The 61,044-nt window shown below is 38.2% G+C and overlaps 1 long non-coding RNA gene and 1 pseudogene across 1 annotated transcript; both read right to left on the reverse strand.

Moving 5' to 3' along the window:
• Nucleotides 1–7,217: 7,217 nt before the first annotated feature.
• On the reverse strand, nt 7,218–9,407 carry LOC140761128 (uncharacterized). Its single transcript, XR_012104545.1, has 3 exons — nt 8,597–9,407; nt 8,339–8,439; nt 7,218–8,179 (listed from the first exon to the last, which is right to left on the reverse strand). It is a non-coding gene; the product is annotated as an uncharacterized lncRNA (long non-coding RNA).
• Nucleotides 9,408–11,005: 1,598 nt separating this feature from the next.
• Nucleotides 11,006–34,857, reverse strand: LOC140761212 (uncharacterized; annotated as a pseudogene).
• Between the last annotated feature and the right edge of the window lie 26,187 nt (nt 34,858–61,044).

A 61,044-nucleotide genomic window follows, 5' to 3' on the forward strand; every position in this document is an offset into this window, starting at 1 on the left:
CCATATTTTATACTACATGGAACATATATTTTTAATAATCATTCCAAAATGAAATTATTAATTCTATTAAACTATTTACACTTTCATATTTAAATAGTAAATGTATTATTTATCTATGATTTAATATTTATTTCAATAAAATATTAGTTTAATTAATATATTTTTGATGTTATTAGTACATAGAAAATTATTTTAATAATAAGATAATTTATAAACAAACTATTATATCTATTAAATATTATATTATTAAGAATTTTATAATATTTATATTTATATTTAAGTATATAAAATGAAAATAATGTTTAATAATAATACCTTTTAAAACGTGCTTAAGTTTATGAAATATTAAATTATTGATATTTTATGTTGTTTAAATTAAATTTATTTATTAGTATAAAATAAAAGAGTATGATAAGTGATATAGAGAGAGTAGAGGAGTAATAAATTATGATAAGATGTTGATAAGAGAGAGAAAGATGAATAAGAGCAACTTTAATCGGGCTCCAAATTTCAAATTTGGAGCCCGATGAAGCTCCAACCGGGCTCCAATGCTAGCTCCAAATTTGCAAATTTGGAGCTAGCAACAATGGGGCTCTAAATTTGGAGCCCCACCAAAAAAATGGGTTATCTTTTCAGCTTTTTAAAAATACCAAATTTACTCAATAATTATTTCATTCAATAATTTTAATTTTATTAGTATCCTTTATTAAATAATCTAGTTAGTTAAATTAAGTATATAATTAGTTTTACTAATTGGTTTTTAACAAAAATAATACCATTCGAAAGGTTTCATCGAGACCTTTAAAATGAGTCTAATATTAAATTATTTTTGAGTTAATTTAAATTTTAAATTTTTTATTATCTATAAAAATGAGTCTAATAAATTGTGTCCTAAAATATAATTACTCAAAATTATTTCCTAACGTAAATATTAAAATACATCAAATATGAAATACATCAAATAAAAATTACATTAAAATTCATATTCCTCCATTCCCGTGCCTCTGCTATAAGTGTTCAATCAATACATTTTGAAACTCAAAATGAGCTTATCTATCTTGGATCTTCCTATGTCGAGCAAGAAATCGTTGAAATCGTTCATCATCATTGGCTTCTAGCTCTTTAATGACTAGAGGTTGAGTAGAATTAACAATATCAGGTTCCACGTCCCGTTCATCCTCCATAGTCATATTGTGTAGTATCACATAAGTCATATTATTTTTATTATGAAATGTTAATTTTTGCTTATTTTATGTAATATAATTTTGATATTTTTAATTAATAACATGTAATTCTTATTTCAATGTTTATTTCGTATAATATAATTTCTACGTTTAATTAAAAAATTAGTAATTTAAAATTACTTCTGAAACTATTGAATATTAGTCTTGTTTTAAAGATCTCGATGAGAGTTTTCTAACCACATATTTTTATTAAAAAATAATAACACTAAGAGGACATATTAAGTAATTAAAAATAGCTAATATAAATATATATATTTATTATTATTTTAATAAATATGGAGCCCGATGCGTTGGAGTGCACCGAGCTCTTACTCCATTTTTAGCTCCATATTTGGAGCCTTTGGAGATGCTCTAATGAATTATGATAAGATGTTTGAAAGAGATAAGATATGGGTGATAAATTATAATAAGATATTTAAGAGAGGTTGTAGTCAAATCAAGAGTAAATTAGTAATTGGGTTAGTGTAAGATATAAAATAAAATTTTGATAAATAGTATTTATATTCTGGAATATGTCTATTATGGTGTTTAGCTGTTATTCTAGAATAAATGGTTGTATTCTGGAATAAGGATTTTTGTTATTCCTGAAGGCCATGTTCAAATCTGGAATAGGGAGGAATAGGAATAGCAAAAGCTAATTTGCTATTCGTAAAATAATGGTTTGTATTGTAGGAATAGCTATTCCTAGTTTACCTATATTCTGGAATAAGAGTGTAATAATTATTGTTGATATAATATAAAGTGAATGAAATAATGGGAAAAATTACTATAATACCCTTCAATTTGATGTAAAATAGATTGATGGGATGGAGGAAGAGAGGATTATAATATTATAGGTATGCAATGCATGCATGAAATATTGCATTATTATGCATTATCATGCTTTACACACTTAACAGCGTGCATTACTATGATGGGAGTGTATATATGTAATGGGTGCTGATATGTAGGTAATACATCACCTTTTAATAAGCAATATGAAGTATTACCATTCTTTACCTATTTACCGGCACTCATTACTATGGTGGGAGTAGTAATAGGTGCTGGTACATATGTAATAAATGCATTTACCTTCTAGCAAGTAATATCAAGCATTAAGCGCTCATTACTATGGTGGGAACGTACATATGTATATATGCATTACTTTTGGCAAGCAATATTAAGCATTACCATGCTTTACGTATTTACCAACACTCATTACTATGGTGGGAATGTATATATGCATTACCGTTGCTAAACAATATCAAACATTATCATAACAATACCCCTACCAATCCCCATTACTATGGTGGGAGCATACATATCCATTTTGAGCTGGTAGGTATGTAAAACATATTTATAGTAAAAAAATTATGCCAAAATTCTTGAAAAATTAGTGGCTAACAACATTGTCATCAAACTCTACAAAAAATTTTGTAATCTTTTTATATAATAAAATATTTTATAAGACAATGAAGCTATATTTTACTTATTAAAACTCCTCACCATTACAAAGTGGTGCTAAAAAATAGGTCACATAAGCAAACTTTATAACATTCAAAAGCAACTCATTGCATATAATTGTAAAGCAACAAATCATCACTCCTCCATAATGTATTAACATTTAAAAGCAACATATCATCTCCACTCCTCCATTATGTATTAACATTTAAAAGCAAGATAAAAAAGTAATAAATAAGATCAGAAATTATCCCTATGTCTAATTTACCCCTACGTATAATTTATCAGACCTCAATACAATTTATCTAACGAAAAAAATATATGAGGCATCTTACATAATAATTAAATATAATATACTCCACAATAATTAACATATATAAAATATAGAACACAAGGTCCAAATTCTACAACTCAAAATGTGCCGCAAAGTGGCATGTTAAACATCATGAGAAATTTTCATTCAAAGCAAAAGCATATAGCTAGCTACCGGCATCATCTCTAGCCCTAGATGATACCAATTATGTTTGCAACATCAAGAGCATCATAATCTTGGGTCAATCCCATAGACGCATTCTTTTACCATTAGACTTGCACCAAATCAGATGACAGCTAAAAATTATAACAACTCCTATCATACATACACAAAAAGCAACCAAGAAATAGATGCCTAAATATCACCTTATTAGGGTATTGACCTTTTTTAGTTTACTAACTACATCTTCTATGCCAAACAATTCAGGTATCACCTCGAGTTATGTATAGAAGCATATGCAAGTAGGATGATAAATAACTAAGAACTACAATTGATGAAGCCTTCACTCTGCAAAAAATGTAATACATTATCAAGAATCTATTATACGTAGTCTAGATGAGTCAATTTTGTGTAAGGATATACAAGTAAATGTATTTACCATTCTTTAGAAAATCATCACTTGCTAGCTTTATGGCATGCTTAACCCGAAGCATTTTCATATCCTTTTGTCCAAAATCAACGACTTTGGCATTCCTTTGAATTCGATCTTCATATTTCAAGACAAATACACCACAATCCATACTTTGATGTTCCCTTGGAATATATTTAACTTACATAACTTTTCAATTGCCGCCAGCTTGGACTCCATGTTGATATATGTCAAAAAAACAATCTTTCAAGATGTCTTCTGCCCATTTCCCCTATTGCAAATATAGATTTATATGAGTTATGTTATTGCAAATAGTACTAGATGAATATGAATAATATCCACAATATATGTTGTACCACTATTGTCGCCTCCTCCAAATAGTCTTCTGCTTCTATTAAAGAATAATGTTTTTGAATATCATTTTCTAAATCAATAATAAGAAAGTGCCAATGTAAGGATGTATTCAATAGAATCATCTAATAAGCACACTTTTGTAGTCTTCCATTTTCAAGAGCACCAGATAAACAATGTTCAATCATTGAATCTGACTTCATGCTCAAAGACCTCTTTAATGTTTTAAAAAGTATTGTTAAGTTCAAATATATTGTAAGAAGTAAAAATGCTAAAAAGAAAATAACTTACATGTAAGTCTGTATCCATAAAACAACATTGAGCAAATTCTTCGGAAACTTGGCTACGATTATGATACATCATTTGCCGTGCACAAATGATATCATCGAAAATCATGTAACCCTTTAGTAGATCCATCACATGTTTTCTTATGCAATGCATGACTCCATCATTCCAAATGTAATCCAAACTGTCAAATAATAGAGATAACACAAAAAACATCATTAAAATACAAGTATAGCTCCTTGCATAATTTGATTCAATCATAATTATTATGATAAGGTCTACGATACCAAATTGATCGGCTCTAATACCAATGATAGGGTCTACGATACCAAATTGATAGGCTCTGATACCAACGATAGCGTCTACGATACCAAATTGATAGGCTACGGAACGATTCCTTCAAGATCTGGATTTATTCTAGGAAGCAGTCCGCGCAAACGAGAGAAAATATTCACCAAATATTTTCCTATTGTCATAAAATTATGAAACCAAGTAGAATCGATCTGTAACTCCTAGATCTATGTTTTTTGTATTTACGCCCTTTGCAGATTCGAACTGCAACTAGGACAAAAATACAATATAGTGCGGATGATGGTGGTGGTGACGGGTGGAATGGATGTTAAGGTTATGAATGATAATAAAGATGAGGATAAATGGTAGATGTTGTTTAAAGGATAATGGTTTTCCTATTTTCGTATTTATGCCCTTTGCATATTCGAATTGCATCTGGGACGAAAACCTGATATAGTGTGGATGATGGTTGTGGTGATGGGTGGAGTGGATGTTAGGGTTATGAATGATTACGGAGATGAGGTGGTGATGTTGTTTAAGTGATTAAGATAAAAGAAAAGAAATGGTCGAGATCCCAAAGAAGATGGAGGACTCGACAGGCGAAAGAGATTAAAAGTTAAGAGAAACCTTGCCAACGGTAGAGGTGGTAGATTAGTGAAGAGGGATGAGGGAGATTAGGGTAGAGAAAAATAGAAAGAAGATAGGAGACAAGAAATCAATAATCCAATAGCATAATGATGCAAACGTTCACAAGGGCGTTCAAACGTGACCCCTTCCGCGTTCGAACGCAACTTATAAAAATTTTATTTTAATGAAAATATTCAACTAATGGAATAAGAAAAGACCTAACTAAATATATCACGAACCCAAGGAGCTACATCCTCATTGCTACTAAGGGATATTGGCTTCCCTTGTAATGGAAGCCCCAAAAACATAGTCACATCACTAGAGGTTAGTTTCATATTGACTTCACCTAGTATTAAACATTCATCCTCCTCTTGTAACCTTTTACATCGAATTTTTGGTTATCAACTCTTCGATTTTGTATACGACTTCAAGGTACTACAAACAATAAATCAAGAAATATTACTACTACTCTTATATTAAAAAAATATTGAGATTGATAAATCTTAATTACTTGAAATAAGGGCCCTTTTGCGCGGCACAATATCCGTGCATTCAAGAGAACAAGTAGCCTGTGAACAAGATACTTGCAGTTAGAAGACGAGAAAATATGCTATAATTGAAGCCTTATATTGTAGTATAAACAAACACATATCCTACTATGTTTATTAAAAAAAAAATAGTACAAAAAATCTGCTATAGACAAGCTTAAAACATCTACTACATAAATTGAATCCCTACATCGCAAAGATAAACCAACATGAAAAACAATCTATACTCCTACTCCTACAAGTTTATTAACAAAAAATTTAGTACAAAAAATTTGCTATAAATCTACAAAATTTCGAAAAAGAAAAAATTTGCTATAAATCTACAAAATTTCGAAAAAGGGCTTTGCACAGAGAAGATTACTTAATCTCAGAAAATAAACTTTGCTACATAATCAACCCTTCTATAATCTCAGACAAAAATTTGGAAATATATTTGATCAAAAGAACCCTAACCTGTTCTTTGAGAAGATCCATTTGCACAGCCTCAATCGCCAAATTCTTCTTATTGTCTCGGACCGCTCCCGACATATTATCAGTAAAAAAAAGCCAAAATCTTGATGAATCCAAGGGACAATGTCTTCGTCTTGGAGGTTAGAGAGTGCGAAATATGTTGTGTATATTTTCGAAGAACTCTACAGAGAATAGGGAAGAGGGAGGTGGTTAGATTCCAGCAGTTCATCTTTCAAATATACAGAAACGGTTAAATAAAACATACCTATAGGTGTGCAATGCTCCTCGCTGGCGTTAGTTCGCGTTGAGCAGTCATGGCGAAGAGCACGATCTAATAAGTACGCAATGCTCGAGTATATATAATGGTCATGCGCTGGCGTTACATATATAGGGCTCTATGTATGCAATGGTCTGCAAAGGTATGTAAGGCATTTTCTATGCAATGGTAGCGCATTGGCTTTGCTTATATAGAGCTTTATGTATGCAATGATCTACAAAGCTATATAATGCTCGTGCACTAGCATTGCATATATAGAGTTCTATGTATACGATGATTCACAAAGGTATGTAACGCTCTTTCTATGCAATGATCGCTCGCTGGCATTACAAATATAGGGCTCTATATATGCAATGGTCCGCAAAGGTATGTAACGCTCTTTCTATGCACTGGTAGCGCGCGCTAGCGTTGCTTATATAGAGCTATGTAACACTCGTGCACTAGTGTTGCATATATAGAGTTCTATGTATACAATGATCCGCAAATAGGGTGGCAATCGAGTCGGATTAAGTGGGTTCAGGTCAGGTCAAATTCGGATCGGGTCAATTTTACTTTAACACGACCACGACCCAATTAATAAACGGATTGCATCTAGTAAATACAAACACGACCCGACTCGCCTAATCCGTTTAATAAACGAGTCAAGTTAACAAGACACGTTAACACGACCCGTCATACCCGTATAATTATATGGGTCATGTTAACTCGACAGTTAACATGACCCGTCTAACCTGTTTAACATAAATCATATATAAAATTCAATATTTACTAATTTACTGATTTATCATATATAAATGGTGTATTATATAAACAAAATAATATATTTCTAACTCAAAACTCATACAACATTAAAATTACAATCCTAATAACGAACCATTACAAAAATCCATACAAATATACAATAGAGTTTAGAACAAAGTTCTAACTCTTAAATAGTATATCATATAAACAAAATAATATATTTTCAACTCAAAACTCATATAATATCGTATCATATCAGCTATGATCTTTGCAGCAGGGATACACTGGATACATTTATGAATAACATGGTTCCCATTTTGATCACCTACAAAGCGCATCACATGACCATCAAGTTCTGTAACCATTTTTGTTTTCTGGTCCATATCAACAACCTCTATTGCCTGCAACTAGCAACTCAGACAGTAGGAGTTTAGTTCCAATTAGAATTGCATGAAATTTCAAGATGGGGCCATACGCCAAAAATATCAATTGGTTATGAGTTTGAAGACTCCAAAGACCTCATTTCATTCCATCGCATTTTTAAATATCATCCAAAGAAAAACCTAACTTCCCTAGCATATTTTCATCCGCATAATGCTACTTCATTTGCAACCCACTTTCATTACTGACATTAACAAGAAAGTCAAAATAGATGGGAACACACTTTATCAAAAAATAGATTCATCATCCAACTAAACTAAGTCCTAAAATAAGAAATTGATTTGCTTTTGGCATATCCCTTCAGAGAGAACCACTTTACATTTGATGAGAAAACTTTCATAAGGTTATGTGCAGCTTGTGAACTGCATTAAGGCATTAACTGACTCAACGTGCTAGTAGTACTTCAAATATCTTGTTCCATACTTCAACTGAGGAGGAGAAAATTAACTGCTTAAACGAATGAAGTTGAATACCTCGGCTGCCTCAATTTCTGATTCCTGCTTTTGAATGTCAAATGAAAGGGGATGCAGCATGCATATAAAGAACAAATCTGACTTCTCGAAAAATGGCATGTGGCTTTGCCTGTACAAATCAGCAATAAAAGACAACCTGTATTATGTAACTTCAAAATAAGAATGTAGAGTTCATCATACACAGTCATCAAACAAGCATACATCTTTTATTTTTTAAACTAGGAAAAAGGGCCAGCACACTAAATTCAGTAATGATAATTGAAGTTACCCGTTCAATAGTGAACACAATAGACCGTTCAGCTTTAAAAATTTTCCAGGTTGCATGTGAGAAGTACTGATACTTTGCTACATATATTCTTCAGAGGCCTTCTGAGAGAAGAAATTTAAAATTATAATTGGCAATATCAAGTAGTTCTGAAAGTACCTATGATGCTTCGAAGCAGATGCATATTGGACAAAAAATTGAAGAAAAAATTAAAAGGAATTTTTACCTACCAAGAGATTTTTTGAAGTTAGCAGGAAGTACCTATGATCCTCAAGTACTGGTGCGGCAGAGCCGCGCACCACCTCCGCCCCCAACTCCGTCGTTGCCTCCTCCATCCTCCGCCAAACACTGACGACGACGACGACGAAGATGCCGGCGACCACGACGACGATGGGCCCTTCTTCGATGTCGAGTTCTCCGTCCACAAAGACGACGCCAGCGGACATGAGAAGGATGTCTCCGACGAGGAGGAGGAAGACGACGACAAGAGGGAGTTCAACTTTCTGGCTTCATCGAACGAAGGACTCCGATTCGACCCAGTCTCCTCGTCCGATGACCTCTTCTTCAAGGGTAAGCTCGTCTCCTTGGAGTCCTCCATCGTCGTTGCTGCCGGGCAAGACGTCGCCCCTCCATAAGCACCATAACAACTTTCCCGTCTCCTTCCTGAATTCTGCCACCAAGCTCCGGCTCCTCATGCTAGGGTTACCCAAGCACAAGTCTGCGTCGACCGTGGAGGCTCCATGGCGGCGACGCCTTGCCGAAGCCACACAGGTCGAGCAAGCTCTTCGTCAAGTTCAAGGTCCAGGAAGTCCCGACCTTGAACAGAGAGAGAGGAGGCGGTTGGAGAGTTTCGGAGAGAGAGGAAGAGCGGAGTCACCGCGGACGGACACCGGCAAACTCTCGGGGCAGACAGCAGGTGGAGACTAAGTGGAAGGCACCGCGGCAGGCGGCAGACGGCGGCCGGAGAGGTTGGAGAGAGAGGAGGCGCGGCGAAAATTTTTTGCGGTGAGATGAGGCGGCTGCGGGGCTGTGCCGGAGAGTCAGAGAGAATGGGTGAACGATTTAGGTTTTAGACTTTTATTACCTTTTATATATATATATATAAGCCTGAACACGATCGAATTATTAAACTGGTTAGACGGGTTGACCCATTTATGACCCGGACCTGATTATACTAAATCCAAACCCGATTAAGAGCCGGATTATCATGTCGGATTATCGGGTCGGGTCAAGATTTGTCACCCCTATCCACAAAGCTATGTAACACTCTTTCTATGTAATAATCATGCACTAGTATTGCAAATATAGGGCTCTATGTATACAATGATTCGTAAATATATGTAACACTCTTTTTATGCAATGGTAGCACACTGGTGTTGCTTATTTAGGGCTTTATGTATGCAATGATCCACAAAGCTATGTAATGCTCATGTACTAGCATTACATATATAGAGTTCTATATATATAATGATCCGCAAAGCTATGTAACGCTCTTTCTATACAATGATCGTGCACTAGCGTTGCATATATAGGGCACTATGTATGCAATAGTAAGCAATACTTATGTAACACTCATTCTATGTAATGTTCAGGGGCTAGATATATATAGTGCTACTGTAATACGCATGCAATTCTTGTGTTTAACATATGCAATATTACTAATAAACATTTCTACAATAATGAATATTTCTGCAACAAAAAATCTAGACAAGTTAAAATGGATACTTAACCTACGAACATATATTTCTGCAACAAAAAATTACAAAATTTACACAAAAATTACAAAAACACATAGAACAATGAATATTTCTACCATAAACACAAAAGTTACCTTCTAGCAACATCTTACAATGAATATTTTTGCAACAATTTTATACAATATACAAACATTACCATTCAACAAAATAGATTTACAAAAAGTTTCCGTAACAATTCAAATAATAGTACAAAATACAACCAAGAAGTTCTCAACTTCAAATATATTTACAGAATATAACCAACATGAATAATAGAAAACAACAGACCATACAACATTTCAACATTTTAAGAACATCACATTGGAAATCACGATGTGCTGCAGTGTATGTTGTAGGCAGTTTTTTCTCATGTAATTTAACATATGCAGAAAACGAACTCATTGCAGCATTGAAGTTTGGAAATGAGCAGAAGCAAGCACTAGAATATCTATTCACTTGTGCATGACACTCAGGCCAAGTATTAAACACGTTGGTCCTTCTTTCAATATGTAAATAACAATTGATTACAAAATGTAATATATGTAAATTGTAATAAATTAATCCAACAACAATACATGATACCTTCGTCCCGTCCTTTCCACAGCTGAGCTGTGATATTATTTCTGAGTTGATTACTATCAAATGTATATTCATTTGATTCTTATCTTAAAGGTAGTCATTAATCATCGCTTTCTAAAGTTTGACTTGTTAAATCCCTAGCCAAATATCTATCATGTTCACGTGTATTTCTACTAATAAAATTATGTACCACAGCACATGCCATAACAATTTTTCCTTGAGTTTCCCACGCAAATGGTTGCATTCTTTTTAATATCTTAAAGCGTTGCTTCCATATGCAAAATGTCCTCTCAACAACATTATGTTGTTGGGCGTGGCGATGATTAAATAAATCTCTTGGGCTTGTGTGAAAACTTTATCGACATTGATACTCACTTAAATGATATCTAGTTCCTTTATAAGGAGCCAGATATTCTTTTGTGTTTGTATAGCCAGCATTAACAAGATAATATTTTCCTTTAAATATATTACTTATTAATTAGTCATCGAAAATAGATGCCAAATATAAAGAATTTTGACTTTATTATAAACTATGCATACTGACAAGCATAGTGAAATTTCATATTGATATTACATCACGTAAAACTGCCATATCAGAAGCACTACCTTCCTAACATGGTAATAGAAATAAGAATTTCATATCGAAATTTACTACACCCATCACATTTTGAAAAGTTTCCCCTTTACAATTGCATGTTACAGATTGCCGATCTCTACTAACAATCCCTTTTATATTAAGTGCCGTCTATTGCCAATAGTATTCCGTATATAACTATTAATTAGCTCAACAATATATCATCTTTATGAAAACATGATAAAACAAGTAATAAGACAAAAAATAATAATTTTTATTACCATAAAGTATGGATAGAATAAAGAACTTGACACAATCCTTGGATGAACAGCAACATCAGGGGGTGGTAGTTGAATAAAAATATGACCCATAGCACAAATACCATCAAGAACTTCATTAAAATATCAGCTAATAGTGGCTCCTGAGTGTTGAAATTTCTCTGAAAGAGTTCTATTTGATACACCATGTGCTACACAATATAAAAAAATACCTAGTTACTCATTGGTCAAGATTTGTGTGTTTCGAATCAAACCTCTTTCTTCCGAGGCTTAACACAATAATGTAAAAGTTTCCATGGTCTTTCGATACTCATCAATACAACGATTTGGATGACCACGTAAGATATCAATCAATAAATCTTGACCAATAAAAGGCCTAGTTGTAACACCCAAATCCTAAACACGTGTATGACACGAGCCCACACGGCACATGCAAGACACATGACAACTCAGTTAGATGTCGACAATTAAATAAACTTGTATCAACACCATAATTTTATCGACATATAAACCAAGAAGAACTCAAGACTACCAACAATATACAGATAATTCCTAATAGGGCCCCACACAGGCTACAACACATCATCAATAGTATTTCACTATTACATATACATATATACATAATTTAACAAGTACAAAATCACCTGCTAAAATATAAGATAGAGGTAAAGACATTCTGAAATGTCAACTGATACACCATATAACATAACGTATCTAGCGTATAACATTAACCACACTCTCTAAGAGAGTATCTTGCTCCACTCGCTCACTTGGGTTTTTGGAAAGGACAAAAATAAAAAGAGTCATGAGCTAAAAGCTCAGTAAATAAATCTTACCTCGAATCAATGATGCTAAATAAAGAGTAAATTATGTACTAGATAATATGAATAAAAAAGAAACATGATGCCATGTACATATATATATATCCCCGATGATATATACATAAATAAAATCAATTCTCATGAATGGCCATATTATATCCTTAACCAAAAATATATCTCATGATGAAATTATAATATAACATAATCGAATATAACAACATATGATGTATAACAACCATGATGTAGTGATACGAGTCACATAAATGATGATGCATAATGCATGCCAACCACTAGATAATTGTGTATGTCAGAACCGGATATAATCCACATATCTCTCACTAGCATAGTCATTTGTCTCAACTCTAAATATCATCTTCCATGCTGAACTACGGTACCCAACCCCAAACTCAATACACATCATGCCACAAGCTCAAAACATACTTTGTCATAAGCTAAGAGTATCTCTGGAGATAAATCATACCCTACTATACACTAAAGGTATATCAATGATAGTTGTACCTTATCATACGCTAAGAGTACAACCATCAATCATCACCATACTCTGTCATACGCTAAGAGTATGTCCAGTACCAGTCCGGATCAAATACTGTTCCAGCCATCACATCACATACATCAATATTTTCATAATTTTCTAATATATGATAGATCATATGCATATCCAGTACTACAACAGATCATGTAACTCAGAAATTTAGAAGGTAAAGAAGCCAAGAGAAAGATGATGCAATGCAAAATCCAATCATGCATCTAACACATACATACTCATTCTAGTTTATCACATGCACACTCATGGTAGAAATCATCTCGACATAAAACCATAACAGTATAGTCATCTTCAATTATCTTTATATATCACCAATGTACTCATATCCTAGATCAGCCTAACCAAATACATGATAAAATATTCTGTACTAAAATCATCTCTAGATAAAGTCATATAATCATGCTAGAGGCCAAAACATACATATATATAATTATATAATATATCATAATTTGAGAAAGACGTCTAGGAAATAAGACTACTCACCACTATTGTATTTATTAAACAACCACTCGTTCACACTGCTACTACAACAATCAGGCCTTGATAGCTAAGTCCAAGGGGTCTTGAACAAGGGGATCAGAATCTGAAATTATTTATAACATATAATATCAATCTTTCTATTAATTAAAATTAACCCGGCTAAAAGATCATTTCTCGTAATCATATACTCTTCATTCCTATATTTGTTTTGTTATCTATTAACCATAATTATATTATCTAATAGTGTATTTGAAACATAATTATCTACCTATCATTCTCTTTGATAATTAAGAAAATAAGAATTAAGTTACTACAATTAATTACACAAGAATAATTACTATACCTAGCTAGGATTAATATAGTAATTTATGTTGTAGGTATTTTGCTAAACATGATATAATTAGATTTAATTCATATAAATTAAATACATTAGATTAACTAAACTAATTAAATAACTAATAACATAATCAAATATAATTTAAATAGTAATCAATAATATGTATATATTTATATTTATATTTAAAAAAATTATACATAGTGCTGGGCTCAGCCTAGCACCTCAACGTAGCAGGTGCTGGGTTGAGCTTAGCTCCTTGTTGTAGGGTGCTACCCGAGAGGAGAAAATAAGGGGAGGAGGAGGAGGAGGAGGAGGAGAAGAAGAAGAAGAGGAAGAAGAAGAAAAGGAGAAGGGGGCTGGGCTGTAGGGGAGGGGTACGGTTGCTGGTGGCCACTCAGTTGCTAGCCTCTCACCGATAGGTCAAACCTCTAATAGTTCCGAGAGGAAACCGAGAGAACCAAAGAGAGAGAGAGAGAAAGAGAAGGAAAGAGAGAGGAAGTTAGAGAGAGAGATGGTCATGCGGCAGCAGCGGAGTGGCCAGTGGGCGAGGTCCCATCTCCACACATCGCCACGACGTGGAGAAAAGTGGCTCAGTGGAGGTGTGTAGCAGCTCTATCGCTACCACGGCATGCACAGCATGCTGGGCACGAGGACGGTCGTGTCATGCCCAGCAATTATTATTATTATTATTATTATTATTATTATTATTATTATTGTTTTTTTTGCAAGGCCTAGGTTTAGGCCTATGGTGGGAGGAACTAATATCCTCTACAAGTTGTTCTACAAATTTATCAAGTTGATTTGATATTAATGAGTCTGTATTCACAGTACTAACTGATGGTTCAGTATCTGATGGGCTACTTTCTGTATTATAATGCATATCCACTTCTTCTTGATTGGATTCCATGTGAGTAATTTCCTATATTTCCCAAAAGGTAACGGAGGCGTGCAAAGGTTTCCTCAGACTGGACGGAGATTGGCCCTCGAGTGCAAAGGTAGGATTCCATGTGAGTAATTTCCTATATTTGTCGATTAACAAGTAAATTTAATACCCATACCAAGAAGTTGCTGTGCTACGGACATAATTTCTTTTATGTCCTAAATATGGCATGTATGTTGTTCAAACTTCATCTTTTCAAAATATATCTTCTCCAACTTATAGTTCACCTTTCTATCTGAAAAAAACCCATAGATACATGTATGTATCTAACCTTTAGGTAATGATATTGTTTGTTCGCTTAAGTAAAAGTTGGAAGAAATATTAAAAATGAAAGTAGAGATGAACACCAAGATTTTAACGTGGAAAAACCCAAACGGAAAAAAAACTACGGATCCAAACTTGGATCAAAACCAATCACTAGAATATTAGCAGTTACAAGACTGACTCACAAAACAACCCGTCGATTCAAATGACTTTGTTCCTCTCAGTCTTGCTTGTTAGAACCCACGATTCACTGCTTCTCGTGATTGAAGTCCAAACTCAGTAGCCCTCGAGATTGATCTTTCGTTTAGATAGCCCTTAAGACAAAGATTCAGATTTGTAGATGAGAAGGACCTTGTTAGTTGAAGAACCGATATAGCCTCAAGAAGTCTCATTCAATAATGCTTCTTCAACCACCCTAAAGATAGGGCATCACAATCCTTATATATGATCTCAAGATAGAGCCAAATCTAAGTCTTATCCGTACTCACAAAAGTATAAGATAGAGCCAAATCCAAGTCTTATCCGTACTCACGAAAGTTCAAGATTTTTAAACTTCGTTGGTGCATTCGAACGCGGCTCGGATGCATTCGAACGGCATAACTTGATCTCATCAACTTTGCTCCAATAATTTTGCAATTCTTCAAATCAGAGATTTTCTAGACTTGTGTAAAACTCATATACATGTAAAAAATATACTTAGAATATTTTGTACACAATTGCCAACAATTAGAAATCTAACAATCTCCCCCTTTGGCAATTTGTGACAAAACAACTAGATTACAAGATATTACAAAGAATTCAAAATGAGCATTCAACAAGTCTAGAAGATTTCGCATTTCAATCCCTGCAAATAATAAAAATATACCAATCCAAGATCAAGTGAAAATAACTTGAAATGAATAACAATCCAAACACAAGTTATCAAACAAGCATAAGTTCAAAAGTACTTAAGCAAAGTTATTATGCAGTAAACATAAACCAGTAAACTCTAATAAACTCCCCCTACACTAGTAAACTCCTAAGCTTTAAACTTGCGTCTAAACTCACCACACACCACACACTACACACTCTCCTCCTTTTTGACACAAATCGTTAACACGGAGTCGAGGTAGACGAAGAATCGTCAACACGGAGTCGAGGTAGGTGACAAAGACGGCCTTAGTTTCTTAGTAACTGTAGCTTTTTTTTAGGCATTCTAGAGAAGGAAAAAAGTTGTAAGATTCAACATATGCCCAAAGCATACAAAAAAATAATAAGAAATCCAAAAATTCTAGAAACCATGAAGACCCTAAGTGAAATCCATCTTCCACTTGAAAATGCTAAGTTATCACGTTCAATCGCACAAGAAACATCAAGATATTAACTTTAACGTGATCAAAACTCGAAACCGCACGAAATCAATCAAGATCAAGACACTTAATTGAATAAAAAATAAGAAATTTGAGGAATGATCATACCTCGCAAAAAGTGAAGAAAATCTTGGAGTTTAGGCCAAAAGACTTTTAGATCCGAAGGAGAACTACCCTCTAAAAGGGTTTGAAGTGAAAATTTTGATGAAAAAGATGAAGATCTTGAAGATTTGGGAGGGAGAAAATAAAGGGTTTCTAGGGTTTGGAAGATGGAAGATGAAAACCCTTGGGTTCGGACGTAATATTTAAAGAACCCCCGAGTGTATTCAAACACACTAGTCTGCGTGTTCGAACGCGCTGAGTTCGAACTCAAAAATCTTGAGTTCGAACGCCATTTTTTTTAAATCAGTAAAAACAAAAAAAATCTTTTTGGAGATACACTTCTAAAAAAAGTTCAAAATAGATTCAAGACATTAAATATGACAATCAAATGAAATAAGTCATACACAGATCAATCAAATCATCAAGAGCATATTATAATCAATTCTAATGTATCACTTAAAATTAAATTAATCTTGATTGATCATAACAATAAGTATATGCAAGTTGAGCATAGATAACATGAAACTATCTTCTTAAACAAACTTTCCTATTTAACCAATGATGCAACACAGTAGTCAAACCGACTTAGTATAGAAAGTTTTGCACTTTTCGACTTATTCTCCATAATGTGACAAGAATTTTTCCTGTAATTTTTTTTACTGAAACATATAGGTGCAATGATGGCTTTCACACATGAGTAGGTAGCCATTTTCTTGTTATACAAATCAAACAATATGTAACAAGATATTCACATATATTATTCATTTTTTTTGAATTTGCAAACAATGTACTGAGTCAAACTAGACTCTAAACAAGACGGCTTTCACACTAACTCATTGTAGCCCTTTTCATTGATCTTTTGTGAACATATTTTTGATGACTAAGCATGAGGTCAAACTGTGCAAATCAAATTTAATAGTAAGCTATTTAAAAAAATAATTCATGATATCATGCTCACTCAAGAATACACATACGTTATGAGTGCATTAAATTTGGTTTTATTATTATAGAAGTTGAGGGAGTCAAAATAAAAAATGATACAATATACTACAAGATGACAAAATTGACTATAATAACTCATAATCAAGTAAAAAATTATATTTCTATGTCAAGCATATATTATTGAATCTAGGAGTGCATCAATTTTTTTATGACAAAGACTCTCGACAAATCTGAAACTAAAACCAAAGAAAATTTCAGAGTAAAAGAAAACCTAAAAAAAACGAAAACGAAATAAAAAGAAACTCGCAAACTAAAAACACAAATCCCAATAAAATTAGTTCAAAGCACAAATCCCTAAAGAAGTACAAAGATACTCAAATCTCTGTAAATCCAAAGGTTTTGTAAACAAATCACCCAACTGTTTCTCTGTCTCAACATGTTCCAGTATTATTATTTTGTCTTCAACTAACTCGCGTATAAAATGATGTCGGATGTCTATATGTTTTGTACGCGAGTGTTGAACAGGATTTTTCGATATATTGATAGCACTCATGTTGTCACAATAAAGCACCATAGTATCTTGTTCAATGCCGTAATCTTTGACCATCTGTTTCATCTATAGTAACTGAGAACAATAACTCCCTACTGCAATGTATTCGGCCTCCGCAGTAGATAAAGATATCAAGTTTTGTTTCTTATTGTGCCAAGCAACCAGATGGTTTCCAACATAAAAACATCCACCTGAAGTACTTTTTCTATCATCACATGAACCTGCCCAATCAGAATCCGTATATCCCGATATGATAGCACCCGAGTCATAAGTAAAACAGATATCTAAATCAACTGTGCCACTGACATATTTTATGATACGTTTCACAACAAACAAATGAGTCTCCTTAGGTTCAGACTGAAACCTAGCACACACACCGATACTAAATGCAATATTTGGTCTACTAGCAATTAAGTACAAAAGACTATCAATCATGCTCCTATATAGTGTCTGATTAACACTTTTTCCTAAAGTGTATTTTCTTAGTTTGGTAGTTATACTTATAGGAGTTCTAGCATGTTTTGCATTGTTACATTTCAGATTATGTGAAGTTTTAACAACATAGCAATTATTAGATGTTCTAGATCCAAAACATATAATATTACCATCATGATCTAAAATAGTACAATCATTTTTGAAGAATTTTACCTCATAACCTTCATCACAAAATTGATTGATGCTTAGTAGATTTACTTTCAAGCCCTTAACATAAAGAACATTTTCGAAACTAGGAATCCCTGAAGTACTTACCTTTCCTTTACCTATTACTTTGGAAGAGTTACCATATCCAAATGTCACAACTCCCTCTTCATGTTCTTCGAGATTAGAAAATAAGGATTTGTCGCCTGACATATGTCTTGAACAGCCACTGTCTAAATACCACAAGTCAGAATTTAAAGCTTTCAAGGTAGTATGTACAACATAACATTTCAAGTCACTTTTCTTGACCCATATGGCCTTTGTTTTCATCCCATAAATGAAAGCAATTCTAGGTTTTTACAAAAATTTACAATGGGGTCGAATATGCCCTAGAATGCCGCAATGAAAGCATGTTGGAACAAACCCTTTTCTACTCACCTTTTGTCGAGGAGTATGACTAAAGCTTACCTTTGGTGCCATTGAAGAGTTACCAGTTTGTTGATTGAACTTCAGTTTAGAGATATTTATTCAGGATTGTTTTAAAAAAGCGGTTGATGATCTCAGGTTTTCTTCCTTTTGTATACCTGTAGAAACAAAGACAGTTTTATTATTATTTGAATTACTAGTGTATCAAATACCATACCTGTCTTTTTTAGAAATCTAAGATTTTAATATCTTGTCAAGTTTGTTATTCCCTTTAAGAAATGTCACTTCCTTCTACAATCGCTCTAGTTCAATTTTATCAGCCTTCATCTTATTTTTTGCATTGTCAAGTTGTTCAGAAAGGTCTTTGGCACGTTCAAGTTCCAATTTGTACTTCTCTAAAAATTGATTTCTTTCTGGTTCAATTACCTTGAGTCGTTGAAGTAATCTAAGATTGCTTTTCTTGAGTTTAAACGACTCCAGGTACAAGTCATTATATGCCTTTTGAATTTCAGATTCATCTTCCTCAGCTGGTAACATATCCTGATCATCTGAACTATAGGTATCAACAACAGAATCAGTATTAAGTAGAGAAGAGGCAAAAGCTATAAAGTTTTCTTTGTCTTTTTCAGAATCATCATCAGATTCATCTGAGTCATCCCAAGTAACTTTCATAGCTTTACCCTTCCTCTTAAGACGATTAGGGCATTCTTGTGTGATGTATCCAAAACCAGAACATTCAAAACATCGAACTTTATTATCAGAATTTTTATTTTTCTATTTGACATTGTTGTTGCTCACACCTGTATTTGAACTCACAGAATTCTTTTTTTTTACAAAGGCTTTGCTTTTCTCAAGTTTTTCAACATTCAACTTGTTTGGTTTCCAAAAGAATTTATTGAACTTTTTAACAAACATGGCCAACATCTCAACATCTAAATCACCTTCATCATCAGACTCCTCTAAATTTTGTTCAACTGTGGATAGGGCCATCCCTTTGGACTTCCTCGGTTTTGAAAGATTGGACTCAAATGTTTGTAGATTTTCTATCAATTGTTCAACTTTCATAGAATCGATGTCCTTACTTTCCTCAATAGTTGTAACTTTTACTTGAAACCTTTCTAGAAGAGACCTAAGTATCTTATGGACAATTCTGTTTTCAGGAATTTTCTCTCCTAGGTTGAAACAGGAGTTGACTATATCACTCAGCTTTGCATAGAACTCATCAAATGTCTCATTTTTCTCCATACATAGAGTTTCAAAACTAATAGTCAACCTTTGAAGTTTTGAAAGTTTTACAGCCATAGTTCTTTCATGAGTTGTTTCTACGATTGTCCAGGCTTCTTTTGCTATCTCACAAGTAGAAATTCTTCTAAATTCTTCCGAGGAAACACAACTAAAAATTGTATTTATTGCTTTGCTATTCCAGCCAACTTTTCATAATCTGTCTTATCCCATGACTCAATCGGTTTCTCAATAAACTTATCATTCACCATGTATATTGGTGGACTCCAACCGTTCACAATGGCCATCCATACTCGCTCATCTATAGACTTCAAATAAGCTCTCATCCTAGCTTTCCAATATCCATAATTTGATCTATCTAGGATAAGAGGTCTAATAGATGATAGTCTATCTCTATGAAAATCCATGCCTATCTGATCTCTCTCAAAGGGTGAGAGAACCTGCTCTGATACCAATTGAAAAACCCTTACACACACATATGTATCTAACCTTTAGGCAATGATATCGTTCGTTCGCTTAAGTAAAAGTCAGAAGAATTATTAAAAACGAAAGTAGAGATGAACACCAAGATTTTAACGTCGAAAATCCCAAACGGAAAAAAAACCATGGATCCAAACTCGGATCAAAACCAATCAATAGAATATTAGTAGTTACAAGATTGACTCACAAAATAACTCGTTGATCCAAACGACTTTGTTCCTCTCAGTCTTGCTCGTTAGAACCCACGATTCACTGCTTCTTGTGATTGAAGTCCAATCTCAGTAGCCCTCGAGATTGATCTTTCGTCTAGATAGCCCTTAAAACGAAAGATTCAGATTTGTAGATGAGAAGGACCTTGTTAGTTGAAGAACCGATGTAGCCTCAAGAAGTCTCATTCAATAATGCTTATTCAACCACCCTAGAGATAGGGCATCACAATCCTTATATATGATCTCAAGATAGAGTCAAATCCAAGTCTTATCCGTACTCACAAAAGTATAAGATAGAGCCAAATCCAAGTCTTATCCGTACTCACGAAAGTCCAAGATTTTTAAACTTCGTTGGTGCATTCGAACGCGGCTCGGATGCATTCGAACGGCATGACTTGATCTCATCAACTTTGCTCCAATAATTTTGCAATTCTTCAAACCAGAGATTTTCTAGACTTGTGTAAAGCTCATATACATGTAAAAAATATACTTAGAATATTTTGTGCACAATTGCCAACAATTAAAAACCTAACACTATCATTTGTTCTATTTCTTTCTAAAAGGCCTTCTACCAATTTTAGGCATGTATCATCACTAGGGGTTGACTTCTTCTTACCTCGCCTACCTGATCCACTTTGATGTAGCCTCTTACTCTCAGAAGAAGTCTCCTGGCTAGTAGTAAAGTTTAATTTGAACATGCCATCACCACACTGCAAGGTGTCATCGTGTTCCAATTTAACTTCATTTAGTATTAGTGTATCAGAAGAATCACTGCTTTAAATTGTTGTTTGCGCAAACGGTTAGTTGGAGGCAAAAGCACAATTGCTTGTAGCAGTGTCGTTACCCACAAGAAAAAGCAATATCTTCAAAATGTACAAAACCTTTCTCCTGACATCGTCCATAACATTTCCTCAACTAGTCAAAAGTTCAAAAATACATATTAGAAACATATATTTATCCATTCAATATATAAAATTGATATATAAATACTAAAATAAATATATACCTCTATCATCTCTTCCCATGCTTCATCCTTAGGTGCCACCAGTTTCTGCAATATATCATCCCAACCCTATCCGCTTTTCTTTTTTAGCCCCTTGTATTGTCTAAAGATGCTACATAGTGTTTTCCATTTACTTTTTATTTGTTCTCTACTTATCTCATCACCCATCTTTTGTACCCAACCAATGTGTACTATATTCCAACCATCTTTTGTGAAGGTCTTAGCACTCCTTCTCCCTGCGTCATGTTGTTCACGAAGGAGATCGAATATACTAGCATCTTGTTCATTAGTAATTATCATGCCTTGTACTTGATTATGCACCATCTTTCTTCTTTGGCAACTTAGCCCTAATGACCACATTGTCAATAAAAATTTGTATGGGAAAATTGAGGGTTTCTTCCGTGCAATAGAATTAATTCTTTATCAATCAATTTGATGAAGGTCTAACGGTTAAGATCTTTAAGGGTATAATAGGAATGAAAGATATTACCGGTTCAGCAAGTAATTTTTTTTAGATATATAATCTTGCACATTATTTTTTAACAATTATATTATTTTAATATTTTATTAAGTAAAAGACATATATATCATTAACTAAGAGTAATGTATATATATCAAAATAAGGGTATTGATGTCTTTTATAATTAACTTGATGAAAATTTAATTATATTTTATCTTTTTGATTATTTTTTATTATTTACATATATCCCTCATTAGTTTAAGATTGATTTAAATTAAATTTTAATAGATAGAGATAGAGAATTATATTTAAATTGAAGTTTATCTCTAAATAATCAAATTTAAATTATTTAATATTAAATGATATCTCCTATAATTAAGGCATAATTATATTTAAGAGAGAAATCTTAACGTAAGAAAAAAAAACGTGTAGAGCGCTTCTTCCGTACCGTAAAGTTAATTGTTTATCAATCACTTTGATGAAGATATAATGGTTAAGATCTTCAAGGATATAATAAGAAAATCGGGAAGTTAAGCACACGAAATTAATCTTCTTAACTAATATACTCTTTTTCTTATGTAATGTGGTTTTGGAACCGGTACCGGGTATGAAAACTGGCTATTATAGCCGTTGGATTAAGATTATAATTTTTAAAGTTGCATTGAAGTATTTGCCGGGAAAATATCACAGTGCTACACATAAGCAGTACTTACAATTTAGCAGCCAGCTAAATTGACTGAATCACAAATAAAATTCAGATAGTAAAATATGATAGAAATATATATAATCAAAATAGATATACTCACTATGATGATAGTAAGAAAAATATCAAATAGAAAACAAATTACAACTAATCATCAAAATCTATAAAATAAGGATTTTTTGTTGAAAAAAAATTTACTTTGGCTCAATGGAAGTGTCTGAGGGACTTCTCCTTCTAGTAGTAGATAAGGCCGTCGTTGTTGGAACTAGATCTAACCATATCGATCTATTTCTTCTCTTGCGCCAATCATGTGGGACTGTAGTAAGTATGTTGAATAGCTACGACCTTAGTAATTGTTGTACGATGCTATTCACTTTAGCCGTTCCTTGGTCCGAGAGGTCTTCACGACAAGAAATCTCCCTCGGTTGAACTAATGGAGTTGTTGTTACAACGACCGGTGAGGCATTACTGGCAACTTCCAAGTGGTCGTCCACTTTGATGATCGCTACCGCTTGTCGTTTTCTTAGCACCAGTACATGAACAATGCGAATAGGGAAGCTCAGTAGAGATCGAGGGAGGGGAGATAGTGGAAGAGAACGAGAAAAGGGAGATGCTGGAAGAGATTGAGAGAGGGGAGATGCTGGAAGAGATCGAGAATCCCATTCTCTATCAGTTGCACCATACGAGAGAAGATACAGAGAGAGAGAGGAGAGAGTAGAAAGAGGAGAGTTGACAAGACGTGGGATTTGATTGTAGTAAATTGAAGAGTAAAATAGTCATTATATAAAAGTAGGTTTAAAATGTTATTTTGATGAATAGTAGTAATATTCTGGAATAGTATTATTATGATGTTTGGCTGATATTCTAGAATAAGAAGAGATATTTTGAAATAAGCAATTTTGTTATCTCTAAAGTGAATGTGGGCTTATAGAATAAGGGTAGAATAGGCATAAGTATTCTAATTCTTTAATACTAGAAGAAGAGAGCTAATACTAGTATAAGCTATTATAATATTTAGTTCAATACTAATATAAGAGTAATAATTATATTTGATGTGACATAAAGTTAATATTTAAGTATTGAAGAATAATAAATTTGTATTGGTAATTGGTGATGTTTTGTATCAAATGACAAAAGTACCCTTGATTGGCTTATTGTAGTACTAGTAATATATATATTTATCTAAAATTTTAATATTTTTTATTATAATTGTGGACGTAAAAAACTTGATATACCCATAAAGAAAGGAAAAAATCTATTGCACTACAATGTAATGCGAGGTTATAAGCCCGCATTATAGAAATGAACATCGCACCCTATGTAAAATAATCATGCATTGCGATGAAATAATTATATACTATGGAATAATGTGGGGTTATAAGTCTGCACTGCGGAAAAATAACCTCACACACCGGGGTTATAATTTTTTATTATAATTGCGGTTTTACTGAACTCTATATACTTGCAATTATTGTATTTAATAAACACTTCCTCACATTTCTGGGATCAAAATATATTTTACACTTGCCCCACCCCCCCTGTAAAAAATAAAACTTACAACCATACATTGAACAATCCTACTTCTTCGCACTGGCCATTTCCCCATATTCTACTAAACTACTGGTGAATACCCACGCTTTGCTTTTGTATTCCTAGTAAATATCCATGCATTTTGCCATACTGCTAGTGAATACCCACGCATTCCTTTTCACTGCGGGTAAATATCCATGTATCCTGCCGCACTTCTGGTACCCACGTATTCCTTTGCACTACGGATAAATAAGTCTGCACTACATATTGTTACTGATAGATCTAAGCACTACATAAAATAAGTCTACACTATAGGGAAATGTAAGCCTGCACTAACTATCCAAAAATTTATGCATGCATACTTATAAATCATAAAATAAGTCTGCACTACATATTTTTATTGATAAATACTAAGCACTACATAAAATAAGTCTGTACTATAGGGAAATGTAAGCCTGCACTAACTATCCAAAAATTTATGCGTGCATACTTATAAATCATAAAATAAGTTTGCACTGCATATTTTTATTGATACATACCAATCACTATATAAAATAAGTCCGCACTGCCGGAAAATATAAGCCTACACTAACTACCAAAAAATTCATGCATGCATACCTATAAATTATAAAATAAGTCCGCACCAGATAATATTACTAATAAATACTAAGCACTATATAAAATAAATCCACGCTAACTTCCTAAAAAATCATGTGAGCATAGTTATAAATCTGCATACCATAAAGTGACATAATTTTTCCAGGAATGTTTTAGTATAAAATCTCGTGGATTGGAACTCATGGTTAGGGACCCAAATCCGTTAGTATGGAACATTTTCTTTTCAAACCTATTTGGGAATCTCCGGATCTATGCTTAAATCAAGATAGCATGAGAATCATGAAAATGATAGTTGTGACATGCATTTTGTCTTGCTGGGGACTTAAATAAAAATAGCTAAGTGAAGAAGCCAGAATTGCTAGTAATCGTCGGTCAGCCATACGACGGTGAATTCGTTCTCGAGCCTTGTACACACTGCCCATCACACTATGGGAGCTGGCCATGCCCGAAGTCATTACCTTAACCACAAGGAGGGGGATGCCGAGACCCTTTATCATAACTTCTTCTCATTACATACCCTGATCAACTACTGTACTTATAGCATTTACCGCTGCGGCTTGAGCAGCATAGGATGTTCCTCTTCTTGTGCCTTTGAATCTAGAAGTACCAGCAATGGGGATGGAATAGCTGTTGGATGGTTAGGACACCCCATCTTTAAAGATAAAGAAGGGCGTGAGCTTTCTTTACGTCGTATGCCTACGTTTTTTTTAAACATTTCCGGTAATTTTGGTAGATGAAGAGTGAATTGTGAGAGCAGATGTTCCTTTTAGAAGGGCTAAATCAGGGTAAATCCTTAACCCTTCCTCCGCTTACTAATACTACAGAATGTTCTTGTAAATTATGGCCAATACCAGGTATATAAGTAGTGATTTCAAATCCAAAGGTTAATTGTACTCCGGCAACTTTACGTAAGGCAGAGTTTGGTTTTTTGGGGGTGAACTTGGTAAAATGAAATGGTTGAATAATTGAATAAAATTTGACTATACACTAATTATAATTAAATTATATTTATCTAAATTTAGAACTACACTATAAAATTCTATAATTATTATTATTATAAATATACATTTTATTTCTATTTTTGAGAAATTGCAATAGAAAAGAAAAAGGGAGGTTTGTGATGATTTTGAAATCTTTTCTACTAGGTAAGCTATTATCCTTATGCATGAAGATAATAAATTTGGTCGTTGTGGTCGGACTCCTAAGGATTCTTGTGGTTCTGGAGAATCCAGCTACAGGAGAACCAAGAAGGGAGAGCTCTCCCCTTTCTTCCGCCCTACACTTGTAATGGCAATTGGAATGATATTAACTCCTATTTATTTATTATCTGATGTATATTGACCACTCAATAATTAGGTTTCAGATGATAATAAAATCATATGCATTTCTCAACATCTCAATCATCAATGTCAGCTCTATATGTCATCACCATACTAAACCACTATGCATAGTCAATACCTAGTACCCGGTATCAACATCATGCCTGAAGACTCAGAGTATACTCTACCACCCGCAAGGAGTATTTTCTCAAATATAACCATACTTTGCCACCCGCTAGGGTATCAACATTCATTTAGACCAGGCACCCTTCTAGCTGATAGAAACCTCGTGAGGATAACTCGCCACATATGCCATAGTGAACGGTATGTGTCCGAATGTCTGCTACGCACACAGACTAATAACCTCGGACGTAAGGCCAACATGATCGCGATTATGTTGAGTAATCAATTATCTCTAGGCATGCCTTAGCCCTCGCGCCTACACGAGTATCCTCACGGTTTCTATCAACTATCCTATCAATTACATTTTATGTTTTCTTTCTAAATGACAGATCATATGCATATATCTAGTACGATAACAAGTCAATACATAATAGGAATTTAGGTGGAACAGGAATCAAGAGAAAAATGATGCAATGTAGATCAACTGCATACGCATGCTATAGATCAACTGGACGTAAAATTATAACAGTATAATTATCTCTAATCATCTATATATATCACCATCAAACATATATCTAAGATTAGCCTAATTACATGTATGATAAAAATATGCTCGATTGTAATCCTTTCTAGATAAAGTCATATAATCATGCTAGAGACCAAAACACGCATGTACATAATATATAATATAACCTAATTTGAGAAAGGCGTCTAGCGAATAAGACTACTCACTCTTGATTAGAAGACGCAAACCACGTATCCCTCATATCTGGCAACCGAGTGACAACTCATCGCTAACAGGATTCACGGGGTCTTACATAAGGGGTTTGGAATCTGAAAATATTTAAGTAGTATGATGTTAGCCATTTATCAGAATTAATTTATATAAAATATGATGATTTATTAGGTTTAGAATTCCTCTTTTTATATTTTATTAAATATCTAGATTTAATTATAGATATAATTTTGGTAATATAAATATGTTATTATTATAAAATGCTATCTATGGAATAAGAATAAAAGGTTTGTTCTTTTTATATAAAAGTAGTCTAAGTATTTAATCATAAAATAGTAATAAGAGGCTTATATATATAATTATAAAAATATAAGTATAGATAAAACCTAATTATAGTTAATCTTTGCGGTTCTTACTCTTTACTTTAATAATCGCTAAATACAGGTAAAATAATTATTATCTGGTCATATAAAAATAATTATCAAAGTTTAGTATTTTATTTTTATACAAAATAGTATATATCAATAAGGTGCTAGAAATACATTATATATATATATATGTATATTATGAAGGGTATATTTGTAAATCTCATGACTATAATTAAAGAAGCTAAGTATTAATCTATTATATGCAAGTAATATTATATGTAAATAATACAATTAGTTGTCTATAATATAATAAACTATTAATTCTACTAATTATAATTAGCTAAGAATAATATTACTCAATATATATATATATAATTTTCTATTTAAACTAATTGCATTAACTATATAAAATACTTAGTTAAAAAGGAAAAAGAAATAAAGCTAAAATAAAGCCCTTGACACATGCAGTTAGGAGACAGCAATCGAGGTGGGAGGAAAAGAAGAAAGGAAGAAGAAGGAGAAAGGAAAGGAGGGGCTCAGTCTGATACGATTCGGACTTCACCGACGTCGTCTCGAGTTTGGATTGAGTTTTAGGATAAGATTGAGTTTTAGGATAAGATTGTGTTTTAGGATAAGATTGAGTTTTAGGATAAGATTGTGTTTTAGGATAAGATTGAGTTGTTGGTTAGCCTATAAAAGTATGTGTAGGGCAACCAAAATTATTATTGATTATTGAGAATTGAGTTTGCCTTGCCTCCTTCATCTTCTTCGCTCTCGTTCCCTCAATCTCCCCGGCGGCGCCGCTTCTAATCTCCCTCGACAGGCCAATCACCCTAGTCCCTTAGGAGTGGCCCTCTTCTCCCCCTTCTTCCAATTTATCCATCGCTATCCCTAACCTTTCCATCATCCATAACCCTTCCACCATCACTTTTACACCGGTGCCACCCCATCAACACCGGCCCTCCACAATCCACCATTACCCAGGATTTCGTGCCTTCATCCACGGAATCCAAAAACAGAGTATCCTGACGTTCGTCCACGAAACGAACGATATCTCGAGATCCCCAACTCCGATTCGCCTCAAACTAGATCCGTTGGAAAGCTCTTTTCCGGGCTTACAACATATCAAAATTTCACAGCGATCCAACGGCGGGATATTTCGGGATCTTATCTCAAAGTTCCATGCAAGATCGTAACAATCTGGTATCAGAGCCATAGCACCAAAAGAGGGTTCGTATCAATCTGGTATCAGAGCCTATAGCCGAGGAAGGATCGTAACAAGCTGGTATCAGAGCCATAGCACCAAAAGAGGGTTCGTATCAAGCTGGTATCAGAGCCACCGTTCCTCGGACAAGCGCTTCCAATGACGATCACTCGATCTAATAGGAATACGGAAGAACCTAGCGTTCTATCCATGTTGGGGTCTATTTCCAAACAGATTGCCATCAACAAGCAAATAATGATGGAGATGATGCAGGAAATACGGGCATGGACGAAACCTTTTTCAACAAGCAAGGCAATCACAAGACAGCATTGGGAACCCTCCACAACATACCCAACATCCTCCACGGCCTCCCCGTTCATCACAAAAATAGGGGAAAGTTCGGCTATCCAGCAAGAGCGAGATTCTACACCTCGACCTATGGTCAGCCGCAACGAACTGCCACCAACTACAATGAGATCTGCAACCATTGTAGCAGCCCTCGGAACCTCCACATCTTCCCATGCACCGGAGACCTTGTCGACAAATCGCGAAGTGCTGGCTACGCCACACCTGGTCGCTGGATATCCCTCATCAGGAATCCTCATCGGTGGTGAAGGAGATGATCCAAAACCGCGAATTTCGACACTTGGGCTGCCTTTCACCAGCTCCCTTTGCAACCACCGTGAGTCGGCAACTAAGAAGAAATCGCATATGGCCTCCAGCGATTTTTTACCATTCTCCTCGGTCAATCGACAGTCGACCACGACAGCTTCGTCACCGGTGATGACGTTGCAGCTCCCTGCCAAGCTACAACTCAAAGGAGAAGGCCACGATCTTCCACCCATGGCAGCTGAAAGTGCAGATGTGGCTGGACATCGAGGAGAAGAAGTTGAGGAGCAACAACACGTGGAGGACACGAAGGCCGAAATCTCCCTCGACGCCTATTCGGGGACAGCCGCACCAAAGACCTTGCGGGTGAACGGTGTAATCAAGAAAACCACAGTGAGAATCTTGATTGACACCGGGTCCACCCACAACTTCATTGACATGAGGCTCCTTAGGAAGATTGGGCTCGAGTCGGAACCCACGGAAGGGTTCGATGTGACGATTGGAGATGGCACCACCTTGCGAGCAGATTCTATTTGTGGAGGTGCAGAATTGAAGGTGCAAGGCCAAACTTTCACATTGGATCTTTATCCATTGGCCTTGCAAGGTGCCGATATTGTTTTAGGGACCCAATGGCTTCGGAGCTTGGGGCCCGTGACCTTTGATTTTACAAGCCTCACATTGACTTTTTGGAGAGATGATCAGAGAGTATTGTTGGATGGAAGTAAACCGCTGCTTGAACTTCCAAAAGAAAGGGGGCTCGCTTCTTTCTCGGCACCCACTTTTCCTTTCTTTTCAGATCTACGAAGAGCCAGTGCAGAGGATAGTGATCTGGTCCGACTCATGGAGGAGTTGAGAGCGAACCCCTCAAGCAACCCCGAGCACGAGGAGCGCAATGGGTTAGTACTAGAGCACGGGCGAATCAAGGTACCCCGAAACGAAGAGCTACGGAGGCTATTGATGGCACACTTCCATGATACTCCTATAGCAGGTCATGAAGGGGTATTACGTACTTACAAGCGGCTGGCCCAAAACTGTACTTGGACTGGGATGAAGACGGACGTGAAGAAGTATGTGCGTGAATGTCAAATCTGCCAACGAGCCAAATCGGAGGCACTCAAGCCTAGCGGGCTACTGCAACCACTACCGATACCAGAGCGTATTTGGGAGGATATCTCCATGGACTTCATCGAGGGGCTGCCGGAAGTTCGAGGACAATCGGTGGTGTTTGTTGTGGTGGATAGACTGAGCAAGTATGCACATTTCATAACATTGTCTCACCCGTTTTCAGCAAAAAGGGTTGCTGAAATTTTTGTTCGGGAAGTGGCACGCTTGCATGGGATGCCTAGGACGATCGTGTCAGACCGGGATCGCATCTTCATAAGTGAGTTTTGGTCCGAGTTCTTCAGATTGCAAGGGACTCAAATCAATCTTAGTTCAGCTTATCACCCCGAGACGGATGGCCAAACCGAGGTGGTGAATCGTGGACTAGAGCAATACTTGCGATGCTTTGTGGCGGATCGACCAAAGGATTGGGTCAAATTTCTTCCCTGGGCTGAGTGGTCATACAATACCGCTCATCACTCAAGCATTGGCATGACCCCATTTGAGGCGGTTTATGGGCGCACTCCCCCTGTCTTGCGTGCCTACGATAGACTCGCGGCGACGGATAGGACTGAGCTTGACTTGAAGCTTGCTGATCGAGATGAAACATTGAGACGGCTCAAGACTCACCTAGCCACAGCACAAAACCGCATGAAGCAAACGCATGACAAAGGCAGACGTGAGCGAGAATTTGAGGTGGATCAATTGGTGTTCGTTCGAGCTCAACCGTATCGACAATCCACATTGAGGCCAATTTTGAACCAAAAGTTGGGATACAAGTACTATGGTCCGTACCGAGTGCTACAACGAATCGGTCCAGTAGCTTACCGATTGGACCTACCTGAAGGAACCAGGATACATCCCGTCTTCCATGTCTCGGCATTGAAGGCCCAGATCGGGCCTAACCATGTAGTGGGTTCGACCTTACCCGAACCAATGGAGGAAGATGGCTCCAATGAGCCGGTTCGAGTCCTAAGTCGTAGGAGAAGACGCCAAGGATCCAGATTACAGACTGAAGTGCTGATTGAGTGGTTGGGCAAACCTACTGACGAGTCTACATGGGAGCTAGAGGCAGACATCATGGATCGCTTCCCAAATTTCAAACCTTGAGGACAAGGTTGCGGAAGCGTGGTGGATTGATACGATTCGGACTTCACCGACGTCGTCTCGAGTTTGGATTGAGTTTTAGGATAAGATTGAGTTTTAGGATAAGATTGTGTTTTAGGATAAGATTGAGTTTTAGGATAAGATTGTGTTTTAGGATAAGATTGAGTTGTTGGTTAGCCTATAAAAGTATGTGTAGGGCAACCAAAATTATTATTGATTATTGAGAATTGAGTTTGCCTTGCCTCCTTCATCTTCTTCGCTCTCGTTCCCTCAATCTCCCCGGCGGCGCCGCTTCTAATCTCCCTCGACAGGCCAATCACCCTAGTCCCTTAGGAGTGGCCCTCTTCTCCCCCTTCTTCCAATTTATCCATCGCTATCCCTAACCTTTCCATCATCCATAACCCTTCCACCATCACTTTTACACCGGTGCCACCCCATCAACACCGGCCCTCCACAATCCACCATTACCCAGGATTTCGTGCCTTCATCCACGGAATCCAAAAACAGAGTATCCTGACGTTCGTCCACGAAACGAACGATATCTCGAGATCCCCAACTCCGATTCGCCTCAAACTAGATCCGTTGGAAAGCTCTTTTCCGGGCTTACAACATATCAAAATTTCACAGCGATCCAACGGCGGGATATTTCGGGATCTTATCTCAAAGTTCCGTGCAAGATCGTAACAATCTGGTATCAGAGCCATAGCACCAAAAGAGGGTTCGTATCAATCTGGTATCAGAGCCTATAGCCGAGGAAGGATCGTAACAAGCTGGTATCAGAGCCATAGCACCAAAAGAGGGTTCGTATCACAGTCGCTACTGGCTAGCCAGCGGCTAGCCTCTCACTGACGGCTCAGTTTCGGCGAACCCGAGAGAGAAAGAGAAAGAAAAGGAGAGAGAGAGAGAGAGAGAGGAGGAGGAGAAGGAGGAGGAGGAGGAGGAAAGAGGCTCACCGGCATTAGTGGAGGTGGCGACGACGGTGGCAAGCCAATGGGGCGATGGCAGTAGTAGAGAGAGAGAGAGAGAGAGAGGAGAGTGAGAGAGAGAGATCGAAAGAGAGAGAGGAGAGAAATTAAAGAGAGAGAGGCAGTGGGGAGGGAGGCCGCGGCGGCGGCTACAAGGCCTACCGTGCCAGCTGGCTTGGCTAGTTTGGTCGGGCCAGCGGCTGGGGCGCGTGGCACCCTCCCCTCCTGCCACGTCGTGCCATGCAATAATTTAATATATTTTTATTATTTTTTTAGGGCTAAGTTGTTACAAATCGAACCAAGTTGGGTCGTATTAGAGACCTGAGGCATGTAGGTACAATTGACTAGGATTATTTTGAGCTGGTACAGGAGATCATACTAACTCGATGCGACATCACTGGTGGGCTAATTTTGGATCATGGGCCCACATGCCTAGGGACTTGAAGGCACATCGCTGGCTGTTGGAACATTTCCATGACACTCCAACACTTCCATAGGCCACAAAGGGATGCTAATATCTACAAGCGGTTTCTCAAAGCTGTAGTTGAATGAGAATGAAGGCGGATGTAAAGCATTACATTAAGGAGTGTCAAATTTGCTAACAAGTGAAGATGGAGTTTCTCAAGCTAGCTGAATTACTCCAACATTGCTAATTTCAGAGTAGATCTGAGAGGACATATCAATGGATTTCATAGAGCTTGAGGTCTGAGGGTACTCAATGGTTTTGATGGTTATTTAAAGCTTCTTTCACTTTCCATAAATCAATCAAAAATAGATTTGCAATAGGATATGAACTTCCCGAGATAATTTGAGTAACATCATAATATTTCTTCAGAAATTCACATACTTTTACAGCTTTAAACCAATCATTTTCTGATAAGACACACTTTGGAGGATGTCTACTAATACATCAAATAAGATAACTCATCTAGCGTATGACACTAACCACACTCTACTCTTTACCCATTGGCAAGACCTCTGAGGAAGTCTCCTGCTCCACTCGTTCACTTGGATTTTTGAAAAGAAGAAAACAAAGAGAGTCATGAGCTAAAGGCTCAGTGAATAGACCTTACCCTAAATCAATGAATAAGACTACTCACAACCATAGCAGTTACCAAACAACCACTCGTTCACACTGCTAGGACAACGATCTAGCCTCGATAGCTAAGTCCACGGGTCCTTGAACAGGGGGGTCGGGATCTTAAATTATTTATAACAAATAATGTCAGTCTTTCTATTAATTAACTTAACCCAGGTAAAAGATAATTTCTTGTTGTAATCATGTACTCTTCATTTCTATATTTATTCTGTTATTTATTAACCATACTTATATTATTTAATAGTGTATTTAAAACATAATTATCTGCCTATTATTCTCTTTGATAATTACGAAAAATAAGAATTAAGTTATTGCAAATAACTACGCAAGAATATACGTACATAACCCTAATAATTACAATTACCTACCTAGGATTAAAATAGTAATTTATGTTGTAGGTATTTTGCTAAACATGATATAATTAGATTTATTTAGTAACTATGATGTAATTAGATTTAATTCATATAAATTAAATACATTAGATTAACTAAACTAATTAAATAATTAATAATATAATAAAAAATTTGAATAGTATCAATAATATGCACCTTAACCTAGCAAGTGCTGGGCTGAGCCCAGGGCCCAGCACCTCGCAGCAGTGCTACCCGAGAGAAGGAAAGAAGGGAAGGAGGAGAAGGAGAAGGAGAAAAAGGGGAAGAAGAAGAAGAAGAAAAGGAAGGAGAAAATGGGGAAGAGGGTTGTGCCGCAAGGGAGGGGTATGGCCGCTGGTGGCCACTCAATGGTCGGTCTCTCGCCGGTGGCTCAAACCTCCGGTGGTTCCAAGAGGAAACTGACAAAGAGAAAGAGCAAGAGAGAGAGAGAAAGAGAGAGAGAGAGAGAGAGGCTCATCGATGGACAGAAGGGCCGACAACGGCTTTTCCAGGCGACTGATGACTACTGGTGCACTAGAGGGAGGGAGAGAGAGAGAGAGCTAGAGAGAGAAAGAGGTTGGGAAAATATGGGGAAAAGAGAGAGAGAAAGTATATTAGAGAGAGAGAGATAGAGAGAAAAGGTCACACGGTGGTGGCGAAGTGGCCGGTGGGCCGGGTCCCACCTCCACGCATCGCTGTGGTGTGTAGAAGCGTGGCTCAGTGGAGGTGCATGGCAGCCCAATCGCTGCCACGACAATTAGGGCATGCTGGGAACAAGGCCGGCCACAACGTGGCCAGTTGCGTCGTGCCCAGTAGTTTTAGTTTGTTTTTTTTACCTTATTTGGATTATTACATTTTTCTTTCCCCACTTATAAAAATTTCGACCTCGAAATTTATATACCTCTAAACAATTCTAGATATTTGGATCGTATCTCATCTTCACGTTCCCAAGAAGCCTCTTCTACTACATGGTTTCTCGAGAGGATTTTTACTAAAGGTATAACTTTGGTTCTTAGTACTTTATCTCTTCTAGCAAGGACTTTCACAGGCTGCTCTTCATATGATAAATTTTGCTGCAGCTGAACAGGTTCATAATGAATCACATGCGAAAGATCTGATATATATTTTCTTAGTACTGACACATGGAACACATTATGAATTTGAGCTAAGTTAGGTAGTAAAGCTACTCTATAAGCTACAGGCCCCACCCGTCCAAGAATCTCATAAGGTCCTATATACCTAGGACTTAATTTTCCTTTCTTTCCAAAGCGAAACACACCCTTCCAAGGTGAAACTTTTAAGAATACTTTGTGCCCAAGTTGAAACTCCAAATCACGCCTCCTATTATTAGCATAACTTTTCTGTCTACTTTGTGCCACCTTCATATGTTTTCTAATCATCTTTATCTTCTCAACTGTAGCTTGCACTAGTATTGAGTTTTCAACCTTCTTTTCTCCAACTTCTTCCTAATAAATTGGTGATCTGCATTTCCGGCCATATAATGTTTCATAGGGAGGCATGCCAATGCTAGCATGATAGCTGTTATTTTAAGCAAACTCTATCAATGGTAAATATTTGTCCCAACCCAATCCAAAATTAATTACACATGCTCTCAATATATCCTCTAATGATTGAATAGTACGCTCAGATTGACCATCTGTTTGAGGATGATAAGCTATACTAAACTGTAGTTTTGTTCCAAAAGACTGATGAAACTGCTTCCAAAATCTGGACACAAAACAAGGATCTCTATCTGAAGTGATACTAACAGGAATTCCATGGTGAGCAAAAATTTCATCTCTAAACAAGATAGCTAACTTTTCCATTGAATTAGTAGTACTAACCGGTAAAAAGTGTGCTGATTTGGTTAGTCTATCAATAATCACCAAAATTGCATTCTTCCCCTTTTGCGTCTTTGGTAATTCTGTCACAAAATCTATATTAATATGTTCCCATTTCCATTCAGGAATCTGCAAAGGTTGTAATATGCTTGCAGGCCTCTGATGCTCAATCTTGACTTGCTAACAAGTCAAACACCTAGCCACAAATTCCCCAATATTTCTTTTCATCCCTTTCCACCAGAATTTCTTCTTCAACTCATGATACATTTTTGTTCCCTCGGGGTGCATAGCATAAGCAAAAGTATAAGCTTCATTTAAAATTTCATTTAGAAGTTCTTCACAATTAGGAACATACAATCTGTCTCTAAAACGCAGTATCCTAGTAGAGTCTAGAGAGAAATCTAGTTTACTGTACTTGTTTCATAATTTGCATAACCTTAATATCAATCTTCTGAGATGCACTAATTCTATCTATCAATGTAGGCTTGATAGTAAATTGTGCTAGTAAACCAACTCCACTACCCTTGGTCATAATTGGAACTTCTAGACTTTGCAGATCCTTAAGTATCATAGTTTGTTGGGTAATTAAAAATGCTAGACTCCCAATTGACTTTCTACTTAAGGCATCTACAACAACATTTGCTTTACCTGGATGATAATTTATGGTATAATCATAATCTTTAACTAATTCCAACCATCTCCTTTGCCGCAAATTAAGTTCTTTTGGAGTAAACAAATATTTAAAACTTTTATGATCTGTAAAAATTTCACATTTTTCCCCATATAGATAGTGTCGCCAAATTTTTAGAGCAAACACTACAACAGCCAACTCCAAATCATGAGTAGGATAATTCTGTTCATAATCATATGTCACTACATTACCATTCTGCATTAAAACACAACCTAATCCTTTGCGCGAGGCATCACAATATACTTGGAATCTTATTCCACTACAAGGAATAATCAGAATTGGTGCACAAGTCAATCTTCTTTTTAATTCTTGAAAACTATTTTCACACTCTTCATTTCATTCAAACCTTTGATTTTTCTGAGTCAACCTGGTAAGAGGCATAGCTATCTTTGCATATCCTTCTACAAACCTTCTATAATACCCAGCCAAACCAAGAAAATTACGCACTTCTGTGATATTAGTTGGTTGACTCCATTTCAATACAGCCTCTATTTTGGACTAATCCACACTGATCCCTTCGTGTGATACTACATGTCCTAGAAAGACCACCTGATCTAGCCAAAACTCACATTTTTAAAATTTGGCAAATAACTTCTTCTCTCACAAGATCTGGAGAATTAATCTCAAGTGATGCTCATGTTCTTCCTCACTAGCTGAATATATTAGTATATCATCAATAAAAACTATTACAAACTGATCCAAATAAGGTTGGAAAACTCTATTCATCAGATCCATGAAAACAGCTGGTGCATTGGTCAATCCAAATAGCATGACCAAAAACTCATAATGTCCATATCTAGTACAAAAGCAGTTTTAGAAATATCCTCCTCATAGACTTTTAACTGATGGTAACTACTCCTCAAGTCTATTTTAGAGAATACTCTAGCTCCCCTTAACTAGTCAAACAAATCATCAATGCGAGGTAGAGGATATTTATTTTTTATTATCATTTGGTTCAGCTGTCTATAGTCTATACATAGCTTGAGTGTCCCATCCTTCTTAATAAAAAGAACAGGTGCTTCCCGAGGAGAGACACTAGGTCATATGAAGCCTTTCTATAGTAGTTCTTCCAACTGTACCTTAAGTTTTTTCAATTCTATTGGTGCCATTCTATAGGGAGTTTTAGAAATAGGTGAAGTATCAGGAGCTAAATCACTTGAAAAGTTCACTTCCCTATCTGGGGGTAATCCGGGGAGATCATTTGGAAAAACATCAGGAAACTCTCTAATAACTCGGACATCTTCTAATTTGATCTGTTTATCAGTATCTCCTGACAGGCTAGCTAAGACACCGGTACATCCTTTCTTTAATAACCTACAAGCTTCAAATGCAGAGATTATCTTCATAGGGTTGCTGGATTTATTGCCCTTAATTTTATATTCTGCCCATCAGCTAAATTCATCACAATTTTCTTTCTATAGCAATCTATGTTGGCATGATATGCAGCTAACCAATCCATCCTTAAGATAACATCAAAATCTATCAACTCTAGTGGTAAAAGATTTACTTTGAACTCCCTATCCCCAAAACTAACTGTACAAGATTTATAAGCAGAATCAATAATAACTATCTCTCCTACTAGTGTGGCAATCAACAAAATATCCTCTAAAGGTTCCATTAGTATATCGGCATGGCAAGCAAAAGAACTTGAAATAAAGGAATGTGTGGCACCCGGATCAAATAAAACTCTTGCTGTATGAGAAAATAAATTCAGAGTACCTGTGGCCACATTATTAGATGCCAAAGCATCGTGCTCCGTCATCATGAAGATCTGACCATTCTTAGACATTCGCCTAGGCTGAGAGGGTCCAGCCCCTCCAGTTCCCTTACTCCGCACAGTAGTAGTTGAGGCCCTAGAAGGAGCAACACCTAAAGATACCACAGCGGCAGGGATAAAAATGGAGGCGACCCGAGGACAATTACGGCGCATATAACCCGGTTGTCCACACCCATAGCATAAGAAAGGTTTGCGACACTCACAAAGCTGATGGCCAAACTTGCCACATCCATAACAAGGCCGACTCTGCCCTGATGATCCCCTGGCCATCCCACCTCCTCTACCACTTGATGATGGCCTAGTCACACTAATCTACAATACTGCTTGGCTGAGCCCCCCAGATCCTCATGAATCAAATTGATTAGTAGATGAACCGGCACTATAACTCCCCCCATAAGGATGATAGGAAGGGCGACACTGTGATTGTGAAGACGGTAGGCTCTAGCTAGCAGAAGGAGATCTAGAACTCCCTCCTCGCTCAAACTGTGTCCCAGATCGCCGAGCATCCATAGCCCTCTTTTTCTGAATAACCCCCTCAAGTGTCATAGCCCTCTCTACTGTATCAGCATAAGGAATAAGGCCTATTGCCTCCAAGCTCTAACATATAGCATAATTCAGCCCATGTTTGAAACGTCGAGCTCTAGCTGCTTCATTTGAAACTTGATGGGGCACAAAATGGGCTAAAGCATTAAATCTGGCCTCATATTCTGCCACCGTCATAGGACCCTAACGTAAATGTAGAAATTCTTCTTCCATCTTTTATTTCCTCTAGGCTAGAAAATATTTTTGATCAAAGGCATCAAGAAATAACTCCCAAGTTGATCATTGCGTCCCTTATCCTTGATTTTATCAGTCTCTCTGTGGCTTTCCACCATTGTTCCGCCTCACCTCTAAGCATAAAGGCAGCAAAGGCTACCTTCTACTGATCATTACATCCTAGAGTATCCAATATTTTCTCTATGTCCGATAAGCATCCACTAGCCTCCTGTGGATCAACACTCCCACTGTAAATCGGGGGGTTTAACTGCATAAACTTATTAAAGGTAATGCTCGCTGTAGGAGGTGGCTCAAAACTCTCTACTGATATGCCAACTCCTCTACTTTGTAGGATCTCCTCAATAAGTCTTTCTTGACTGTCTAGGAGGTATGAAATAGGATCACGCTCCTCTATAGATGGAGGAACTTCTGGGGTCTTAGTAGGGGCCTTAGTTGTGGAGGTCACCCTAGACTGTGAACCTCTACGACGGGGCGGCATCTTTCTATAGAAATAGTCGAATTCATCCACTTATAAGTGATCAAGTAAACTTCTAAAGTTTATCTCTTGCGTAACCTTAAGATCGCAATACTTACCTAGACTCAAGGTGACAATGTACAAAAGCTCTTAATGATATGTCGGATACTTAACAAACCTAAGCTTTGATACCACTCGAAAATATAACACCCAAACCCTAAACACGTGCATGATACAAGCCCACACGGCACATGCGTGGCACCTGACTATTTGGTTAGTTATTGACAATCAAATAAACCTGTATCAACATCATAATTTATCCACAACATCGAAACTAAGAATAATTCAAGTTTAACTGTCAACAGCATACAGATAACCCTACTTGGGCCCCACACAAGCCACAACACATCATCAAGCGCTTTTCATAACTACATATACACAACGGTAGTATATATATAATTATACAAGTACAAAGTCACCTGCTAGAATATAAGACAAAGATTAAGGCACACTTTGGAGGATGTCCACTAATACATCAGATAAGATAACTATTCTAGCGTATAACAATAACTACACTCTACTCTTCACCCACTGGCAAGACCTCTAAGGAAGTCTCCTGCTCCACTCGTTCACTTGGGTTTTTGGAAAGGAGAAAAACAAAGAAGTCATGAGCTAAAGGCTTAGTGAATAGACCTTACCTCGAATTAGTGAATCCAAATAAAGAGTAAATCAAGTACTAGATAATATAAATAAAAAAGGGTATCATATCATGAATGAGCATATGAATGTATCCTCAATAATATATAAATGTATGGTAGATATCATGTCATAACTGATCAAAGTATATATTTCTCGACAATGTATAAATAAATCTTCATGTCATACTATCATCATAACTTTCTCTCAAATATAACACATATGATGCATGCCGATCATGATCATGCTATGATATCAAATGCAACCACGTACGATTCATATTGATCACTCGATAATCAGGTATGTTAGATGATAATAAAATCATATGCGTTTCTCAACATCATGATCATCATCAACGTCTCGGTATAATATCATCATACTAGATCACTATGCACAGTCCACACTCGGTACCCGATCTCAACATCTTGCCCGTAGGCTCAAAGCATACTCTGCCATACACTAAGAGTATCTCAGTCATAATCATACCCTACCATACACTAAAGGTATATCAAAATCCATCCAGATCAGGTACCCCACCAATTAATAGAAATCACATGAGAGTAACTTACCACACACATGCCCTAGCGAACGACAGGTGTCTGATTGTCTATGCGCACAAACTCAATTGACCTCGGATGTGGGCCACGAGACATCGTATATCAGCGACCATAATCATCAATCCAGGCACCCTTAACCCTGGCGCCTACTTGGGTACCTACATGCTTTTTCTAATTAACTTTCCTATCAATGAGATTTATGCATTTCCTTCTATATGATAGATCACTTGCATATATCCAATACCATAACAAGTCATGCATATCAGGAATTTAGATGGTAAAGAAGTCAAGAGAAAAATAATACAATGCAATCTCGAATCATACATCTATCACATGCATACTCATACTAGAGATTATCTCGGTATAAAACCATAACAGTATAATCATCTCCAATCATCTCTATATATCACCAATGTACTCATATCTCAGATGAGCCTAATCAAATGTATGATAAAATATGCTTGACTGAAATTATCTCTAGATAAAGTATATATATATATATATATATATATATATATATATATATATATATATCCTAATTTGAGAAAGGCGTCTAGGGGATAAGACTACTCACAACCATAGCAGTTACCAAACAACCACTTGTTCACGTTGCTAGGACAATGATATAGCCTCGATAGCTAAGTCCACGGGGTCTTGAACAGGGGGGTCGGGATCTTAAATTATTTATAACAAATAATGTCAGTCTTTCTATTAATTAAACTTAACCCGGGTAAAAGATAATTTCTTGTTGTAATCATGTACTCTTCATTTCTATATTTATTCTGTTATTTATTAACCATAATTATATTATTTAATAGTGTATTTAAAACATAATTATCTGCCTATTATTCTCTTTGATAATTATGAAAAATAAGAATTAAGTTACTGCAAATAACTACGCAAGAATATACGTACATAACCCTAATAATTACAATTACCTACCTAGGATTAAAATAGTAATTTATGTTGTAGGTATTTTGCTAAACATGATATAATTAGATTTATTTAGTAATTATGAAGTAATTAGATTTAATTCATATAAATTAAATACATTGATTAACTAAACTAATTAAATAATTAATAACATAATCAAATATAATTTGAATAGTATCAATAATATCGATATATATATACAACTATAAACTGTCCTTAACTTAGCAGGTGCTGGGTTGAGCCCAACACCTTACATTGTAAGGGTGCTAGGCTTGGCCCAGCACCTCACAGTAGTGCTACCTGAGAGAAGGAAAGAAGGGAAGGAGGAGAAGGAGAAGGAGAAGAAGGAGAAGAAGAAGAAGAAAAGGAAGGAGAAAAAGGGGAAGAGGGTTGGGTCGCAGGGGAGGGGTACGGCTGCTGGTGGCCACTCAGTGGCTAGCCTCTCGTCGGCGGCTCAAACCTCAGGTAGTCCTGAGAGGAAAATGACAAAGAGAAGGAGCAAGAGAGAGAGAAAGGAGAGAGGGAGAGAGAGAAAGGACAGAGGGAGAGAGAGAAGGATAGAGAGAGGCTCACCGGTGAACAAAAGGGCCGACGGAGGCTTTTCTCGGCGGTCGGTGACTGCTGGTGCACTAGAGGGGGAGAGAGAGAGAGAGAGAGCTAGAGAGCGAAAGAGGTCGAGAGAATGTGGGGAAGAAAGAGAGAAAAAGTATATTAGAGAGAGAGAGAGAAGGTCACGCAGCGGCGGCGAAGTGGCCGGTGGGCCGGGTCCCACCTCCAGGCATCGCCGTGGCGTGTAGAAGTGTGGCTAGTGGAGGTGCGTGGCACCCGCAATGCTGCCACGGCATGCAGGGCATGTTGGGCACGAGGCCGGCCATAGTGTGGCCGGTCGCGTCGTGCCCAGTAGTTTTAGTTTTTTCTTTTTAACCTTATTTGGGTTATTACAGTTGTCTTGCAATTTCACCAAACTTATACATACACGAAGAACTCTATTTTAAGTAACACTATATCTAACACTTTCAATGACATCTTGAATAATATGGATCCCATCTTGAACAAATAGATTTAAAATGTGAGCACAACATCTAATATGAAAATAAGCCCTTTGAAGCACAATTTATCTATAACTTGAAAGTTATTCATAATAGTCTTAGCATTAGCATCATTGGTGGAGGCATTGTCTAAGGTAATAGTTGATATTTTATCTTCTATCCCCCAAGCAATTAAACAATCAATAATAGCATCTAAAATAACAACTTTAGTGTGTGGAGGTTTCAATTGACCAAAGTTAATAATGTGTTTTTATAAAGTCCAGTCAGAATCAACAAAATGAGCAGTCAAAGGCATATACCAGATATGTTGATTTGAGGTTGACAAATCTGAAGTCAAACTAATTCTATTAATTCCTTTCAAAAGCAATTTACTTCTTCTTTTGTAAATTCATATACTTTCATAACATCACTATTCATTGTGTTTCTAGATAAATGTGGATTAAGAACCTTCAAAAAAATATTGAACCATGTATGATATAATTCAGACTTCACTGATGTCGTCACGAGCATGGATACACCTTATGAGTATCTTTTCTTATTGTTTTAATATTTTATTCAGAAAAAAAATAAGATTTCTGTAGGTTGCGTTCGAGCGCGGGTGGGTACATTCGAACGCATTTGCGAATGCTTGCAGGCATTCACAAATACAGAGAATGGGAATTAAGCATTCGAACGTAGGTGAGTGCGTTCGAACGCGCTTGCAAACGTAGGTGGTGCATTCGAACGCAGTCGGCAAAAATCTACTATTTCTAGAGTTAATAGTTGCCATTTTTTAATTGTTTGGTTAGCCTCTTAAGGTGTGGATGGCAACCAAAAAGAGGATATTAAATGAATTGAGCTTTTGCCCTAATCTTCTTCTTCTCCTTCTATCTCGTTCCCTCATCCCCTGGCTCCGCCGCTTCTAGCCTCCCTTGACTGACCACTCACCCTAGTCCCCTAAGGGCGGCCTACTCCTCCCCCTTCTTCAAATCTTTCCCTACCCTCGCCCTAACCCTTTTCATCATCCATAATCCTTCCACCACCACCTTACTTACCGATACCACATCCATAATCTACTTAGGATCCTGTGCCTCCATCCACAGATCCAAAGAATAGACTCCCAGATGTTTACCCACTTATCTGAAGATATCTCTATATCCTACCGTCCGATTCTTCTAAATTAGATTTGTTAGAAAGCTCGTTTCTAGGGCTATGACCTATCAAAATTTCACAATGATCCAATGGCTACATCTTCAGGAATACTCTTCTAAAGTTCTATGCAAAATCCTGTCTAGATCTAAAAACGGGATAGATCAAACCTTAATCTAAGGAGAGATCATATCAATGTATGCTCAACCATATTAAAAGGATTCTCATGTACCATCATCATTTTTGCCATTATTTCTCTCACCATAGTTTGGTCGTATCCTGATGAAATAGTTTTGAGATTATTTTATTTCATAGTTGAAGCCTTAGTAACACCAGATGTAGAACCTCTTGTCCATTTTCTTTAACTTTGACCCGTTTAACATACAGCCTTACATTAGAAGTTCTTCTCCTCTGATACACCTTGTTAGAGTCTTTTCTTATTGCATTAGTTGTTTATTTTTATTAAAATAAAATTTTTGTAGGTTGCGTTTGAATGCCGTTACGGACGCCTGCATAAGGTTCACAAATACAAAGGACGTGAAAAGCACGTTCGAATGTGGTCAAGCGTGTTCGAACGCCGCATTCGAACGCCTGCATCCCATTCGCACATATAGAGAACGTCCTTTGTGCGTTCGAACATGATCGACGGGATTGTACTAGGATTAGGGTTAGTTATTGTTATTAAGGCATTTGGCTAGCCTCTATAAAGGTGTGGATAGCAGCCAAATTTATTATATTATTGGATTATTGATTTCTTACCTCATATTTTCTCTCTATTATCTCTCTCTCTCTCCTCCCTTTTCACCATCCTTTCACCTCAACCGTTGGCAAGATCTCTCCTAACTTCTAATCTCCATCATCTATCAAGTCCTCCCTCTTCTTTAGGATCTCGACCACTTCTTGCCCTTCGTCTTTATCCCTTAACCACATCCTCCATCCACCTTCATCTCCATACCCATCTATAACCTTAACATCCACTCCACCTATCACCACTACCATCACTCATGTTATTTCGTGTTTTCGTCCCAGTTTCAGTTCAAATCTATGAAGGGCATAAATACAAAAATTGTAGATCAAATAGTTATAGATTTAATCCACTTAGTTTCATAATTTTCTTACTACCGAAAAATATTTGGTGAATATTTATCCACGGTTGTACAGACTGATTCCTATAATAAATCATTCCGTAGCCTATCTTTTGGTACCGTAACCCATCAATTTGGTATCAAAGCCAAGTAGACTTCAGACCTTTATTAATGATGGAAACAAGAAAGATGACATCAATAAGGAGACCAATAGAGAGCACACCAATAAGGGAAGACTCAACCCACGATAACCCTAACCGTGAGGCCGATTCCTTTGGAGCGACCACGGTAGGATCGAGTCAACCAATGTTCATAGGTGTGAATATGGGCTTAGCAGATGAACTTAGGGGCATGTCCCAAATATTGCTGCATAGAGTTGACGTAATGCAAAATGATCATAATGATTTAAAGGAATATGTCATGAACCGATCGATTTCGTCATCTCCTCGATGACGATCGGTGTCTCAAGAAGGACCAGTAGTGGGACCACACCAAACCGATACCCCACAGGTCTAGGTGCATATGTTAGTATCAATGATCCCCTTTTACCTATGCTTATACATCATCCCCCACATCCGTTACAAAACCCAAGACTGGCGGTGATGGAACCCGAGAGGCATGTGGCACTAGTGCGCTTCGTCGATGAGGAGGATTGGCATTTTGAGGATGAGGTTGATCCCTTTGGAGATGGTGATGGACGTGCTCAAGGATTTAGAGAAGGAGATCAACATGCATAAAGGTTTAGACCTGAACCAAGGATCTTTTGCGAACCCGACAATGCTATTCGTGGGAGAATCGCACGCTTGGACTTTCCAAAATTCCAAGACGGTGTGATCCAACGGATTGGGTGTTTCAAGTTGAACAATACTTTGATTGTCAAGGGACAATGGAGGATGCAAAGGTCTAGATGGCAAGCTTTCACCTCCAAGGAACGACATTGCATTAGTATATATCGGTTATTCGTGGTGGAAGATTTACCAGTTGGGTTGACTTTTATAGGAGGAATACACAGATCTAAGACAACAACATATGAAGATTTTGTTGCCACATTAAGCAAGATGGTTCAGAGGATGACAATATTGGAGTACTAAGCTGAATTTGAAAGAGTTAGTAGTTGTTGTGAGCCACCTTGGCCCGAACTGACATTGATGAGCACATTCATTTCAGGGCTGCGGGATGAGATACAAGCAGATGTTCGTACTCTTTGTCCTACCACTCTCGAGGAGGCCTTTGAGAAGGTCGTGAGGATGGAGCAAAAACATAAGGCTCTCAAGATGGCAGCAAAAATAAGTTGGGGCAATCGAGATGGGCGGTTTGCACCTAAAACGCCGGCTGAAAATTCTACTGGTTCAAAAATAGTGAATGCGAGCACTAGACCACGACCACCTTTGAGACCTTCTTTCGTTGTTAGAGGAGGCACAAGACCCTCGTTCGAACTCTCACACTTGCCCAGGTGGAGGAGCAAAGAGCGAAGTGCCTTTGCTTTTGATGTGATGAGTGTTTCACCTTCAGTCATCAGTGTTCCAAACCGATCGGGAGTGTGATGCTCATCGATGGTCTCGAGGAGGATGATGAGGTTGTTGATGACGGAGAGTGTCCAAAGGAGGTCCATAAGGAGGCCGTTGAGGAGGGCGTGTAGGAAGATATCTAAGCTGAAATATCAATGCATGCATATTCGGGTACTTCCACGCCGAGGACGTTACGGGTAGACGGACTGGACTCACTAGAAAGTATTGTGTGCACATCCTCATCGATTCAGGGAGTACACACAACTTTCTAGATGAGAGGTTAGTGAGGAGATTGGGTTTAGATACTGAATCGACCATGGGGTTTGACGTTGCTATTGGAGATGGCACGAAGCTTAAGACGGAGAGCTTGTGTCGTCGGATCGATATTCAGGTGCAAGGACATGCCATCATTGTAGATTTGTATCCGTTGGTGCTACGAGGAGTGAACATTATCCTTGGCACTAAGTGGTTACAAAGCTTGGGACTCGTCACTTTTGATTTCCGGAGCATGTGGATGAAATTTAAGCAAGAAAACAAAGATGTGCGGCTTAATGGCATTCGATCTCTACCGATTCCTGCGATGCAGCCGATAGTGGGGCTGCCATGTGCGAATGATTTGGCTTCTTCAGTTAGGACCAGCATGAGATGAGCCCCAAATGAATCTACATACTACCATCGAATTGTCTAATTTATTAGAAAAATTTGCTTGACTATTTGAGGAACCAAAAGAGTTGCCACCAAAGAGGACAATGGACCATCGCATAGAGATTGTGCCTAGGGCTGCATCGGCGAATGTGAGGCCATATCGGCATCCATATATGCAAAACGAAGTTATCTTAAAGATGGTAGCCGAGATGTTGGAGCAAGGCTTTATTCAATCAAGTCATAGCTCATACTCATCACCCATGCTATTGGTGCAAAAGAAGGACGAGACATGGCGTTTTTATGTTGACTATCGAGCACTAAACGCTATTACCGTTAAGGACCGATATCCCATTCTAGTTATAGAGAAGTTGCTGGATGAGCTTGTAAGGGCAACTATATTCAGCAAGCTTGACTTGAGGGCCGGGTATCATCAAATTAGAGATCACTTGATGGATGTGCACAAGTGTGCATTTCAGACTTCGGACGGGCAATATGAGTTCTGGGTGACACCTTTTGGTCTCACCAATGCTCAAGCTACTTTTCAAGGCATCATGAATGATATATTTCGGCCTCTATTGTGAAGATATGTCTTAGTATTCTTTGATGACATTTTGGTGTATAGTAGGACTGAATTGGAGCATTAGCGGCATTTGGAGGATGTGCTGAATTTGTTGAAGTAAAACCAATTGAAGATGATACGAATCGGATCAAATCGGATCACAATAAAAGGAGATTAGGCTTAATGGATTGAGTCTAAATATCTAATTTGGTTATTTGGTTTAGTTAGAGTCTTAGTAGGTTTGGATTTTATTTAATTAGCTAAATCCAACTCTGCGCAGTTTTGAGAAAATATTCATAGAATATTCTACACATATCCAAATAATATCAAACCAATTGGATAAAGTCAACAACCTCCAGATCTACAACTGTTATATTCATGACTTCTCTAGATTCGGAATTTGTCTAGGAAAAAATGAAAGCTTAATCCGTGAGGTAATCGGAGAGGATAAGGAATACTGGTTTAGTTGGTTTGTCAAGGATTCATACTGTTTTAGGACTTATTGGCTAGCCTCTATAAATATGTGAATGGCAGTCAACTTTATAATGAAATTGGATTCTTAATTTCTTGCCTCATATCTTCTCTCTAAATTCCTCCCTCATCCTTCTATACCATCCTTCCATCTCTACTGTTGGCAAGGTTTCTCCTTGCTTCTAATCTCCCTCGTCTGTCGAGTCACCCCTCTTCTTTGAAATCTCGACCACTTTGTTCCCTTCATCTACTTCCCTTAATCACTTCTACATTCCACCCTTATCTCCATACCTATCCATAACCCTAACATCCACTCCACCCGTCACCACCACCATCACCTATGTTATTCCGTGTTTTCATCTCTGCTACAGTTTGAATCTGCAAAGGCCGTAAATATAAAAGTTGTAGATTAGGAAGTATGGATCCAACCCAATTGCTTTTGTAATTTTATGACTACCGGAGAATATCTAACAAATATTTTCCTATAGTTGCACCGACTGATTCCTATAACAAATTCAGATCTTGAGAGAATCTTAGTGTAGCATATATTTGGTTCCAGATCCCATCAATTTGATATCAGAGGTTATCAATTTTGTATCAGTTGCTATCAATTTGGTATCAGAGCTTATCAATTTTGTATCAGAGCCTATCAATTTGGTATCAGAGCCTATCAATTGATATGAGAGCTATCAAATTGGTATCAGAGCCTATCAATTGGTATCAGAGCCTATCAATTTGGTATCAGAGCCTATCAATTTGATATTAGAGCCTATCATTGGTATTAGAGCCCATCAAATTGGTATTAGAGTAGGCGAACCTCAGACCTCCATTAATGGTTGAAACAAGGAGACCTATGGAGAGCATACTGACAAGGGAGGACTCAATGCACGATAATCCTAACTGTGAGACTGATTTGTTTGGAGCGACCACGACAGTTTCGAGTCAACCAACGTCCATGGGTTCGAATATGGATGAACTAAGAGGCATGTTCCAAACATTATTGCATAGAGTTGACAATATACAAAAGGATCACAATAAATTCAAGGAAAATGTCATGAATCGATTGGGTTCGTTATCTCCTCGACGACGATGAACGGGGTTTCAAGACGGCCAGCGGTGGGACCCCATAGAACCGATACCCCACAGGTCTAGGTGCGTCATATAAGTGTCAATGATCTCCTCCTACTTATGCTTTCACATCATCTCACACCTCCGTTATAAAACCCAAGATCGGCAGTGGTGAAACCCGAGAGGCATGCGACATCGGTGCGCTTCGTCGATGAGGAGGATTGGCACTATGAGGATGAGGTTGATCCCTATGGAGTTGGTGATGGACGTGCTCGAGGATTTAGAGAAGGTAATCAACATGCACAAAGGTTTAGATCTGAACCAAGGATCTTTCGCGAATCCGACAACGCTATTTGGGGGAGAACCGCATGTTTGGACTTTCCAAAATTTCAAGGCGGTGATCCAACGGATTGGGTGTTTCAAGTTGAATAATATTTTAATTGTCAAGGTACAACGAAGGATGCAAAAGTTCAAATGGCAAGCTTTCACCTCCAAGGAACGGCATTGCATTGGTATAGATCGGTTATTCGTGGTGGTGGATTTATCGGATGCGCTGATTTTTGTAGGAGGATTACACACAAATTTGGGACAGCAGCATATGAAGATTTTGCTGCCACATTAAGCAAGATGGTTTAGAGGACTACCATATTGGAGTACCAAACTGAGTTTGAAAGAGTTAGTAGTCGTTGTAAGCTATCGTGGCCCGAACGTACATTGATGAGTAAATTTATGTCAGGGCTACGAGAGGAGATACAAGCGGATGTTCGTTCTCTATGTCCTACTACTCTTGAGGAGGCCTTTGAGAAGGCCGTGAGGATGGAACAAAAGCATAGGGCTCTAAAGATGGCAGCGAAAACCAATTGGGGCAACCGAGATGGGCGGTTTGCACCTAAAACGTTGATTGGAAATTCTGCGGTTTCAAAAATAGTGGCTATGACTATTAGACCACGACTACCCTTGAGACCTTCTTCCGATGTTAAAGGAGGCACTAGACCCCCGTTCGAACTCTCACACCTGCCCAGGTGGAGGAGTGAAGAGCGAAGAGCGAAGGGCCTTTGTTTTCGATGTGATGGGCGTTTCCCCCCGCCGGTCATCGGTGTTCTAAACCGATCGGGAGTGTGATGCTTATCGATGGTCCTTAGGAGGATGATGAGATTGATGATGATGGAGAGTGTCTAGAGGAGACCCATGAGGAGACCGTTGAGGAGGGTGTGGAGGAAGATATCCAAGCTGAAATATCGATACATGCATATTTGGGTACTTTCGCGCTGAGGACATTATGAGTAGACGGACTCGTTAGAAAGCATTGTGTGCACATCCTCATCGATTCGAGGAGTACACACAACTTTCTAGACGAGAGGCTAGTGAGGAGATTGGGTTTGGATGCTGAACCAATTATGGGGTTTGACTTTGCTATTAAAGACGGCACGAAGCTTAGGGTAGAGAGCTTGTGTCACCGAGTCGGTATACGGGTGTAGGAACATGACATCATGGTGGACTTGTATCTATTGGAGCTTCGAGGAGCAGACATTGTCCTTGGTGCTCAGTGGTTACAAAGTTTGGGACCCGTCACATTTGATTTTCGGAGTTTGTGGATGAAATATAAACAAGAAAACAAAGATGTGTGGGTTGATGGTGTTCGAACTTTGCCGATTCCTGCGATGCAGCCTATGGTGGGGCTGCTTGGTGTGCATGAATTGGCCTATCTTCTTTAGTTAGGACTAGTAGGAGATGAGCCTCAAACGAGTTTAGGTACTACCATTGAATTATCTAATTTATTAGATAACTTTTCTAGACTGTTTGAGGAGCTGCAGGAGTTGCCACCGAGGAGAGTGGTAGACCATTATATAGAGATTGTAACTGGGGCTGCACTGGCGAACATGAGGCCATATCGGTATCCACATGTGCAAAAAGAAGTTATCTCAAAGATGGTAGCGGAGATGTTGGAGCAAGGCCTCATACAACTAAGTCATAGCTCATACTCATCCCCTGTGCTTTTGGTGCGAAAAAATGACGAGACGTGGCATTTTTTTGTCAATTATCGAGCACTAAATGCTATTACCGTCAAAGACTGGTATCCCATTCTGATTATCGAGGAGTTGCTGGACGAGCTTGTAGGGGCGACTATATTTAGTAAGCTTGACTTGAGGGTCGGGTATCATCAAATTAGAGTTCACCCGACGGATGTGCACAAAATTGCATTTCGGACTCCGGATGGGCATTGCAAGTATAAGTGCCTATGGGTTGTACCAAAGGTGGAGTATTTAAGCCACATCCTCAAAATGTTGCATGTATGGCCACTTGGCCTATTCCTACTACTACCACAGGATTGAGAGGATTTTTGGGGCTGACTAGTTATTATCATTGATTCATCGCCGGATATGACAAGATCATTGCTCTTCTCACTTCTTTGTTGAAGATGGACTCTTTTAGATGGACGGATGAAGCTACTTCAGCCTTTGAAAAATTGAAACAACGACGACGACGGCACCCGTTCTAGCCTTACCGGACTTCACCAAAGAATTTAGTGTTGAATGTGATGATCGGGTGTTGGCATAGGAGCTGTACTAATGCAAGAAGGACATCCCATTGCCTATCTTAGCAAGGCTTTATCACAAAAATCCTAATAATTATCGACTTATGAGAGAGAGATGTTGGCAATTCTGCATGCGGTGACAAAATGGAGGCCATATTTGATCAGTAGGCGATTCATTATCCGAATCGATCAAAGGAGCCTTCCATACTTTATGGGACAGCGTATACACACTCCATTACAGCAAAGATGGGTCACAAAATTGCTGAGGTATGATTATGAAATCCAATACAAGAAGGGAACAGAAAATAAAGTGGTGGATGTGCTATCGCGCCAACCCGATATAGCTGAGCTTACAATTTATTCTTCTCCTACCTTTCCCTTCCTTAATGAGCCGAGGTAAGCATGTACATCTGACCCAGTTATTTTGAGATTGTTGTAGGAGGTGATGGATGATCCGGAGTGCCATCTAGAGTTGGAGAATCGAGGCGGTTTGCTGCTGAACTACGGATGCATTCGAGTGTTGGAGCGTATTGGTCCGATTGCATATTATTTGGAGCTGCTGGAGGGGTCGAGAGTGCATCCTATCTTCATGTTTCATTGTTAAGGGAGCGCATTGAAGATCATGAGATTGTTGGATCAGTTCTACCGGAGCCATTGGAGGAGATAGAGATTGTAGAGCCAGTTCGTATACTTGCTTGGCGCCGACGATGACATGGTACCAAATTGGAGATGGAGATTCTAGTTAAGTGGCATGACAAGCCATTCGATGAGGCGACATGGGAGTTAGAGACTGATATTTTGGAGTGTTTCCGTAACTTTTCACCTTGAGGGCAAGGTGGGGGAAGCGTGGTGGATTGATACGAATCAGATCAAATCGGATCACATCAAAAGGATTGAGTCTAATTATCTTATTTGGTTATTTGATTTAGTTAGAGTCTTAGTAGGTAAAGATTTTATTTAATTAGCTAAATCTAACTCTGCATAGTTTTAGAAAAATATTCTAATATTCATAGAATATTCTACACTTATCCAAATAATATCAAACTACTTGAATAAGGTTGCCAACCTCCAGATCTATAACTTTGATATTCATGACTTCTCCAGATTCAGAATTTATCTATGACAAAACGAAAGCTTAATCCGAGAGGTAATCGGAGAAGATAAGGAATACTAGTTTAGTTGGTTTGTTAAGGTTTCATATTGTTTTAGGACTTGTTGGCTAGCCTCTATAAATATGTGGATGGCAGCCAACTTCACAATGGAATTGGATTCTTGATTTCTTGCCTCCTATCTTCTCTCTAGACTCCTCCCTCCTCCCTCTTCACCATCCTTCCACCTCTACCGTTGGCAAGGTTTCTCCTCGCTTCTAATCTTCCTCATCTGTCGAGTCACCCCTCTTCTTTGGGATCTCGATCACTTCATTCCCTTCATCTACTTCCCTTAATCACTTCCACAATCTACTCTCATCTCCATACCCATCCATAGCCTTAACATCCACTCCACCCGTCACGACCACCATCACCCATGTTATTCCGTATTTTTGTCCCTGTTACAGTTCGAATATGCAAAGGCCATAAATATGAAAGTTGTAGATCAAGAAGTTATGGATCCAACATAATTAGTTTCGTAATTTTCTAACTACTAAAGAATATCAGAAGAATATTTTCCTACTGTTGTGCGGACTGATTCCTATAACAAATTCAGATATCAATTTGGTTCCAGATCCCATCAATTAGTATCAGAGCTTATTAATTTTGTATCAGAACCTATCAATTGGTATTAGAGCGTATCAATTTTGTATTAGATCCCATCAGAAGATCAAGAAGTCCAAGTGCCTATGAGGTGTACCACAAGGGGAGTATTTAGGCCACATCATTTCAGCGGAAGGTGTAGCGATGGATCCTCAAAGGCAGCATGCATGACCGCTTAGCCTATTCCTACTACCACTACCAAATTGAGAGGATTTTTGGGGTTGACTGGATATTATCGTTGTTTCATCGTCGAGTATGGCAATATTGCTCCTCCTCTCACTTCTTTGTTGAAGAAGAGCTCGTTTAGATGGACAGATGAAGCCACTACAGTCTTTGAAAAAACTAAAAACAGCATGATGACTGCGCCTGTTCTAGCGCTACTGGACTTCACCAAATAGTTCATTGTGGAATGTGATGCGTCGGGAATTAGCATAGGAGCTGTAATGCAAGGAGGACGTCCCATTGCCTTTCTTAGCAAAGCTTTATCATAAAAATCTCAGCAATTATCGACTTACAAGAGAGAGATGTTGGTAATTCTGTATACGGTGACAAAGTGGAGGCCTTATTTAATTGGTAGGCAATTCATTATCCGAACCGATCAAATGAGCCTTCCATACTTTATGGGTCAGCACGTACACACTCCGACATAGCAGAGATGGGTCACAAAATTGCTGGGGTATGATTATTAAATCTAATACAAGAAGGGAATGGAGAATAGAGCGGTGGATGCACTATCGTGTCAACCCGATACTACTGAGCTTGCAACCTATTCTTCTCCCACTTTTCCTTTTCTTGACGAGCTGAGATATGCATGTACATCTGACCCAGATGTTTTGAGATTGTTACAAGAAGTGTTGGATGATCCGGAGCGCCATCCAGAGTTGGAGAACCTAAGCGGTTTGCTACTGGACCACATATGCATTCGAGTGCTTGTAGATGATGGATTGTAGCTGAAATTATTGGAGCACTTCTACCAAACTCTAAAGGTTGGTTATGAGAGTGTTTCGAGGACTTATAGGAGGATATCTCAGAGTTGCACGTGGCCAGGATTGAGGCAGGATGTGGGGAGTTTTATCTGTATTTGAGAAGTCTGTCAAATAGCTAAAGCAACCACATTAAAACCGACCGGATTACTACAGCCTTTACCTATACCGGATTGTGTTTGGGAAGACATTTCTATGGATTTCATAGAAAGTCTCCCATTGGTACGTGGTTATTTCATTATTTTTGTGGTGGTTGACAGATTGAACAAGTATGCGCACTTTTTGACATTATCATATCTATTTTCAACCAAGTCAGTGGCTAAATGATACGATTTCTGTAACGCCCCCGCTCGGCACGGGCACGTGCACGCCCACGCGCCCACACGGCACGCGCGGCGCACGCGACAGGTCGGGCGGGGCCCGTCACGCACAGATACACTCCTGTGCACATACGATCATGACATCATCAAATAACACCTGCTAACATATCCATGATCACATAATCCATCACCAAATAAATCATACTCTTAACCAAATAAACCTGTTAACATATGAATATCAAAATACACAATAATACACACTAGACCGCTACATAATCTGGCAGGACCCACACAGGCCACAACAAACCATCAAGATACAACTAAACAACTGATACAAGAGTACACTATGATTCGACCTGTATTATACAAATCATCGTCTAATACAATAAGGTACAAATATAACAAACAACGATACAACTCAATGCCTGGTTAAACTATCTTCTATACCGTCTCGCATCAATAGCTCACCTCATCATAACTCTAAAATATATTCTCCAGATATCTCAGGTCGCTATCACGCACCACAGATCTGAGGGGTTAGAAAAGAAATAAAGAGAGTCATGAGCAAAAGGCTCAGTGAATAGACCTTACCCCGAATCAGTGATGTCAAACAGAGAGTAAATCATGTACTGGATAATATGAATCAGAAAGCACCATCATGTCATGAATGAGTATATGAATGTATCCTCAATAATATATAAATGAAAAGTAGATAACACGTCATAACTGATAAAAGTATATAATCCTCGACCATGAGTAAACAAATCTCCATGTCATCTATCATCATAACTCTCTCTCAAATATGACACATGATGCATGCCGATCATGACTATGCTATGATATCAAATGCAACCATATATAATGCATATTGACCACTCGATAATCAGGTAACCGAATAATAATGAAATCATATGCATTTCTCAACATCACGATCATCACCGACATCTCGGTATAATATCATCATACTAGACCACTGTGCACAGTCAACACCCGGTACCCGGTCTTAACATCATGCCCGAAGGCTCCGAGCATACTCTGCCATCCGCAAGGAGTATCTCAAATATAACCATACCCTGCCATCCGCTAAGGGTATCAACATCCATCCAGATCGGGCACCCCACATAGTTGATAGAAACCTCGTGAGGATAACTCGCCACATATGCCCTGGCGAACGGCATGTGTCCGATTGTCTGTGCGCACAGACTCAACTGACCTCGGACATGGGCCACGAGATATCGCATATCAGCGACCATAATCATCAATCCAGGCACCCCTAACCCTGGCGCCTACTCGGGTATCCCCACGCTTTCTATCAACTATCATATCAATCATATTTCATGCTTTCTTTTTAAATGACAGATCATATGCATATATCCAGTACAATAACGAGTCAATGCATAATAGGAATTTAGGTGGAACAGGAATCAAGAGAAAAATGCTGCAATGTAGTCTCCAACCATGTATCTAACACATGCATACTCTCGCTAGTCTATCACATGTACACTCATACTAGAAATCATCTCGACATAAAATCATAACAGTATAATCATCTCCAACCATCCTTATTTATCATTATCATACTTATATCAAAGATCAGCCTAATTACATGCATGATAAAAATATGCTCGACGGTAATCATCTCTAGATAAAGTCATATAATCATGCTGGAGGCCAAAACATGCATGTACATAATATATAATATAACCTAATTTGAGAAAGGGATCTAGGGGATAAGACTACTCACCCTGATCAGAAGCTATAAACCACGCATCTCTCACGTCCGTTCGGTAACCGAGTGACACTCATCGCTAGCAAGGTCCACGGGGTCTCAAATAAGGGGGTTCGGGATCTGAAAATGTTTAAGTAACATAAAGTTAGTTGTTTATCCCATTATAATCCGTTCGAGTAAAATATGATGATTTATTAGATTTTAGAATTTCTACTTGTTTTTATGATTGGCTAGATTTTAATTATAAATAAAATATAGATAAAAATCTAATTATAATTAAATTATATCTTGATTAATTAGGGACTATGTAGTCATTATCTTATTTGCTACAAAATAATAATGTATAATAAATTAATAGAGTTACTTAAAAATGTATATCATAAGAATATTAGAATATAAATCTAATAATTATAATTTACAAATTTATCTATTAATCTAATATACATATAAGTAAGTAAATAAATAAATATAAGTATTACCTATATTTATGCCTAATTAATCATTAATTATAAAAATTATCATTAATAAAAATACATTGAAGGATATATATAATATTATTAAAATAGTTAATGTCTAAATAATCTATTTGCATTAATTAAGAAGCAAAATACTTAAATAAATAACATAAATAAACTAATTAATTAATAAATTGATTACAACTGCCATCAGTGCTGGGCCGAGCCCAACACTGTGCAGAAAGAGAAAAGAGGAGCTGAGGAAGAAGGAGAAAAAGAAAGAAAGAAAGAAGGAAAGAAAGAAGAAGAAGAAGAAGAGGAAGAAGAAGAAGAAGAAGAAGAAGAATAGAAGAGAAAGAGAAGAAAGGAGGTGAGGGAGGTGTGGACCCGGGCCGGCGGGGAGGGCACCGGCAGCTGGTGGCCAGCCAGCTGCCGGCCTCTCGCCGGCGGCTCGGCTGCGACGGGCCCGAGCCCAAGGTAAGAAAAAGAGAAAGAGAGAGAGAGATAGAGAGAGAGAGAGAGAGAGAGAGAAGAAGAGAGAAGAAGAGAGAGGAGGAGAAAGAGCTCACCGGCGCTCGTGGAGGTGGCGACGGCGACGACCGGCCTCGGCGAGAGAGAGAGAGAGAGATATATAGAGAGAGAGCCTCGAGAGAGAGAGAGAGAGAGAGATAGAGAGAGATTTAAAGAGAGAGAGAGGGAAGGCGGTGGAGGAGGAGTAGTGGCGGCGCCGGGGCCCGCCAGGGCCCACCGCGGCCAGCTGGCCGCAGGCGCGTGGCGCCCCACCAAGCTGCATGAGCAGCTGGCATGGGCACGAGGCCGGCCACAGTGTGGCCGGTCGTGTCGTGCCCATGAAATTTTTTTTTTTTTTTTTTTTTTTTTGGGGATTGGGTTGTTACAATTTCCCCTTTAGGTTAAGGTTCGATTTCTTCCAATTTTTTTATTTGGACTAAATCTGGCATGGAAATTTGAAATAAGATCCCAAAATATGTCACTGTCGGATCGATGTGAATTTTTGATATGTTGTAGACCCAGAAAAGATCTTTCCAACGAATCTAGTTCCAGGCGAATCGGATGTGTGGATCTCTAGATATCGTCCGATTAGTGGACGATGGTAAGGGTGGTCTGTTTTGGATTCGTGGATGGAGGCACGTGATCCTAGATGATGGTGGTTGGAGGTGGACCAGCGTTAATGGGGTGGCACCGGTGAAAAGTGGTGGTGGAAGGGTTATGGTTGATGAAAGGGTTAGGGCAAGTGTCGGATAGATTGGAAGAAGGGGGAGGAGAGGGTCGCCCGCCTCTAAGGGTCTAGGGTGATTGGCCGGTCGAGGGAGGTTAGAAGCGGCGTCGCCGGGAATTGAGACAACGGGAGCGAAGAAGACGAAGGAGGCAAGGCAAAACTCAATTCTCAAAAGTCAATAATGACTTTGGTTGCCATCCACATCCTTTTAGAGGCTAACCACAACTCAAAATTAATCTTAACAATACAATTTTCGCCGACCGCATTTGAATGCGTGATCGAATGTGCCTGTCAGTATTTGCGAACACGATGCAGACGTTCACAGTGGGTTCAAACGAGGGGTTCGAATGCACAATGCACACTCTTCTCCCACGTTCACAACCGCGTTCGAACTCACCCACCCGTGTTTGAACGCGATTTACAGAAACTTATTTTTCATGGAATTTAAACACTAAAACAAGACACAAAGACACTCCTAAAGTGGATCCATGCTCGAGATGACGTCGGTGAAGTCCGAATCGTATCAATCCACCATGCTTCCGCAACCTTGTCCTCAAGGTTTGAAATTTGGGAAGCGATCCATGATTTCTAACTCTAGCTCCCATGTAGACCCATCAGTTGGTTTGCCCAGCCGCTCGATCAGCACTTCGGTCTCCAATCTGGTCTCATGGCATCTTCTCCTGCAGCCTAAGACTCGGACCGGTTCAGTGGGACTATCTTCCTCCATTGGTACGGGTAAGGCTGAACCCACCACATGGTTAGGCCCGATCTGGGCCTTTAATGCTGATACATGGAAGACCGGATGTAGCCTGGTCCCTTCGGGTAAGTCCAACCGATAAGCTACTGGACCGATTCGTTGTAGTACTCGGTATGGACCATAGTACTTGTAACCCAACTTTTGGTTCAAAATTGGCCTCAATGTGGATTGCCGGTACGGCTGAGCTCGAACGAACACCAATTGATCCACCTCAAATTCTCACTCACGTCGGCCTTTGTCATGAGTTTGCTTCATACGGTTTTGGGCTGTGGCTAGGTGAGTCTTGAGCCGTCTCAATATTTCATCTCAATCAGCAAGCTCTAAGTCAAGCTCGGTCCTATCTGCCGCCGCGAGTCTATTGTAGGCACGCAAGACAGGGGCAGTGTGCCCATAAACCACCTCAAAGGGGGTCATGTCGATGTTAGAGTGATGAGCGATATTATATGACCACTCGGCCCATGGAAGGAATTTGACCCAATCCTTTAGTCGGTCCGCCACAAAGCATCGCAAGTATTGCTCTAGTCCGCGATTCACCACCTCGATTTGGCCATCCGTCTCGGGGTGATAAGCTGAACTAAGGTTGATTTGAGTCCCTTGCAATCTGAAGAACTCGGACCAAAACTCGCTGATGAAGATGCGATCCTAGTCTGACACGATCGTCCTAGGCATCCCATGCAAGCGCGCCACTTCTCGAACAAAAATTTTAGCAACCCTTTTTGCTAAAAACGGGTGCGACAATACTATAAAATAAGCATATTTGCTCAGCCTATCCACCACAACAAACACCACCGATTGTCCTCAGACCTCCGACAGCCCCTCGATGAAGTCCATAGAGATGTCCTCCTAGATATGTTCTGGTATAGGCAGTGGTTGCAATAGCCCGCTGGGTTTGAGCGTCTCCAATTTGACTCGTTGACAGATTTGGCATTCACGCACATATTTCTTCACATCCGACTTCATCGTTGTCCATGTACAGTTTTTAGCCAGCCGCTTGTAGGTACGTAAGACCCCTTCATGGCCTGCTATAGGAGTATCATGGAAGTGTGCCATCAATAGTCTCCGTAGCTCTTCATCCGCGGGTACCTTGATCCGCCTACGCTCGAGTACCAACCCGTCACGCTCCTCGTGCTCGGGGTGGCTTGATGGGTTCTCTCTCAGCTCCTCCATGAGTCGGACCAGATCACTATCCCTGCGCTGGCTCTCCACAGATCTGAGAAAAAAGGAAAAGTGGGTGCTGAGAAAGAGATGAGCTCACTTGCGTCCCCTTCGCTTAGAAGTTCATTCAGCAGTTGATTTCCATCCAGCAGTCCCTTGTCATTCCTCCAAAATGTCAATGACAGGTTTGTAAAGTCAAATGTCACGGGCCCCAAGCTTCGAAGCCTTTGAGTCCCCAAAACAATGTCGGCACCTCACAAGGCCAACGGATAAAGAGCCAATGTGAAAGTTTGGCCTTGCACCTTCAGTTCCACACCTCCATAAATAAAATCTGCTCGTAATGTAGTGCCATCTCCAATCGTCACAACGAACCCTTCCGTGGGTTCCGACTCAAGCCCAATCTTTCTAAGGAGCCTCTTGTCAGTGAAGTTGTGGGTAGACCCGGTGTCAATCAAGATTCTCACTGTGGTTTTCTTGACTATACCGTTCACCCGCAAGGTCTTAGGCGCAGCTGTCCCCGAATAGGTGTGGAGGGAGATTTCGGCTATCATGTCCTCCACGGGTTGCTCCTCAGCTTTTTCTCCTTGATGTCCAGCCACACCTTCATTTTCAGCTACAAACTCATCCTCAGCCTCCTCCAATCCATCGATTAGCATCACCAATCCCATCAGTTTAGCGCACAATGCTCGGGTACAAACTTCTCATCATAACGGAAGCA

This window comes from Typha angustifolia, chromosome 6, assembly GCF_048772165.1.
Source record: "Typha angustifolia cultivar Huaian chromosome 6, ASM4877216v1, whole genome shotgun sequence".
Taxonomy (NCBI): Eukaryota; Viridiplantae; Streptophyta; class Magnoliopsida; order Poales; family Typhaceae; genus Typha; species Typha angustifolia.